This window comes from Carya illinoinensis, chromosome 7 (genome assembly GCF_018687715.1).
Source record: "Carya illinoinensis cultivar Pawnee chromosome 7, C.illinoinensisPawnee_v1, whole genome shotgun sequence".
In the NCBI taxonomy this organism is placed as follows: domain Eukaryota; kingdom Viridiplantae; phylum Streptophyta; class Magnoliopsida; order Fagales; family Juglandaceae; genus Carya; species Carya illinoinensis.
Window position 1 is genome coordinate 5473696 of NC_056758.1, and position 72089 is coordinate 5545784.

Consider the following 72089-nt stretch of genomic DNA (forward strand, 5'->3'; position numbering starts at 1 on the left):
AGAGAGAGAGAGAGAGAGAGAGAGAGAGAGAGAGAGGAGTAGAAAAGAGCTAGAGATCATAAAACTACAAGCAAGAGAGAGAAGAGAGAGAGAGTTCGAACCAGAGATTGCGAACTAGAAACGAAAATGAGGAAGGAAAAAGCGTAAAGGCTAAAGGAAAATGAAATGTAAAGGGAGTGTTGTGACCATGAAAGTTGCAATATTGGTTCGAGAGAACAAACGAGAAGAGGTGATGGAAAAATGGCGAGGGGGCGCTGCCTTTTAAAGCTTCATTCGACCGCGCTTAACCAGGGTTTCTGGTTTGGTAACCATAGTTAAATCCTATCTTCCCCTGGGGTCAAGCTCGAAAAAGAGAAAAATTCCAAAACCCATTAAACGAGAAGCTGAACTCGGATAGGCGTAAGAATCTGGTGCTCCTCGTGCCCACCGCAGCTACGCGCTCTTTCCTTTTCTCTACATTTTAAAAAACGCAAAATATCAACAACAAAAAAAAACAAAAAAACATTTTTAACTTATTTTTTGTACATAAATTTTTATGTATATTTCATTTAAATATACATTTTTCAAAGAGCGTTTTTCTTAGTCTATGTCTGAGTCACGTGCCAAAACTTAGGATAAAAGATCAATATTATTCATTCCACGAAATTAATTTAAAAAGGTAGAGTAATAAAAGTAAAAATTTAAAAATGTAATCGTATGAAAATTATTAGATTGGTTTTTAGGATTTTACATTTATAGAAAAGAAAAAAAAAATACACACTCACTTCTGGTCAGACCAGTATTTTTGATACCGTACCATACCGGTTACCAGGCCGATACAGATAAGGTATCTGTACCGGCCGGTATTCCGGTCTTCATGTTTCTTTTTTATTTTTTTAAGTTATAATCTTATTTTTTGACTCTCAATTCATATCAAACTATTTATAATTTATATATATATATGTATTTATATATAGATTATTATTTTAAAATATAATTTATATATATTTATATATAATTTATTTATATATCGACTATTCTAAAACGGTATACAAAATGGTACTAGTATCAAAATATTTTTTAAACGATACGATATTCGATATAGTATTCAAAACATTGGATCAGAGTATATATAAAGGTTCCGTGTTCCCATCCACATCCGAATATCTCTGAATGCATGCATGCATGTACAGCTAGATGCAAACGGTGAGCAACGTAGCCCCCACACGTATGCACCAACTATGTGGAATGCACGTTCTCCTCTCCATTTGTTACATTCAATTGAATTTAATTCCATTTTTAGTTCCGGAAATTTCCCTCTGCCTCCGAGTGCTGCTTTTTTATTCTCTAGTTTGATTTTACACGAACCTCATCAGCGTCTGTTCGCCACGAACCATCGAAGTGCAGATCTATCAGCCGTAAAATTGGTAGGGCCAGCTCAATTTTATTTTTGTACATGATCGATCATCAGCCCTCAAACACTCTGTGCGGCTAAAATCTGCTGTAACTTCGTAGCACGACCGAACGCAGCAATATATGCCAGGGTAATATAATGAACAAGTTTCAAAAAGTAGGCTCGATGGAGAAAAAGTTAAATTTTCACTTTTTTTTTTAATATATAATAAGATCTATATTTATATGTGTTATATAAAAAAACTTCTTATGTACTTATCTTTTTTAAATAAAAAATCATAACATTTATATATTATAATGTAAATAAAAAAGAATATCGATAAGATCATGTATATATAATAGATATAATTTTTTATAAAGGACGTACACGTCTTGTACTCTTGTGTATTGACCTAACATTATACTTACGTATTTGTTTCAATTTAATAAAAAAACAAACTGAGAATGATGATATATGTATACTAATACAACTAAATATATATATATATATATATATATGAGTGATGTTAAAGTAGGTAAGCGTCATATAATCGTTTTGAAAAAGATTAAAATTTATTATTAAAAATTAATTTTTTATATAATTCTAATATTTATTATTTTTTAAAAAATATTATGCAATATTTACAAACTCTAAGATTATAAATATTATTTATATTTATGGTCAGTTCTAATTTCTTTATGTGATTCCTCGATTGAGATTAATTCACACGTCACTTTATATATATATATATATATAGCCTCTCATGTATATTATGATTAATTTTTGAATTAATTTTTTTTTATATTTCACGATTATAAATATTATTTATATTTATAGTCAATTTTAATTTCTTTGTGCAATTCCTCGTTTGAGATTAATTCACACGTCGCTTTTTATATATATACATATAGCCTCTCATATGTATTATGATCAATTTTTGAATCAATCTCATTTCGAAATCTCATCCATCCAAGTTTATACAAAACACGTGGCATTTTGTAAGAATGCCTCGTACTAATCCTTGTTCTAGCCACTGGGTGGTTAGAATACTGAGCACCATGGAGTGGTCGAATCTAGCCCATCCAACAGGATGGTTTAGCTTAGGTGATTGGTGGCCCACACGGAGAAGGAAAACCATCTCTCCCCGCCTTGTATTTTTTGGTCTATTTTTAAAAGTAAATTATTATATTTTATTCATTTATAATAAAAAATTATTTATATAAGAGTATATACATTGTCCACTTGGTAAGAAAGAGGTAGAGGCCCATAACCTTTGAAAACGAATCATCCATCGTTGTTATCTTGTTGGTGAGTCACAAAAATTGTACTACTTATATTATAAATTATATTTGAGTAATATTATATAAAGTTATTTTTATATATTTTTTACACATTTTATTAATGTGATTAATTATATTAATTTTTTTAAATACGTAACTAATCACATCAATATAATGTATAAAAGAATACGTAAAAATAACTGTATATATAATTTTTTTTTATTTTCTCTCTATGCTTAGTATGCTATGCATTATGCATGTTTTAGTAACTCACATCATACATTTCCCAAACAAACAAAAAAAAAAAAAACTCCCATGATATGTGATTTATGTTACTCACGAATATAATATAACAAATAAAGGAGGAAATACACAAAACCCCCCGCAATTATTACAAAGTTGTTAATTACCTTGACATAATTACGTACAAAAATACTAAAAATTTGAAAATGTTAAGAATTTGAAAAAAAAAAAAAGACCTTACTTAAAAAACATTTTAGGAATAATCTAAAAATTTTGAAAGAAAATTTAATTGCATTGAAATGTTTTGGTGTTTAGGCAATGCGGTTCCCAAAATGTAATTCCAATGTATAATTTTAAGGCTATGATTGAATGTTAAGATCATTTTAATCCATCTCAAATTAATTATAGATAGAATTTATTATTTTTTTATAAAAAGTTTAAATTCGATTTAACGTATTTCATACATTTAAATACATATTTTAACCTATTTATATTCAAACACATCTCAATAAAATATATAAAATATTACTATTTATAAAATATTACTATTTATAAATCAAATCAAATTATTTAACATCGAAAGGAAAAATAAATGTCTTGTTTGGATTAAAAAATACTCTCAAATTATTTAATTTAATCTTAATTCATCTAATTATTATAAATTTTTTAAACTTTTAAATAAATTATAATAAATAATTTAATTTTTTTAAATCTTAAAATAAAAGTAATATTTTATTTAATATCTCTTCTCGCACGGTTGAAATTATCTCTCTAAAGATTCTAGGGTAGACATACTCTTCAGGCTCACAAGATAAGAGCCCGACCCGTCGTTTTCTTATTCTTTGTCGACACGTCATTATTGACGGCATTCACATCGTTACATTTACGGGACAATGTCCACGTCAGCCGCTTATCGTTCGATCATTGAATCAAGTACGGCCGGAAAAGGAAGCGCCACGTCTTTTGTCTTCGCTTGAAACTATCCGAGGTTTAAGCATTTCGACTGCACATCCCGGGAAATTCCGGCTATAACATTACAAATGATATTTATAATTATGATTATCATATCTTACAATTTTTTTAAAATATAAATTAATACAAAATCTATATAAAAAATTTTAACTTTTTAATCATAAATTTACTTTTTTTTTTAAATAATTACGTATTTTTTATATATTTTAAAACTGTATATAATATTATTATAAAAAAAATACTATCATCCTCTCTACTTTATCTCGCCACATCTTTTTTTAATTTTTTTAATTTATTTTTATTAAATTAATTAAATTTTTTTATTCATTATTTATATATTAAATATTTAATAAAAATAAAATAAAAAAATTAAAAAAATATATAATGTGAAAAAATTGTATAAATAGTAAAATGTTGTGTATTTTTTTCTTAATTTAATTCGCTTCTAAAATTTTAGAAAACTTCAATCTCTTTCTTTAACGTAGTAAATCTCAAAATCATTTAACGATATATACTCAATTAGAGATCTCTTAATACGACGTTAAAGAAAAAAACAAAATGTCTTTATATGTAGATTTTTTTTTTTAATTTAATATCTCTTTATATATAAGATTTATAATATTTTCAACCTCTCATAAATATATCTCAATTTATTTTAATATCTAAACACATTTTAAGTGAGTTATACAAAACTCATTTTACCATTCCAACTCTCTATTATAAATTATTCATAAAGAATTCAACCTATCTTAGCTTAGCATTTAAACATAACCTAAATGTCTATTTCTTACTAATAAATCTTATAACATAAAATAAATTTGACATAATTAATTGTGATCTAGGAGATTATTTTGTGACATTTAAGTATATTCTTTTAAGATTTATAATATTGTGGAAAGTGATATGGTATAAAAAGATTTCATAAAAATAAATTTATAACTTAAAATAATTTGATGTGATACGATAAAACTTCTTTTATTATAAGGTAAATCTAATATATTATATAATATTTTTCATCCCTAATTAATTTATAAATTTGTTTTTATAAAATTTTTTGTGACTAAATTATTTCTTTTTTGATAAACTATACTGAAGAGACTCTATACAAGGCAATCTACCCATTAAGGCAAGGGGACATGGCTCCAAGTCACCATCCATTTATATCGTCTTCAAGTTAATCTGCATCAATACTAAATTATTCAACGCACCCACTCGTTGAATATACTTTGGCTGGGGGAACTATTAAGCACACGAGCGGTCCACGGACCCATTGATTCCTTTTATCTTTTGATGGAAAAATGCTTTACCTAGTCATGCTATCGAGCTATATTTGACAAAATGGAGTTGAATTGTTCCATGGCTTGAAAAATTGAAGCTTTAGATACTCATTTGGAAAATTTGTGATAGTTGGATGGAGAATTCTTTACGTTAATTAAAAAGGAAATAGAATAGCTTCTCCCTCCAAGTGGTGGATAAAATCTTTTACTTTATTGATCATTCATGACGAAACTGTTTTGACATCCCAAGTTGAAGATATTTTTCCATCCAAATATTTTTAAATGCATTATTTATTGAGTTTTTAAATATAAATAGGTAAATTTGATTATTATTTTAAAATATTTTATAATTGGATTAAAAGTGAATTGGTAAAATCGAGAAGTTTATTTACTATAAATTTTTAATGGTAGTTATTGTTTTGATTTTTATAAAAAATTATTTTATTGACAATCTTATTTTATTTTTTGTGTTCTCGAGAAAGTTTTTTTTATCTAATTTATAATTTAAAATATTAAAAATAAAATATTTGTTCAACATATGTGAGACAACTTGCTAAATCAAACGTTAAGCATAGAGTTTGTTCGGAACTCACTCAAATGAATAATTTATGAATTATAAAATTAATATTTCTGCCGCACAGTTCTATAAAATTTGTAATTATTAACAGCACGACCAGTTCTAAAACAGTGCATTTCGTTCTAAAAGTTTACTTTGACATTCCTGATCAAGATAATAATAAGTATAGGACAGAAAAATAAAAGTAAAATAACATATATTACATCGACTAATTGGTTCCGAGCCCGCGTCCTCGGCTAGCTACGGGAGAGATTGCTAGGACGGTTGTTTAATTGAATCCAATTGGTGGACTATCTGATTGTTCTTCGAGCCCACAAATTACAATAGAGTGCGTATAGAAATTTTTCATGAAAATCTTAAATTAAATACTTACACCTATTTGATTTATTATTTTTAACTTTATATCTTAATGTTTAAATATGTGTATTTAAATAAAATATCAAATAATATATTGATTAAATAGTTGTGTACGAATGGTGTAAGATTTTCTTGTAATATTTCTTTATTAAAATTTATTATTTTAGAGTTAACTTCTTTGATCGATTCTTAAATGAGAAATTCTACATAGAAAATAAAGCCAAATGTGATTGAGTCGGTGTATGGGACTCACGTCCAATTATTTTAGAGTCAACTTCTTTGATCGATTCTTAAATGATAAATTCTACATAGAAAATAAACCAAATGCGATTGAGTCGGTCTGTGGGACTCACGTCCAAGGTGATGGAGTTGAGAGTTGGGTAAGATCAGATTTAAGAGATTTGAGGTAAACGAAATCAATGGATTATGGAATTACCATGCGCATCAATTTGAGATTCACAGAAGCTTAACTACAACGTGAGTCTATAGTTTTGTGATCAAGAGCAGATATCATATTAGAGTAAAAGTTTTAAATGTTTAAATTTTGTACAAATTTTTTGTTAAAATGTAGATCCTATCAAGAAAATATGAGTTTTTAACACTTTTTCTCAATGAAGTTCACTTTTTTTTATGAAGAAATTGTACGAGATTTGAGCATTTGAATTTGTATATATCATTTATCTATCTTATATTATCTCATATGTGCATTTGCAGTTAAAGATGTTTATCATATATTATCATATGTGCATTTGCAGTCAAAGATGTTTGTACGTACCGGACCGGAATGCATGCTGACCATAGAGAATCCATAAACCTCATCACAAGTTTCTGTATGTTGCCTTTTTTTTAAGATATATATTCGCGATCAAAGTGACATTGATGTCTGAACAACCGGCCATTCGATTCAAAGCGCTCATGGTCGACCCGTTCACATGATTAGAGTGGGGCACCACGAAAATTGAAGTCCTCCAGCCCGATGTAATTGAAATCGTAAATCCCAAAGAAAGTTTCTGCGAAAGTGAGCGTCAATTCAAAAAGATGAAGCGGTCGTATTGTTTTGTATTGGCTTTAATTTATAGTCGGAGGAGTTGATGGCCCAGGGCGTAGTTGCAGCTAGGGGAGGGGGTATGTGGTTGAGGTTCAATACCTCCTTTTTGGACCCTTTTTTCTGAGCTTTTTCAACTGAGTCTTGTGACTTGGATGGGTCAATTCGGGGGTTGCATGATTCCTGTGGAGGTTTGGTATGGTCAGGATTTGTCTGGTTCGGGGGGAGGTGGCTACTGTCTGTTGGATATGTAAATTAATTTTTAATTTTTTAATTTATTTATAAACAAAATGGGTGTGGTGGGTTACTTCCAAGCTTGGTGGAGATCGGAAATTCCCATTTTAACTTAACTTTAGCACTCCTCCCTTGGACGTATGAAATAAATAAAAGGTTGGCATGGCTTCGTTCTCGATCCTGGGAGTGGGGACAGGCATTGAAAGATGTAATTTTTCCTCAAATATTAAAACATAAAATAAACTTTCCGTTCTCATGTCTCACGACATCTCTTTAAAAAATTTATTAATACAATCACTTTTACTATTTTTTTATATATTTTAAAGTAATTATTTTATATTAAAAAATAATCCAACTAATCACATTAACAAAATGTATAAAAAATATATAAAAATAATTATACATAAAATTTTTACTCTTTAAAAAAAATGATAAATTTTAAATTCACATAAAAAATTCCATTTTTTGTGAACGTATAGATCTTGGAGTATAAACCATTAAGTGCAAACTGGAAATGGTATATATATCCTAATATTAAATAATATAAGATCTACATGCTCTATCTATATATATGTAGATGGTGCTACCGGCTGCCCAACTAATAATCACTTTTTTTTATCATTTTATATGAACATTTTTTTATATTCTTAATTATTAAGAAAAATATATATAATTTTATTAATAATTATTTTTTTAATTTTTAAGTAAAAAATTAAATTAAAACACGAGCGATAAAATTGAGCAGAAGTTTGACGGCACTTTTCACATATTAATATATATATATATATATATATATATCGAATCCATCAAAAGCTTTATATATTTTTGGCGGGTGGTTGGATGAAGTGTGTTTGGCTTGCTGGCTTCTGTGCGTTGGATATTTTACGTGAATGTGTCAAGAAAATGATTTCTTTTTCTCTACTTTTGCTTTTCCTGTGATTTGTTTACGGGTAAATCATAATGTCAGATTTTCTACTTTTTTAAACAGTTGGGTAGAGAAGATAAGCCTACCCTATCTTTTTCCACCATGGGTTTTAATTACCACTAAGAAAGCAGCACAAAGCGTATATATTTAATGGTCCCCGCTGAAAATGGTCAAATTCCGTGAGCTTTTAATAAATCCACCCTGTTGAATGTTGACGTGAAAGACCTTTTGTTAAAAGGAAAAAATAAATAAAATAAAATAAGACTTAGAATATTATAATAAAAAATAATATTTATAATCGTAATTGTGTAAGTGTCATATAATTTTTTTTAAAAATAAATTAATACGAGATTTATATAAAAAAATATTAATTTTTTAATCGTAAATTCTATTATTTTTTAAAATAATCGTACGATATTTATACATTTTATGATTATATATAATATTACTCTATTACAAAAGAAGCTGTTCAAAGTTCAAACTTCAATGTCAATGGGCAGGACTTGGGCTTCCATAACGTGCACGAAGCTCATTGATGTAACTGTTCCCCTTTCAATTCCCATGACCAAACCCTTACCACATGCCCTCCCACTGTTGTTACCTCTCTTTGTGGTGTTGAATCGTTGATTCACGTGGTTGCGAAGTTTCTCGCTATTGTCCATCCACCTAAACCTACCATTTTTGGTTGTCGTTGAGAGCCGTATGTGAGTCTTGTTTGAACATTACTTGATATTTATATCCATCATTATTTGAGAAAAAAAATTATATTTTTAAAACATCATAACATTGATACTAATTAAGTTCACAACTTCTTGTTTATAAAAAAATATTTTGATTTTCGAATAGTATTACTCTTTTAATCTTAAATTCTATTACTTCTAATTGTATTTATTGATTTGAAATATTTTAAACAGTTTTATAAAACAACCATTTAAAATTACGATTATAAGAATTTTTATTGATTGATTGTATTATTTTTTTATATAAAATAATTATTTTTATATATTATTTATATTAAAAAATAATAAAGAGAAGTGTTGGGTGGATTGAGCTCCATTTTAATTACTGCGGATACGTATATGATCCAAAAGGAGTCGTAATCAAGATTATTGCAGCAATGCACATATGGGTCCGGGAATTATGAAATGATGAGCTAAACGACAGGGTGATTGATCTCACTGATCAATACAGAAGTGGGCTGTTCTGTACTCGATAGAAAAGAGAATTAAGGGTGGGAGTTCGGGGATCGACAGGAGGATGGCCCATGGTGTAGGTGTCCGATTAATCTCAGTCTCACACGTGGAAAAGTGCTTACCATATTCATTCATGAATACGATATTTTGGTGGGGTTAGACTATGAGTTTGATTTGTTTAAAAGGAGTTTGTGGATTTCCGCAGTGGCCGTGCCGGCAACGTTTGTTAGAGCATTCTTATTCAATCATCATATGACATAATCTTACATCTGATTATTTCATTCAAAATTTATTTTTACATTCAATTATCCATTGCTTAGTTAAAATAATAATAAAATATTGTAAATTTCATAATATTTTTTTTAATTTTTTTCTATTAATTTTTTTCTAAATTAAGAGCTTATATGGAAATACATTATTATTTTTTATTAAATAATATGAAAAAATAATGCAAGAAGAAGAATGAGAATGGAGAGGGAGAATAGAGAGATAGAGAGTGTACAAAAATATTATTTTTTATTCATTTGGTTGTGATACAGTAAGAACTAAATTTTATTGTCAACTTTAATTTTACTGTAACTAAAAGTCAAAATATTTAAAATTAGATAATCCAATGTGGAGCATTTTTAAGTTTTATTAGCTAAATTTTTCATTGAATTTGCATTTGCATTAGCTAAGTTTTATTATCAATCTCAAATGACTTTTTTTATATTTTTACATTGGATTTCATATTAAAAAATTCAATATTGTATAACAAAAAACTTTAGGATCCATGTTAATAAGTTTATTATTTCTCCCATATTTAGTTTTAATTTAATTTTGGTAAGGCCACATCCTTGAAAAGAGATAATATATAGAAATTATACAAAAATTTGAAACTATAGAAAAAAAAAATTAGAAATAGGCATTTATAGGTATATTGAAATTTTAAAAAATCTTAGAAAGCATATGAGATTATAAATTTCTTAGGGCCTAAGAGCACTAGCATTGGTATCTACATATGTATATGCAAAAGCATATTTGCATAATATAATCCTTAATTTCACTACATTGGATTATGCATATCTATAATTTTACATATCTAGGAACAGCATATCTACAAGTTTGGAGATCAACTATTCACTCTACAAATCTTATTTTACTCTCTCTCTCTCTCTCTCTCTCTCTCTCTCTCTCTCTCTCTCTCTCTCTCTCTCTCTCTCTCTATCTGTGTACCAATGTGATTTATTTTCATCCCGAGACCTTTCTCTTCTCCCTCACATGGTTCCACTTCTCCATCCCTCCCTCGACTTGAACAACCCCAACAGAAGAAAATACTAGCGCAACTCTCTCTCATGATGGTTGTTGATAGAACTTGTGACAACTTTGGACTCATCACAGTCACAATCAGGTATAATTTTCTCCCTCTAATTCTTTATTCTCTCTCTGGGGCTAATAATCCATATTTCTCCTCCTAAAATTCTTGATAATGAAATTTTTTCCAAGGATTCAATCTCCCACGAGGATGGTGCACTTCCTCCATCACCAGGCCCCGTTTGGTTACACAGATGAGATGAGATGAGATGAGATGAAATGTTTTAAATAGTAATGAATAAAATATTGTTATGATATAATTTTTGAATATTAATTTTGTATTGAGATTTGAAAAAGTTAGATTGTTTATTATATTTTGTATGAGGATTTGAAAAAGGTGTAATGATGAGTTGAGATGAGATGAGATGAGATTTTTGGTTTTGGTTAATCAAACAAGGTAACTTGGAAATCACCACTGCCGCTACACCACTTTATGTTTTCCATATCGACTACCTAGGGTAAATAAACATGATGCTCTCTATTTTGCCTAGAGATTTTTATTACATAGATTTGGATTTTCTAATTGTTGTTTGGATGCTTTGTTTAATCTAGATTAGGGTTTTGATTTTTGAACTAATTTTAGGGATGAATTTAGGATTTTGATTTTTTGATTTTTGTAAATGGGTCATCTGATTTTTGTAAACATGTAGGAGCATAACAGAGTATTTTATTACTTTCAATTTTCTGTTATTGGTTTTAGATTAGGGTTTCAATGATGCTGCTATTATGTATTTGTACTATGATGTTTAGTTATTTTGACCACTCTTGGTGTGTTTGTGCACCTATAATCACAATGTTCATAAAAAATGTTTGGTGTAATTAGCATGTGTTGTGTCATAGAAATGTTTAATATAATCACTATGCTGCTATTATCTAATTAGCATGTGATTTTAGGCAGAATTTATGTATATCATCACAATGTTTGGTGTATCATCACAACGTTTGGCCTGTTGCTTGGAGTTGTTGTTAAGAAACTGTTTTAAATCTTGAGGTTTTTTCAGTTGCTATTTTGAAAATGTTTGATGGTAATTTGCTGCTGGTTTTGCTAATCCTATGTTATAATGTGTTGTTCTAATCGCCAATATGACTATGGGTACATTAATTGATACTGTTGATAGATGAATTGCTGATCTTTTAATACAAAGGCATTGTTTTAGTAACATTTTGTCATTCAATATTTTGTTGAAGTATTAACACTTTAATTGATGAAGATCCATTCTTCATCATATTGTTGGAAACTTGTGAGGGTGGTATTAACAATCCCCCTATGGATACTACAAATGTTGATGTCCAAACGTCACAATTGTGGAATAAAATTTATGATTACTATTCTACCTATAAAAAAAACCTAACGGTTATAAACGATCTTAACCCTTTTTGACCAATCGGTGGTCAAACATTAAAAAATATGTCAATAAATTTGTGGTTCCATGGCTCAAGTTGAAAGAATGCATCCGAATGGTGCGATCGAGCTAGACAAGATATAATGGTTTTCTCAATGTTTTATTGTTTTAATTATTAAGTATTTATTTCACTATTTTGTAGATTGATAAGGCATAAATTTTATACCGAGAGATTCAAAAAACAAACTTCAACATCGATCATTGTTGGAATATTTTGAGGCACCAACTGAAATGGCAAGCACACGTGGAGAGCATAAGAAGAAAAGACAATGTCTCGTGTTTAGGTATTACTCCAAACTCAATATGATTAAGGGAAGACTTGAAAAATGTGCCTGTGGGTTGTGAGAGACCTTTGAGCAAAAAGGCTGGAAAAAAAAAAAAAAGAGAGAAACAAATAAAATATAAGGAAATACAAGATAATGAATTTAACGATGTCTTAAAGCAAATGAAAGATGATAGAAGGAATTGTATGTTGGAGATAAGAGAATCAATAATGAAGTTTCACAATGATAGATCTGAGTTACTACTTGTTAAGAAGAGAAAACTTAAAATGGAAATTAAGGCCCAGATTGGTTACACAAAATCAAAAATCTCATCTCATCTCAACTCATCATTATAACTTTTTCAAATCTTCATATAAAATATAATAAACAATTTTTAACTTTTTCAAATCTCAATACAAAATTAATATTAAAAAATTATATTGTAACAATATTTTATTCATTACTATTTAAAACATTTCATCTCATCTGTGTAATTAAACGATGCCTAAGGCTCAATAAGAAAGATCTGAATTAGTAGATCTTAACTGAATTAGTAGATTTTAAGAACAGAAAAACTGATATGAAAATTATGAAATTGGATATTGATTCCATAAATTCTATGTAGCAAGGGTATTTTCATAATCTTCAAATGGAAATCATTAAGGAACAAAAAAATAAGGTCATATCTCGTGTATAGTTGTATGCTTGGTTTTGTATAGTTTTTTGATAAACTTGTTTTGACTGTGTGGTGACATGTTTTGGATATTGTTGTACTATTGCTATAAAATGAAAATCATTTTTTGTACATCTTGATGGAACTATATTTTGTTGGTAGTTGGTTTTTGGTGGGTCGTTTCAATTGGGTCAATTTTATTGTTGGTGATTGCTGGTTTTTGTTGCTGCTGCTTGGTTTTGGTGCTGGAAATTCTAGTAGAGCTTCTACGTGTTTTGACTGTGTGGTGGAGCTGCTTCTTGGTATTGGTGCTGGAAAGAAGGGTGGACCTGCTGCTTGTTTTGACTACTTGGTATTGGTTGCTGCTGCTTGTATTGTAGACTGCTTATATTTCATTTTAGTGGAGCTGCTATTTGTTTTGAATGCTCGGTATTGGTTTTAGTACTGGAAATTTGTATTCTAATGAATTTAGAGGAATTTGTATTAAGTGTATGAATTTGTATCAAAATCAATTTTTTTAAACTTGTTTTAAGTTGATTTTGATACACGAGAATTTATATTAATTTGATGGTACAAATTGTTTTTGAGCACATGTTAGTATTTGTTGGTAATATTGAGAGCATGTTAATACAAAACTATTTTTGCGTATACGAGATTCAGTTTTGATGTATATATAAATTTGGTCATTTTGGTATATGAAATTAGTAAATTTGGATACATGAAATTGGTGTTCTTGAGCATAGGTAAAATAATGAAATTTTTATATAACGCCCCCAAATTCCGTTTGGGATCGGACGGACATTTGAAGCGTCGAGACATGCAACACAAGGTTACCTGCCCCCGTTCATGACATATAATATGCAATAATCCTAACATGCATATAACATTATGCAATATTCGCAGCGGATAATTTTTTTCTTTAGCAATACTATGCACCAAACTGAAAATATCCCAATACTTAAAACATACTTCATACATAAAGATCCATTGAATAACTAAGATCACAGCACTATTCCAAAATAGTTATGATCCAAAAGTACTGGAGATGCAACTCCATCGTACAAGTAGTAATTTAACTACTATATTAACATTAACGACGCACCGTCGTTCAGTCGACTGTGTCTAGTTGGTCAGCTCCTGATCCTCCTTCAGGTCCTGTAACAAGATCTACCATTCGGGGGGAATGGTAGTTGGGACTACTACAGTGATATTTGATTACAAATCTCAGTAAGTTAACAAAAAACTTCCATACAGACTAATGATGCATGTATGACAGTAAAAGTATAAATGCATAATCAAATTTATAAGTAATTAAAGCATAACTTAGCGTACAACATAGCATAATTGACATAGCTTAAATTGAATCATGAACTGAACTTGACTTGACATGAATTTGATCTGAAACTTGACTTAGCATGAACTTGCTCTGAAACTTGAATTAACATGAAAAATACATACTCCACAGTTGTTGTGGCTCCATGTATTCTACGTGTAAATACATACTCCACAGTTGTTGTGGCCCCATGTATTCTACACAAACTTGACTTAACATTAAAAATACATACTCCACAGTTGTTGTGGCCCCATGTATTCTATGTGTAAATACATACTCCACAGTTGTTGTGGCCCCATGTATTCTATACATCACTATGCAGTTAAATACATACTCCACAGTTGTTGTGGCCCCATGTATTCTACATAAACTGAATATACTCAAGATGAAACGTGACTGGAATATGAAAGGACTGAAGCCCTGACGTAACATAACGTGACTTGAACATAATTTGAAATACATAACCAACTTGAGATAGTAACATTTCGTAACATGGCATAACATATAACAAACAACATATTTAGCATGACATATTTGTAATGTATAGTAATACATGACAGAATATATTGTGTAACAGATAAAAATTGATGACAGAATAAATTCTGTATAATAGAAAATTACATGATAACTTGGCATGGCATGACATATATGATAACATACATACATACACTGTAATTCTTTTACTTAGCACACATACACAGTAGACTGCTAGTAAGTTAAAAGCTAACTTACCTCGATCTCCGCGTTTCTTATTAAAACCTTAAGCGCGATCACGAGGAACTGTAATTAGTGATTCTAAAAGTTAGCACTAAATCACTAATAATTTAAAATATGGAAAAATACTAACTTAAAGAGTAAAATTTCTATTTTACTCTCTACATGTAGGAAAATGACCGTTTTACCCATAACTTAAGGATTTTGCATACTAACTCCAAAAGTCACCAAAATTTACATGCCTCATATAAATTTTATCCTCAATTCAAATATCAATTTAGAAAAATTTAAAACTAATCACAACTATTAAAACTCCATAGGGCCGAAATTCTCATATGCTATTTCTATTGATTTTTGGTTCCAACTTGTTTTGATCAACCTTTTGATCTATGACTTATAAATATGTGATCTTCAAACCAAACCATCACATGGTTTAAAAGGACGTCCTAAAACATATATAAGCTTCTAATTCAAGATCACATGGTTAAAAATTAACCAAAACATAAATTTAGCCAAGAACATCCACACTTTGGCTTATCTGAATATCTCTTTACATAAAATTTCATATCTTTGAAACTAATATCAAATATCTTCAAAATAATAATATAACATGTATATAAGATGCTTAGAATCCTCCAATAAAATTATCAAAGTCATTAGAATAGGTTTAGACCACCAAAGAGTTAAACTTTCTCAAAACAGAAACTGTTTTTCCTCTTCCAGTTTCTAAGTTTCTAAATCTAAGAAAATTTTTCATCAAAACCTTTAATCATGCAAAAATCCTCAATCAATAGTCATATATACATGTTAACAATACTCCATAAAAATTTCGGACCAATATCTATCCATTAGCTTGGTCAAAAACTCCAAACTATAACATACTCTCCAGATTCACGCCCAGAATGACCTTTCTATGGTTAAAAATACTTTTGACTGACCAAATGACCATGGAATGATACGAAAAATACATCTACGGAAACTAGACTCAAAGAGGAACAACTTATATGAAGGAGAATTTATGATAAAACACTTAAAAAAGCTTCGAAATGGGTGTGCAAAAGAACTCCTAAAAGCTGTCCGAGAGAGAGTGTTTGGTATTCTTTCAATGGAAAGCATAAATGAAGATAATTTCGTGGGGAGGGGTGGCTGGAGATACTTGTGGATAAGATATGGAAGAGATAAGGCTGGAGTGAGAGTTAAGTGTAGGACTTTCTTACCCGAAGTGAGAGTTAAGTGTAGGACTCTCTTACCGGAGTGAGAGTGGAGTGTAGGACTCTCTTACCTAATAATATCTACAAAAATCAACTCAAGATATTTTTACCCAATAATATCCACGAAATTAGCTTAAAATATTTTTATCCAATAATATCTACAAAATTAGCTTAAGATATTTTTATCCATTAATACTACAATTTTGAACAGACGTTTTGTCCGAAATTATGAAAAAATGTTATTGCGCCATAAGACCTTAAATAACCCTCTGAGTCTAATGGCACAAACCATAATACATTTTGACACTTCTAACTATCTCAAATAATCAAAAACACTTCTGATATCATAATGAGTAATAACACTAACTATGTAGTTAGCCTAAAACCTATATGATTAATGGATTCGTGAAAACTTATAGACTATTCACGAGGTTCCTAAAGTCAATAGAAATTCCACAATTGAATTTTTAGCGGGCTGTTACATTTTAGTAGGTGCTAATTTCAAAATCTATATATAAAAAAATGCAACAAATTAATAATAATAAAATTTATTATTATTTTGACTCAAAGATGCATAATCCAATATGTGAGTTTTGCTTTAATGACAAAGTCAATCTCCAAAAGAGGTGATTTTGTATAAGTATATGCATAAACCAATGCCAATGCACTAATACTGACGTGGGTCCGCCACTGGATTTCCAGTATCTAATTGGGTTAAATCTCGAGTTTAATTTTTATTTGAACATGAGTCAAACTTCAATTTACTGAATTACAATTTATGTTTATGAATATATATATATACACAATTTTAAACTTGATTATAAATTACTTAATTTATAAAAAATTTGATTATTTATATTACATATTTAAAAATTTTATTTAAAAATTTTGATAAATCAACATTGGAATTTATAAGTATATTTCTATAGTTTATGTATATTATCAACTGTATTCATAAAACTATAGACATGTATCATATTAGGAACATAATTTCCTATCATATATATAATACTTTCAATATTCTCATAGTAAAGTTGATAATAATATGATAAAATTTATGAATAGGAACTAATTTAGACAAGTTGAATTGTGTTTTATAGGAGTTGCATTATTTAATAATTGAGCGTAATTTTATGTTGACGAAAAACTTATTTAGAGTAAAATAGGATTTATCGTAAGTCTTATTTATTTATCCTTTTTAGAACAATAGTTGAGCTTGGGTGTTTCTTTTATCACCACTTGTAGGCTATTTTGGTTAAAATTAAATTATCTTATCTTATCTTATCTCATATAATTATTATAATTTTTTTTATAATTTTAGATAAAATATAATAAATAATTTAATTTTTTAAATTTTAAAATAAAATTAATATTAAAAAATTATATTATAATAATATTTTATTTAATTTCTAATATGAGAGGTTAGTGTTAAGGGAAATGGTACACAACCTTCCAACACACCACACTCCACTTTTTTTTTTAATTTTTTCATATTTTTTAATATTTTTTTTGAATTTATTCTTTTTAAATTAATTTAATTCTTTTATTCATTATTTATATATTAAATATTTAATAAAAAATAAAATAATAAAAATTAAAAAAAAATGTGGAGTTTAGAGTGTTGGGAAGTTGTAAAGATTTTTTCTAGTGTGTTAAACTGTGTAACCAAATCAATGGTAGGCTATTTTAACCGTACAGCAAAAAGGAAACAACAAAAAAGATGGCTTAATTGGGCTGGGTATCCTAACTCCAGCCCACTGTTTCCCCCGACAATCTTGATCAGCTAGCAGTGGTAATTTCCATGCTGGACACGGACTCCTCCAAACTGGTCAAACCCGGGTCTTCGATCTGAGCTGCCCGCTCGACGAAGATGGAGTACGAGAACAAGCTCGTCCTCGCTCCCATGGTTCGCGTTGTGAGTTTCCAAACTCCTGGAGTTTTACTTTGTCGAAGCTTTTGTTCAAATCAATTTCTTCATTTATTGCCTTCATCATGGTTTTACGTTCCTCTAAATGGATATATTGTTCACAATTACTCTTTGTCCGGTTACGGAGAAAACCGAGGAAACAGTTAGAGAAAGAAAATCTTGGTGTTCCGATTATAAATGAGGAACTTATTGGGTTTGGTGGGATTTTTTTCCTAGGGAACGCTACCGTTCAGACTACTAGCCGCTCAGTATGGTGCTGATATCACATACGGGGAAGAGATTATTGACCATAAATTAGTCAAATGCGAGCGAAGAGTGAATGGTACGGCACTATTCGTACAGTTAATATATTCGTGGCTTTGGTTTCAAGTAATCCTGATCCTGCTGCCGCAAAATATCGCTGTTAAACAATACAAGCTTTGTTTCTGGTTGTTTGCTTTGACTGATTTTGTTCTACTTCATTCCTTTGATTGTAGTTTTGTGATTGGACTCGTACCATTAGAAGTAAAATTCATAATTTGCGGATGTTTGATAGTGTAAGTTCAATAGTTTTGTGGTTCAAATTTATCGCTTTTATATTTTAGGGCAGATATAAGGACAGATGATCTGTAAAGAGCTAAGAATCATTTGTTTGTTATTTGAGCCGAAGTGTCTTCCTTTTTTTTCCAAGTATGTGTCATTGAGATGATTAGGCTCCTTCTTTACTGCAGCTTACTCTGTGTCTGGTTCTCCTTTATTTTTTTGATAAGTAAATAATTTTATTGAATAAATAGGCATAGCCCGAGTACACAAGATGATATACAAAGGTACACCCTATCCATGTTGAAGCAATAGAGACAAGAAAGTCATGAAAGTTGAGGCCATTAAAATCTACAGCTATGCCCATGTATAAAGTTCTAGCAAATAAGTTCTTAATTCCTCTATTGTGCACTTCTTGTCTTCGAACATCTGTTCATTGTGTTCCTGCCATAGGCACCACAAAATACATATCGGGACCATCTTCCACATAGCTTTGATTTGTTGAATGCCTCTCAAATTTGTCCAGCTTGCCAATAGTGCAGCCACTGTAGCGGTTATAACCCAAGCTACCTCTAATCTACTGAACACTTCATTCCATAACACTCTAACTGTCTCGCAGTGCAGTAATAGATGATCCACCATCTCCTTAGCTTTCTTACACATGCAACACCAATCCACTATAATCACCCTACGTTTCCTCAAGTTATTTTTTTTTAAGATCTTACCCAGGAAAGCTGTCCATGTGAAAAAATGCCACTTTAAGAGGCGCCTTTATGTCGCCAAATCCTTCTCCATGGAAACTGATTATTCGGCAAGTGTGTGAGGGACTTATAGAAAGAGCGAATCGAGAATTTACCTTTACCTACCGACATCCACCACAACACATCAGCTCGTTGGTTGCTCGGTTTTATGGAATATAGTAGGCTAAAAAATATCCTCAAAGTTGCCCACTTCTCAGTCTTGGGCTGCCCTACTGAAATTGATGTTCCATTGGACTTATCCCCCTAATAACACCATGAGATCAGCCACTGAAGCTTCTTTTTCACATGCCACCCGGAACATAGAAGGAAATATTTCCTTTAGAGCACTATTTCCACACCATATGTTGCTCCAGAACTTAATCCTAGTGCCCTCACCTTGAACAAATCTTGTATGTCGAGTAAAGACCCCCCATCCTCGTCTAAGACTCTGATGTGCTTCCAAACTCCCACTTCATGAGCCCCACCCACCTCTTGAGTACACCAACCCCCCACAAACCTTCGTATTTGCACTCAATCACCGACTTCCATAGTGCTTCTAGTTCCATATTATATTTCCACAACTATTTTCCAAGTAACGCCTGATTAAAAACCCTCATTTTTCTAATACCCAACCCACTAGAGGAGATTGGAGATCATACCTTGTCCTAACTGACTAGATGAAATTTGAATTCATAACCCAATCCACTCCACAAGAAATCACGCTGAAGTTTTTCAATTCGGGACGCCACAGTTGCAGGAATAGGGAATACAAATAGGAAGTAAGTAGGCAGATTAGACAACATGCTCTTAATTAAGGTAATCCTGCCACCCTTCGACAAATACAGTCTCTTTCAACCTGTCAATCTCCGCTTTATCTTCTCAATCACCATGTCCCATATTGGAATAGCTCTTGCGGCAACCCCCAACTGGAGGCCAAGGTATTCCATGAGGAGAGAGGCAACCTTACATCCCAACATGCTAGCCAGCTGCCTTATGTTGTTAACACTTCCAACTGGCACCATTTCTGATTTTTCAAAATTCACTTTTAAATTGGACGCTGCTTCAAAACAGAGTAGGAGGGCCTTCAGTGCCCGAACCTGGTTTTGATTTGCCTCACAAAAGATTAGTATATCATTTGCAAACAACAAATGAGAAATGTTAATAGTACCCTTATTGGGGCCAGCAATCTTTTTTTTTTGATAAGTAAACGGTAGTATTAATAATAAAAGGCATAGCCCAAGTACACAAGAAGGTATACAAGAGGCAAGACCTATCTAAGTGGCTATAGAAGTCATTAGAAACTCGTGTACATTTAGGCTATTAAAGTCTATAGCTAGAGACCATAGAAATAAAGTGCTGAAAAATAAGATACAAAGCTCCTCAGATGTCCTCTCCTTATCTTCAAAAGTTCGTTCATTTCGCTCTTGCCAAATGCACCACATAATGCAGATAGGTACCATCTTCCACACAGCTTTGATATGTAAGTCTCCCCCCGGCATCGCCCAACTGGCTAATAGTTCAACAACTGACTTCGGCATCACCCAATTCAACCCTACTCGACGGAATACTTCACACCACAATGCTCTTGCTGTCTCACAGTGTAGCAGAAGATGATTCACTGACTCACCAGCTTTCTTACACATACAGCACCAATCCGTAATGATTACCCGCCGCTTCCGCAGATTATCGGTAGTCAGGATCTTACCCAGGGCTGCTGTCCAGATGAAGAAAAGTGTTTTGGGTGGCGCCTTATTCCTCCACAATCTTCTCCATGGAAACGGAACATTCGGTATATCTGTAAGGGCCTTATAATAAGAGCGAACCGAGAAAATACCCTTACCCGTATGTTTCCACCACAGCTTATCTTCATGCAATCCATTCGGCTTCATAGAGTACACTAGGTTGAAAAAATCTGCGAAACTGTTTACTTCCCAATCATGTGCTGCTCTATAGAAAGTGACGTTCCAGTGTACTTGATCCCCTGAGCGAATCAAAAGATCCGCGACCGAGGCTTCTTGATCGCACGCCATTTGATATACAAAAGGAAAAGCATCCTTCAGTGCCTCCTCCCCACACCAAATGTCCCTCCAAAATCTTATACGTGTGCCCTCCCCCACCAAAAGTTTAGTATGGTTGGCAAATAGCCTCCATCCTCTTCTTATTTGCTTCCAGACCCCCACTCCATACGGCCCATTTCCTTCTCTACTACACCATCCCCCCCATAGGCTGCCATATTTACTATGGACTACTGTTTTCCATAATGCTTCTGGTTCCATATTATATCTCCAGAACCATTTCCCTAGGAGTGCCTGATTGAACTTTCTCAAGTTCTTTATCCCCAAACCACCTGAAGAAATTGGTCTGCAAACCGTATCCCAGTTGATTAAGTGAAACTTGAATTCATCCCCCAAACCACTCCAGAGGAAATCCCGATACAATTTTTCAATCCGTGCCGCCACAGACGCTGGAATTGTAAAAAGAGACAGGAAGTAAGTGGGTAAGTTAGAAAGAGTACTCTTTATCAGGGTCACTCGGCCTCCTTTCGATAAATACAGTCTCTTCCATCCAGCCAATCTTCTCTCTATTTTCTCGATAACTGTATCCCATATAGCTATGGCACGTGAAGCCGCCCCCAGCGGTAGACCCAGATATGACATAGGAAGAGTGGCTACCTTACACCCCAAAGTGTTAGCCAACTGTCGAGATCTACTAACATTCCCAACTGGTACTAGTTCTGATTTATCAAAATTTACTCTCAAGCCTGATGCTACTTCAAAGCATAACAATACCGCTTTTAGAGTTCTAAGTTGTTCTAAAAACTTAGAACAAAGTGAAGCCATTAATAACTAGTGTCGAAATCATTCTGCTAAGTGCTTCCATGACAAGGACAAAGTGAAGAGGAGACAACGGGTCCCTTGTCTTAGGCCTTGCGTGCTGCTAAAATAACTGTCTGGACTGATGTTTATCAAAACTGAAAATTGCGCCGTTGATGTACACCATCTGATCCACGACTGCCATCTCTCCCCAAATCCGCACCTCCTTATTACGTATAGTAAGAACTCTTAGTTAACATGGTCATAGGCCTTCTCCATATCCAACTTGCAAAGGATCCCTGTATTGCTAGCTTTTAATCTATCCAGACATTCATTGGCGATAAGAACTGCATTTAGGATTTGTCTACCCCACCTATCAAAAAAAAAAAAAAAAAAAGGATTTGTCTACCCCTTACAAATGCATTTTGGGGTTTTGTAACAATCTTCCCCAAAACCTCCCCTAGGCGATTTTCAAGTACCTTGGAGATTATTTTGTATACCCCATTTACTAGGCTAATGGGTTGAAACTCCTTTACCTTCGTTGCCCCAACATTCTTAGGCATCAATGCAATAAAAATAGGAGACTTATCTCAAATTTTCCAGCCGAGAACAGTTCCTGGAACACCTGCATTAGCTCCTCCTCCGCTAGTTCCCAGCATGTTTGAAAGAAGCCCATAGAAAAACCATCCAGACCTTGTGCCTTGTCTTTTACCATTCTCCTCACCACTTTATGCACCAATGTCTCCTCAAAAGACCTCTCTAACCAAGAAACATCATGCTGCTCAATAGACTCAAAACCGAGGCCATCAAGCGTTGGCCGCCACTCCTCTAGTTATGTAAGCAAATGTTCAAAAAAATCAACAACATGTTCATGAATCACCTGGCCCTCCTTCTTTTAATACCATAAATGATAAAATAATAAGCTTTCAATGGTTAGACGTAAGAGAAACTGAGTTTATTTGCATATTAAGGATGATTTATTACTTTTTTAGTTTCTGTGCTTTTCAGTTAAAAGAAACCCTTAGTTTCTGTTTGAACAGTTTTCAATTAGGTAGATCTGATTCAACCAGAAGGATCAAGGCATGTATCAGTATAAAAACCATTAAGATAACACAAAGTAGCATATGCTTCTCCCTTTTTTCTTTTTTCTTTTTCCTTTGTTTTCTCTTTTACTTTTCTTTTAGTGGTTAATCTGAAGTTTATCTAGAAATTACTCATTTTATAGCAGAGCCAAATGTTAATTTTCTCTTATGGGTTTCCAAGTTTGTTTTGTGGCACTGGGCTCATTCAGGTTTTAAATATTGAACCCAGTTTCATTTAGTCAACGTGTTAGCGGACTAGCTGGTTGATTGCAGATCTGGGGTCCTTAGTTGTTTCTTTAAAAAAAACAAAAAGAAAAAACTTGTGATGAGAATCAATTTGCATGTAGAATTTGAGGCACTCATCCACATTGATTTACTGTTGTTTTCATGTTCGCTGAATTTAATGAAGTTCCACATTATTTTATTCATAGGGCTAATGATGGATGTTTTGGTTACCTGTAACATACGAACCTAAAATAGGACTTGAGATTAATTTAGTTAGTATTTATTTATTTATAAATATTATGTTTATTATGTTTATTTATTTCATTTTATTATTTTTTAAATGGGACAACAGACCAGATTAAATAGAGTTTTTAGCTCATAAGGTAGTTTCCCCTTATCTTGGTTCCTCTGTTGTTATCGGATGAGTCTCAATTTAAAAAGATTCATAGATTAGAACCAACACTCAAACTAGACCTTATCTAATCTCCTGAAGACCCACGTAAATAAAAAAATCCTTCCCTCATCCATAAAATCCCACGATACACCCAGATTCATCACACAAAAAGAAAATAAATAAATCTAGTTTACACGGGATGGAGGAGACTCATGCCTAGGCTTAATTTCCTGCACCCTCAGACGACCACCCCCAGGATGCCGGAGAACCACCATTAGCCACAGAAATCGCCAGCCAGCTCATCTCCGATGAACCCACTTCCTTCGGTAAGCCACTGCCGTCGCACTCACTCTCCTCCCTCTCTGCTTATTTTCGGTTTCAGCCTATCTCACTCTTAACTCCTTCCTTTCTCTCACTTTGTCGCACCACCCTAGCCAGAGAAGCCCAGTACGTTACCGGTCAAACCCGGCCACCAAAGTCTTTGTCGTAGCTGGTCCTTTTCTCTCAGTGAGTTGAGTCCTTTTCCGTTCGCATGATGCTGCCCCTTGTGCTATGAATTTCTTCATTCTTCTATCTTCTACCCTCCCGTAATGCCTTTTATTAAGATGAGTTTAATTAGGGGCTGGGTTAAGTTTTATCTGGACTTGCCTTTATTTGGGTGGACTCTATTTATTTCAGAAACTACCATAATAGCATTTGTGGATTAATTTTTATGTGGGTTTGATGGTTATATTGGGCTGGTTGTGCTTTTACAGAATGCTTTTGTAACTTTAAATGGGTTGTTTCTTTATTTGGGGCTGGGCTGAGATTTAAGTCAGGCCAAGTTTTACAACTTAATTTTATAAAAAAGTATTTAGGGGATTTAAAGTAAGTCTTAAACTATATTCTATTGAATATTATGGAACCTATTATTTTAGTCAATTTTCTCATTGGCTGGTCAGATCAGTGTATGTAAATTTATTATGTTATATTTTTAAATATAAAACCAAGGAATATTTTATGAGTTTTAAATAATATTATATATATTAATTTTAGTATAGCTGATTAATTGTTGAATTAATTTATGGCATGATTCTTAGTACTTAGAATGCTATGATGTATTTTCCTAGAAATATTAGTGATGATTAGCATCTCGTATAGGTAACGCGCTACAAGTTGAAAATCAGGAAACAACGCTAAGAGGTAAATAGTACGATCATATATATATGCATGTGTACTGTAAATATTATTGTTATGTATGAAAGTATGATGTGCTTGTGATGACTATTTCCGCTACGCCAAGAGCCAAGTCAATGTTAGATTCCTTTCATGATTTTGGATGACTTATAGCATGATGCTTGTATATATAAATGGATTTATTGCTTGATGGACTAAATATTATTAACATGTCACGTAAGCGGTATGCCATGTAATGTTTACGTTGTATGCAAGTTGTGTATGCCATGAAATGTCCATTTAATAATTTAAGTCAAGTATGCCATGCAATAAAATAACTAGATCATGTATGCCATGTCCATGAAAGTACTTCGATCATGTATGCCATGAAATGTCATAACGTGTTTAAATCATGTTAGATCACTTCATGCCATCCTATGCCATGTACAAAAAATGTCATGTATAAGAATATATCATGTTATGCCATGCCATGTACAAAAATATGCCATGTACAAGATTGTGCCATGAAGTCCAAGAAAGTTCTCATGCATTTAGAAAGATAAACATTTTAAGATAACACGGACACAAGCGTGGTACCACAAGTTAAGTGAAACACAGACTCAAGCGTGTCTCACTCCATGTCATGTAAGTTAAGTAAAACACAGACTCAAGTGTGTTTTACTCCATGTTATGCAAATTAAGTGAAACACGGACCCAAGCATGTTTCACTCCATGTTATGCAAGTTAAGTGAATTCACTCCATGTTATGCAAATTAAGTGAAACACAGAATCAAGCGTGTTTCACTACATGATAAGTTATGGAATGCCACGGATTCAAGCGTGGTTCACCATATGATATATTAAACACAAGATAAACAAGTTATTCATGAATTCACGTTACATGTTTGCCATGATTATGTATTTTTCTACTCATGTTAATGGTGTATAGACATGCTATGTAAATCTGTGACGATATATGCATTATTAAATTAAGTTATGACTATGAGAATCTATGAATGATATATGTTGTTTGAAGAGTCTTTAAAAAAAATTAAGTTTATGCTAAGCTAAATAATATTTTACGGTATGATGTGCTATTTACTGAGTATTCGACTCATTTTATTGTTTTTTGTCTTTCTGTTTTCTTCTATGTCTTATTGTCACAGATGGTGATTATGATGACGCAGAGCTGGACGGCCAGGAGTAGTTCTAGTATAAAGACTTAGAGAGGAATAAGTGTCAATTACACAATGATTAGCTTTCTATTACGTCATTTCAATAACTAGTCTTGTTTAAGACTAGCTTATGCTTTATTTTATTTTCAGTTTCAAGTTCCAAAGACTATTTATGTTCTTTTCAATTAATATTTTCAATAAATGAGGTATTTTAGAATATTGAGTCTCTTTACCTGGCTTTATATTATGTATGTTAGTAATGTCTCTATCCTACGGGAACGAGGGGTTACAATTGGTATCAGAGCCAAGCTTCCATCCTGAGACTTGTGGGTTATGGGCACACCACGCTTCCGCTACGCCAATTGTAACCCCCCGTTCCCATAGGATAGAGACATTACTAACATACATAATATAAAGCCCGGTAAAGAGACTCAATATTCTGAAATACCTCATTTATTGAAAATATTAATTGAAAAGAACATAAATAGTCTTTGGAACTTGAAACTGAAAATAAAGTAAAACATAAGCTAGTCTTAAACAAGACTAGTTATTGAAATGACGTAATAGAAAGCTAATCATTGTGTAATTGACACTTATTCCTCTCTAAGTCTTTATACTAGAACTACTCCTGGCCGTCCAGCTCTGCGTCATCATAATCACCATCTGTGGCAATAAGACATAGAAGAAAACATAAAGACAAACAACAATAAAATGAGTCGAATACTCAGTAAATAGCACATTATACCATAAAATATTATTTAGTTTAGCATAGACTTAATTTTTTTTTTTAAAGACTCTTCAAATAACATATAGCATTCATAGATTCTCATAGTCATAACTTAATTTAATACATGCATATATCGTCACAGATTTACATAGCATGTCTATACACCATTAACATGAGTAGAAAAATACATAATCATGGCAAACATGTAACGTGAATGCATGAATAACTTGTTTATATTGTTTTTAATATATCATATGGTGAACCACCCTTGAGTCCGTGGCACCCCATAACTTATCATGTAGTGAAACACGCTTGAGTCCCTATTTCACTTAACTTGCATAACATGGAGTGAAACACACTTGGGTCCATGTTTCACTTAACTTGCGTGACATGCAGTAAAACACGCTTGAGTCTGTGTTTTACTTAACTTGCATGACATGGAGTGGGACACGCTTGAGTCCGTGTTTCACTTAACTTGTGGTAACCACGCTTGGGTACGTGTTACCTTAAAATGTTTATCTTTCTTAATGCACGAGAACTTTCTTGGACTTCATGGCACATTCTTGTACATGGCATATTTTTGTACATGGCATGGCATAACATGATCTATTCTTATACATGACATTTCTTGTACATGGCGAAGCATGGCATGACGTGATCTAACATGATTTAAACACTTTATGACATTTCATGGCATACATGATCTAAATACTACATGAACATAGCATACATGATCTAAGTACTTACATGGACATGGCATACATGATCGAGTTATTTTATTGCATAGCATACTTGACTTAAATTATTAAATGGACATTTCATGGCATACACGACTTGCATACAACGTGAACATTACATGGCATACCGCTTACGTGACATGTTAATAATATTTAGTCCATCAAGCAACAAATCCATTTATATATACAAGCATCATGCTATAAGTCATCCAAAATCGTGAAAGGAATCTAACCTTGACTTGGCTCTTGGATTAGCGTAAATAGTCATCGCGAGCACATCGTACTTTCATACATAACAATAATATTTACAGTACACATGCATATATATATGATCATACTATTTACCTCTTAGTGCTGTTTCCTAATTTTCAACTTGTAGCGCGTTACCTATACGAGATGCTAGTCGTCACTAATATTTCTAGGAAAATACATCATAGCATTCTAAGTACTAAGAATCATGCCATAAATATAAAACCAAATAAAGAAACAACCCATTTAAAGTTACAAAAACAGTTTCTGTAAAAGCACAACTAGCCCAATATAACCATCAAACCCACATAAAAATTAATCCACAAACACTATTATGGTAGTTTTTGAAATAAATAGAGCCCACCCAAATAAAGACAAGTCCAAATAAAACTTAACCCAGCCCCTAATTAAACTCATCTTAATAAAAGGCATTACGGGAAGGTAGAAGATAGAGGAGTGAAGAAATTCGTAGCACAAGGGGCAGCATCATGCGAACGGAAAAGGACTCAACTCACCGAGAGAAAAGGACCAGTTGTGACGAGGACTGGTGGCTGGGTTTGACCGGTGATGTACTGGGCTTCTTTGGGTAGGGTGGTGCGACAAAGTGAGAGAAAGGAAGGAGTTAGAGTGAGATAGGCTGAAACTGAAAATAAGCAGAGAGGGAGGAGAGTGAGTGCGACGGCAATGGCTTACTGGAGGAAGTGGGTTCGTCGGAGATGAACTGGTCGGCGATTTCTGTGGCTAATGGTGATTCTCCGGCATCCTGGGGGTGGTCGGCTAAGGGTGCAGGAAATTAAGCCTATGCGTGAGTCTCCTCCATCCCGTGTAAACTAGATTTATTTATTTTCTTTTTGTGGGATGAATCTGGGTGTATCGTGGGATTTTATGGATGAGGGAAGGAGTTTTTTATTTACGTGGGTCCTCACGAGATTAGATAAGGTCTGGTTTGAGTGTTGGTTCTTATCTAGGAATCTTTTTAAATTGAGACTCATCCAATAACAACAGAGGAACCAAGATAAGGGGAAACTACCTTATGAGCTAAAAACTCTATTTAATCTGGTCTGTTATCTCATTTAAAAAATAATAAAATAAAATAATACTTATAAATAAATAAATACTAGCTAAATTAATCTCTAAGTCCTATTCTAGGTTCGTATGTTACAATACCTGCTCAATAAGGTGCCAATATTGTAGAAGAGCAGAGTATTGATCAGGGACTAGTCAAGTCGTGGACTCGTGTGTGCAGATTATATGGTAAATTTGTGCTCTATGTTTAAGATCAGTACAAAAATGCTGTGGGCACAACTGATTGTACAGCATAGATGATGTATGTCATAAGCTAGGTGAGGACTAACATAAAGATTTATACAAACTTGCTGGGGAAGGAGAAATGAGGAATTTTTTTTATTGGCACTGGGTTTCCAATAACAAAGTCCAGACTAATCCCAGGGGTGCACAAACCCTCAAAAAGGAATTTTCTGCAATTGCACTTCTAGTAATTCAAGATCAATCCGATGGCCCCTAGAAATTGTTTGCACCCAAGAAGATTTGAATCTTAGATCTGGACGGAGCATACCGCCAACACTACAATTCTAACCACTTGAGCCAACTCCTAGGGGGGTTGAAGTGAGTTTGTTTGTTTTTGTTTCTGTTTTTTTGTTTTTTTTAATTTAATTAAATTTTTTTTTATTAGCACTAGGTATTCGTGAAGAAAGTTTTGACTAATTCTGGGGGTGTACAAACCCTCAGTTAGGAGTGTCTTGCAAGTGCACTTTGGGTACTTTAGTATTATTTTCTTAGGTACGTTAAATAATGCATGTGAGGTGAGGATTTGAAACTTTTTAAAAAGGCACTTTACACATACGTTTATTTGGTCTTACATCCATAACTTCACCTTCCATCCAATTCTTATGGAGGGAGGGAGTATTATTTGAGTTAGAATTCATTAAAGTGAGGGAGGTTTTTCTTCAGAAGAGTGAATAAGAAAATCAGCTTTTTGTATATTTTCTTTGGTAAGCCTAACATAGGGGCTAGGACTTTAGTTTAGAGGTTTTAATTTGCAAATATTTTTTTTTTTTAACTTTTCCTAAAAAAAAATTGCATCATTTTCCACACAAGGGTGAGGTTACATTGGGAGTTCTTTTAAACTTTGGAGATTGCACTTTTGCCCGTGCTGTGTATTAGCGATCTGGTTCAAGGTACCTTGCTTATCAATGGTCTGTGTAAGCAATTTTTTCTCTTTACGTTTTCAATGGGAAAATAATAAATAAAAAAAGTTTTTGTTTTGTTTTTTTTTTCCCCATATTATTATAGCCTCTCTTCTTTTAATTGACGAATTGAATTTAAGGTGATTGGAGTATCTATGCTGTTATTGGTCAACAAAAAGGATAAGTTTTTGACGGCAGTCGTTGAAGGAAATGAGTTTTTTTTTTTTTTTTTTCATAAAAAATGTGAGTACATCGTGGAAGGAAATGATTCATCCTATTTGTTGCATTTTTTTTTTTTGGCTTTGGGAAACTCATATTTATCTCAATCTTGGTCAGAATGTGTTGGGTGTATTGATTTTGTCGAGAGGGGGACAGAGAATGTTGTTTTCCGTACATGCAACCAAGAAAGAAACCGGGTGGTATTTCAGATTGGCACTTCCGATGCTGCGAGAGCTCTCACTGCTGCTCAAATAGTGTAAGTTAATTGTGCCTTGCCTTTCCTTATAATGAGATTAGGATAATTTAACAAGACTAATTACTCACTTCTATGCTTTTGTTTTTATAATTTTGGATAGAAAGTATTACTTGTATGACAAAGAATTTTTGGATAAAAAATTGTCAGATTTTAGGTCCATTTACATGTCTGCTATCTACCCATTTGTTTCTTTAGGTTCTTTATGTTTTACAAAGTACCTCTCCCCACTTTTAGCAGCTTCTCCATATTTTTTCTGGGTCTGTACAATGTATCTGTTGAAAATTCAAGTCTGGATTGGCTTTTACCTTCATTCGCCGCGATGAGTAAACTACTGACACAGCATTCCTTCTTGTAGCTGTAAAGATGTAGCAGCAGTGGATATCAATATGGGTTGCCCTAAGTCATTTTCCATTAGTGGGGGCATGGGTGCTGCACTATTGACTAAACCAGAGCTAATTCATGATGTATGCAATGCTTATCCTCTCAAAATGCTTTATTTCTCTTTCCTGTCTTTTCCCTCCCTTTCCTGTGAGCACTTTTTGTGGTTTTTCCTTGACCCTTGATTATTTTAAAAACCAGATTCTGACGACATTAAGGAGGAACTTGGAGATACCAGTTACATGTAAGATTAGACTTTTAAGATCACCTCAGGATACCGTAGAACTAGCAAGGCGAATTGAGAAAACTGGTGTTTCTGCTCTTGCTGTCCATGGCAGGTAAGTCTTTAATTTTCACTTTTCTCTCTTGTCCTAGATCTCTATAATTTTCAGTAACCCTTCAAGGAGCATCCTAGTAGTTGAAGCACAGGCTTAGGATGATCTGTAAACTTGAACATCCCGAGTATTATTCCCTGCTAGTAGTTCCCCTGGATTACCTGATACATGGTTGTAGCAGATAGGGTTGTGTATTCACGGAATTACTCTCAAGGAGTGGGTCCAAAGGGCCATGCCTCAGGGAGAGGTTCCATGTCTTATAAAAAAAAAAAAAAATGGTAGAAACCCTTGGTTTTTTACTTCATGAAGGCTTTTATTATCATATCAACCTCCGTGGTGCATCTTAACACTTCTATTTTTTCAACAGTACCAGATACTTATCACTAAAAGAAAGTAATAGAGATGATCATATTCCTAATGGTATGTTTAGTTCGAAGGGGGAAGAAAATGGAAGTGAGGGAGGGAGGAAATGGATCCAGTCATCTTTGCCCCACCATTTTGCTTCCTGGAAAAGGGAGAGAAATGATGCACGAGAGCTTCTTGTTTCTTATTTTTCCCCCTTAAGATTTTGGATTTTTGTTCCAGTGGTGTCCACTGGATAGTTCCCTTCTTTCTTATAGTTTGACAGCATGGAAAATCAAAGTACAGAACAGAGGATACAGATAGCCAACATTTTGGTTTAACTAGACAGAATGGGTCTTAACTGTGAATCAGGGAATGAGATGGACTAAGAGTGATCATGGAAGCTAAAAATGCTATGGGAGAAGGCTAGCAGTGGAAAAATAGATGGTGTAGATGGCAGAAATTGTAAGTGTCTTAGGCCAGAGATAGACAAGGAGAGGTTAGTAGAACCCAGTAGTAGGTGACGTAGCAGACCCTCAACCGTTGACTTGTTTACCAAAACTCAAAATGAGGACATACTGAGGCTTCTAAAGTACTTTTGATAATCATGAGTGGTTGAGGAAAAAAGTTTTACTCAATAAAGTGAGGTTGAAGATAAGGCTTTTGAAGTGTCATCAATTGTAAAGGCAATTCTTTGTGGAGCACCAACGTGTTCATATGTATAATGCTAAAGAGAGAAACATCCTGATAAACAAAAACAACAAAAACAAACTGTAGGATTGTAATTGCAATGTCAAGTGGGATTGTGAGTTTGTACCATTCTTTTAGAGTTTGGGACCTCTAGTAAACTTAAATATACAAAATTATCTTATTTGTTTAGTAAAAGAACTTATCTATTCGTGTTCAATTACTTGCAGAAGAGTTGCTGATAGGCCCAGGGATCCAGCTAAGTGGGATGAAATTGCTGATGTTGTAGCAGCCTTATCCATTCCAGTTATAGCAAATGGTGATGTTTTCAAGTATGATGATTTTCAATGCATAAAAGATGCTACAGGTAGTTATGAGATTCTCTAATTTATTGTAAATGATGTTACTTTATACTTATGTGAGGTGATGCCTTTGAGTATGATCAGTTTCAGTGCATCAAAGATGCTACATTTAGTTGAGAGATTCTCAATTTTATTGAAAAGGATGTTACTTGAAACCTAACTGATGCAGTTACAGTTTCTTTTTTTTTTGTAATTAAATATTTCATTAATGATATCTGGTGCTGTTACCATCAGGCATTCAATGGACATATTTCTGATGGATTGGAATTTATCTGAATAGGATCTCAAGAGACTCTGAATCTAATTTGATCCATTGTACATGGTGCAGAGATGCTGTTGTTGCCCTAGTTGGTTTATTTTTCTGTCTTATTTTCATATATCACTTTCTATCTGGAAGTGTAGGGAGGGCTTCTTCATCTTGTCTGAGTTTGGTGTTTGGAGAATGTTGTCTCTGTTCAATCTGAAGCATTGTTCCAATCTTAAGTGAACAGATTCTTAAAGTCAATGGTTAACTCAACCTAGTGTTGCTTTATGTCATCTCATATTAAGTGAGGATATCTGGTCTATTATAATTCCAGCATCTTGAAGCTATAGGAAAGTGTGTGTTATCTTGGCTCTCCTTACACTTATAATCTTCTGTCCCTGATGATGGAATGCATAAAGTCATAGGCACAAGGAAGGTATGTGTTTAGTGGAAATTTATTAGCGAGAGTAGGCATGCATAATAATAGTGAAGGGACAATCACCTGATTTCTGAATTCAATTTATTGTTGTGATTGTGGGCAAGTTTAGAGATTGTGGCCAGTAGGAACCCTGACTTAAATGGAAGAAGGGATATTTTGAGGATGTGGTGGGTTTGCCAGTATACTAAGGTGGAGAGATGCCAATTCGAAGGAAAGGCAGGGATAAAAAGAGCATGTGGTATCATCAAAACCCTTCAGCCTAGAGATTGCAAATATGGGTTGTTGCTATCTGTCTGAGGGATTACTTATCAGGAAAAAAGCTATCTGTTTGAGGAATATTAACTTTTATGGCTTGTATTCTTGGTATCTTTCTTCCCTTGTTATTGATTTTTTTGCCTTTACGTTCATAAATATTTATTGTTTTCTTGGTTATAATATTTATTAATACATACAATTTCTAACTAATACTGGTTTTCTTTAGGTGCTTCATCGGTGATGGTTGCTAGAGGAGCTCTTTGGAATGCTTCAATTTTCTCTCCCCTAGGCAAAGTACCATGGGAAGATGTGAAAAGAGAATATATTAGGAAGGTAAATTTCTCCTTGTGACATTTCTTGTTATACATGAGTGAGTTTAAAAACTTTTGATGAAATTGATAATGTATTGATGATTCCTTTGTATCATTTGTAGAATTGTTTTATCTTTTTGAATGCCTTAACACTCAACTCCTTCTATCTAGCCTTCTCATCTATGAGCTAACTATTTATCCTCAAAATGCTTCTGTTTTCCTGCTTCAACTCTGATTGGTAAAGTAGTTGTAAGATGTACTTTTTTTTAATAGGTAAAGAGATTTTATTGATCCATGTAAATAGGCAAAGCCCGAGTACATAGGGAGTATAAAAGAAAGAGCCTAGTTACAAAACTAAGTGCTACTGATAGTAGCATAAAAGTCATTAAGGCTTGTTCTGTTTAGTACAATAGAAGATGCCTAAAGTAGTAAAATATGAAAGAAAAAAGCCCTGAAACTCTCTGGAGAGGGTTCCATGTTCTCAAAACATCGTCCATTTCTTTCGGTCCATGTGCACCATATTAAACATAGAGGTACCATCTTCCATACAGCTGCAATCTGGCGATTGCCCCTTATCCCTCGCCAACAAGACAATAGATCGATCACTCCTAGGCATAGCCCATGCGATACCAAGCCTCGAGAGAATTTCATCCCACAATACCTTAACTACTTCACAGTGAAGAAGGTGGTCCACAGATTCGCTATTGTGTTTGCACATGTAACACCAATCCATTATGTATGGTCCATGTTTTCTTAATTTGCCTATGGTCAGTATTTTACCATGAGAAGCCAGCCAACCAAAGAACGCAATTTTGAGAGGGCATTGCTCCTCCAAATGCTCTTCCAAGGAAAAGCATTAGGGGATTGAGTCGACAAGGTCTTGTAGTATGAAAACAATTTAGCTTGTTTTCACTTGTCCATAAGGATATTTAGTACTTGTTTTCTTTCCATACCTTTTCTCTTATCGACGATGATAGCACTTACTCAATCTCACCGCTGAGTTTGGGTGGTTAGCGACGGTTTGCACGGTTTTTTTTTTTTTTTTCCTGGGGGCAACACACTTCATGGGTCTCATTCAAGTTTTAGTTATTGACTCTAAGCAATTTACAATTGCGAAAGAGGGGGTCAACTTGGTTATCACAGAAAGGTCTTGGAAGGTGGTGGCTACGGTTACATTGGGACCTGCTTCGATACAATGGCTGGCCAAGGCAATGGATTCATGTTCAAAATTTGAGAAAAGTGATTTCTACACCACAATAAGGGAAGGTAACCGAAGCTTCATTGCCCAGCGGTGCTCAAATGAAAGAGGCCGTTACTTGGCGGTGGTGGAATTTAGTGGTGGAGGGAGGAGGAATTTTATCTGTCCCAGAGGAAGAGGATAATGGATGGAGGAGAATGGGGGAGGCGTTGCGGGAGTCCTTAGTTGTCAACAGAAATTTTCACAGCAATGGAGGAGTGAAGAGGACACATACGGAAGCTCAGCCACAGCCTTGTTCCTACCGGGAAGCACTGATGGTGGTGCAACCCATTGAACATCGGTTTGAAAACAAAGGCAAGAAAGGATACAGTGGTCCGAATACGGGACAACCCTTTGATAGTGAAAGACGTCCAACAATTTGCCAGGGTAGTGGGTGCAGAAATGAAGGTTGCGTGACAAAAGGGGAGACTTTGAGGCTTCTTCTGGAAGCTAAGGCTCAGTTATGTGATTTGCAGGCTCAAGTAGACTTTTTAATAAGGAAAGAAAAGGGGCCGAATGGTTATGGGCCTTCCTTGGGCCCGAATGGGGCATTTGATTTGCATCTAGAAAAACCCACACCGGAACATATGGGTTCCCTCCAACCCAGCCCCATTATAGGCCCGTCCTAGCCCAACCTCACCATATGCCAGTCCCAGCCCAACCTTAATTCTCAGCCTAGCGGGCAGGCTCCCACATGGAGGAGAATCCAAAACAGCGACCCGCTAGCTTCGTCCGGACCTGCTCCAAAGAAGAAATTATCGGTTGCGCTGATACCGACGATGAACCCAACCTAGGTGGAACAGACAATGCCGGCACTCACAATGGAGCAAATTCTGTCATCATGGGATGCCGAACGAGAGGATAGCTGGCATTTTTCTTCGTTTCTCCTTGTTTTTCATGCATAGAACATAACGACAGGGAGCATCGTATTTCGTTCAGGCCAAATGGAGGCTCCCGTGGCTTCGGGCGAGCTCCTTGACACGTTTCTCCCTGATTTCCCCGCATAGAATGTAACGACAGGGGGCATCGAACTTCATTCAGGCCAGATGGAGGCTCCTGTGGCTTCGGGTGAGCTCCTTGACACACAAAGCACGCTGAATATGGGTAAGGAGTCAACGTCACCCCAAGTGGAGGCCCCCTTAGTTCCGGGTGAACATTTGGTTTTTTTTTTTTTTTTCAGAAGGTGGCGACGACAGGAACTTGGAAACTGGGGAGGATAGATCGGAAGGGAGCTCGCAAAATCACACAGACATCGTTATGGTCCCGGATACTCAAATGGTTGCTGCTAAAAAGGATAATAACGTGGACACCATGGCTGAATGAGGAAGAAATAATTTATCTGGGGATGATAATGAGGTTGGTGACAGGAACCCTTACCCTTTGAATTGCTTATTACCTAGAGATTTTGAGATGTCAGATTGGGTCCTCAGAAGGGTAGAGGATATACAACATGTTGTGGGAATAAAGTGTGTGGGTTACGAAGAACAATTCATGGCGCTTCTCACGGCAATAGAGGTGGGTCATGCGCATACGAAAAAAATGGCTCCAAGAAACAAAGGGAGCTCAAGAGACTTGACTGGTATTTGAACGAGGGGAGTTCAAGCCGTGATAGAATCAAAGGGAAGGGTAATGCTGATTTGTTATGAAGCCAAAAATTTTATCATGGAACGTTCGGGGTTTAATGAGATCAACAAACGCTTACGCACAAAAAATTTACTTCGAGAATGGAGGGCGGATGTCGTTTGTTCACAAGTAACTAAATTGAAATTGGTGAACAGAAAATTAGTGAGAAGTGTGTGGCATTGTCTGTATGTAGACTGAATTTATTTAGCCTCGAATGGGGCCTCAGGTGGAATTCTTGTGATGTGGGATAAGAGGGTGATGGACAAAATGGAGGAGTTTGTAGGGGAATTTTCAGTGGTTGTATCCTTTAATTTGGCGGAAGACAATTTTATGTGGGCATTTGCAGGTATATATGGGCCCAATGCTGAAAACATTAGAAAACATTTATGGGAGGAAATAGCTGGAATTTGGAGCTAGTGGGACCTCCCTTGGTGCATAGGCGGTGACTTTAACATCACAAGATTCTCTAGTGAAAGATCGGGAGTTAGTCGCCTAAGCCCAACCATGACTGAGTTCTCAGATTGTAGTTTTGACTTGAATTTGGTGGACCTCTCACTTGTGGGTGGCCCTTTCACCTGGTCCAACAACCAGACGTACTCTTGGCTAGACAGATTCCTAATTTCGCCGGATTGTGAATGTCATTACCCGGAGGTATCTCAAAAGAGATTACCATCTCTATGTTCGGATCACTTTCCCATTTTACTGGATGGAGGTGGTATTCAAGGTGGTCGGCGTTCTTTTAGGTTTGAAAACATGTGGCTTAAAAGTGAAGGCTTTGTGGACAAAGTAAGACATTGGTGGTCTTCTTATCAGTTTCATGACACTCCTCCTTTTATTCTTGCAGGTAAATTAAAAACTCTAAAGAACGATTTAAAGCTTTGGAATTCTCAAAGTTTTGGAGATGTGGGAGAACAAAAGCAAACCATGACTGAGGAGATTCAGAATTTTGATAGAATCACCGAAGACAGAGTCCTCACCCTAGAGGAACTATCACGTAAGACAGATCTGGTTTCAGAATTAGAAAGAATATTATCTTTAGAAGAGATCTCTTGGCGTCAGAAGTCAAGAGCCCTTTGGTTAAAAGAGGGGGATCGAAGCACGAAATTTTTCCATAGCGTGGCCAACTCACATAGGAGAAATAATACCATTGAGATGTTGAAAATCAATGGTAGAGACTGCACAGAGGCTCCAGTGATCAGGGACCATGTGGTGAGTTTTTTGAAAAATTTTTTTCAGAACGAGAGGGATGGAGGCCAACAGTGGATGGGCTTGACTTTGATTCTATTGAACCACAATTAGCATCATGGTTAGAAAGAGCCTTTGAAGAAGATGAAGTACATGATGTGATTAGGAAAATGGAGAAAGATAAAGCGCTAGGACCAGATGGTTTTTCGATGGGGTTTTTTCAAACGTGTTGGGAGGTTGTGAAAGAAGACATCATGAATGTGTTTCAAGAATTTTTCCATGCTGGGAAATTCAAGAAAAGCCTGAATGCTACTTTTATCGCTCTTATTCCGAAGAAATCTGGAGCCTCGGCCCATTAGCCTTATCAACGGAATCTACAAAATTCTGGCAAAGGTGTTGGCTAACAGACTAGGGAAGGTTTTAGGAAAAATTATTTCTAAGCCTCAAAATGCTTTTGTAAGGGGTCGTCAAATTCTGGATTCCATGTTAATAGCCCATGAATGTTTGGATAGTAGACTAAAATCTGGTATTGCAGGGATTATTTGCAAACTAAACATGGAAAAAGCTTACGACCATATAAACTGGAACTTTCTCCTATATCTATTGTAGAGATGTGGCTTTGGGGAGAAATGGCGCATGTGGATCAGATGGTGTATCTCAACGGCAAAATTTTCAGTCCTTATTAATGGCAGCCCGGAGGGTTTCTTTGACAGCTCTTGAGGTTTTTTAAGACAGGGAGATCCTTTGTCCACACTCCTCTTTGTTATCATCATGGAGGCCCTAAGTAGGATGTTAACTGCTCTGGTCGCCAATGGTTTTGTGGCTGGTTTCTCAGTGGGTGACTCGAATAGGGGCTTTATTTCTATCTCTCACTTGCTTTTTGCAGACGACACTAATTTTTTGCGAAGCAGATAAAGAACAACTTAGGGCATTAAAGGCCCTTCTTCTATGCTTTGAAGTAGCGTCGGGTTTAAGGGTGAATTTTGATAAATCAAAATTAGTGCCAGTCGGTAGAATCAGTATTAATCAGCAATTGGGTAACACTTTGGGCTGTAAGGTTGGTTCTCTCCCTATGACTTATTTGGGGCTACCGTTGGGGGCTACTTCATGATCCCTACAAATCCGGGATTCAGTTATTGAGAAAGTGGAAAAAAGACTAGCAGGGTGGAATAGACTATACTTGTCAAAAGGAGGTCGTGTGACTCTTATCCAAAGTACTCTCTCTAATCTACCAACTTATTTCTTGTCTTTATTCTCAATCCCAACCTCTGTGGCTTCACGCATTGAAAAACTTTACCGGGATTTCTTATGGAGTGGGATGGGGAACGAATTCAAATTCCACTTAGTTAAGTGGGACAAGGTATGCAAACCACTCTCATAAGGTGGATTGGGAATAAAGAACTTGAAGATGTTTAACCGAGCACTTCTTGGTAAATGGCTTTGGAGATACAATATGGAATTGGAAGCATTATGGAAATTAGTTGTTGACCGCAGACATGGGAGAATATGGGGTGGTTGGTGTACTAGAAATGGGAATGCTCCCTATGGGGTGGGGATTTGGAAACACATCAGACGTGAATGGGGAGTGTTTGCTAACTGCACTAGATTCTTGGTGGGGGAAGGGACTGGTATAAAATTTTGGAGGGACATTTGGTGTGGGGAGATGGTGCTGAAGGATGCTTTTCCTACCGTGTTCCGTGTGGCATGTGAGCCAAAAGCTTTGGTGGTGGATTTTCTGGTTCTTTTAGGGGATCAAGTCCAATGGAATGTCACCTTTAGTAGAGCACCTCAAGATTGAGAAGTAGATAGATAGTTTTGAGGCTTTTTTCAGCTTAGTGTATTCCACGAAGTTGAATGGTATGCGAGAAGATAAGTTGTGGTGGACACTTGCGAGTAAGGGGAACTTCTCGGTTCGCTCATTCTATCAATCCCTTATAACCACACCAAATAGTCAGTTCCCTTGGAAAAGATTGTGGAGGAATAAGGCACCTCCCAAAGCACTTTTTTTTGTCTGGCCAGCGACCCTGGATAAGATTTTGACGATAAGTGATTGAGTTATTGGCCAGTTGGAGGATGCCGGGTGGATTACCACAGATCAAAGCCGTGTGGAAAATGGTTTCAATATGTGTTATGTGGTGCATATGGCGAGAGCGTAATGAGCAGATTTTTGAAGACAAGGAGAGGACACTAGTGGAGCTTCGCTCTTTTTTTTTTTCACTTCTATAGTCCTTTGGGCCATTGCTGTAGACTTTAATGACCAAAATATGCACGATTTTCTTTTGTCTTCTTTAGCAACTTAGATAGGTTTTATCTCTTATATAACTTCTTGTTTTACTTGGGCTATGCCTATTCGTATTAATACTATCGTTTACCTATATATATAAAAATAAAAAAGTTAAAAAAAAAAAAATTCTTGTTACCAGTGCCTGTCCAGCATAACCTATCCTCCTCTCCTACCCTTTGTTTCAACGCATATAACACTCTATAGAATTCAGTGATGTCTCCCACCTCCCTATCCTGAACAGTTCTAGTGAACCTCACAGACCAATGAATGACATCCGTATTACTGCACATATTATCAGCTACCGAGGAGCCCTGATCAGACGCTATAAAGAGAGGGGAAAGGGTTTTTCAGGACGACATCCCCACACCAATTGTCGTGCCAAAACCTGATTCGCGTGCCCCTTCCCACCACAAATCTGCAGTTATCGAGAAAATCATCCCAAACATTCCAGATAAGTTTCCAAACTCCCACTCCATAAGCCCCTCTTTACTTCCTTTGTGCACCAACCTCCCCAGACACTCCCATATTTGACCTCTAAGATCTTCCTCCATAGAGTGTCTCCTTCAAGATGATAACGCCATAACCATTTTCCAAGGAGAGCCTTGTTGAAAGTTCTCAATTTTCTAAAGCCCAATCCTTCACAAAACAAGGGGGTGCATACTTTATCCCATTTGATCAAATGGAATTTCTTTGCATCCTCTAACCCTTCCCATAAGAAATCACGGAAAATTTTCTCTAATCTATTCGCCACCCTTTTAGGCATAGGGAATAAAGAAAGGAAGAATGTTGGAAGATTAGATAACGTACTCTTAATAAGTATGATTCTCCCCTCTTAGACAAGTAAATTCTCTTTCACCTTGCTAGTTTGCCTTCAATTTTCTCAACGATCCCTTCCCACGTTATCTTAGATTTATGAGGGGCCCCCAAGGGGAGTCCAAGATACTTCATAGGCAATGATGATATCTTGCAGACATATTGCCCAATATGTCAACCACCTCACATAAGTTATTGACCAATCCAACGGGAACTACTTCCGACTTGGATAAGTTAACTTTAAGGCCGGATACAACTTCAAAGCAGAGTAGAAGTGCTCTTAAGGAGCGAAACTGATCCAGATCCGGGTCACAAAAGATCAAAGTATCGTTGGCGAAAAGCAGATGGGGAGACTGTCAAGCTTTCCTGCGAAGAACCGCTCACTGAGAAACCTAAGATGAAACCCCCATCGACCGCCCCTTCCAGCATTCTGCTTAGCACATCCATGACTAGAATAAATAGGAGTGGGGAGAGAGGATCCCCTTGCCTCAATCCTCGAGAACTGTTGAAGAAGCCTTCAGAAGTGTTATTGACCAAGATTGAGAATCTGACTGTTGTGATACAATGCTTTATCCACTGGCACCATCTTTCTCCAAAGCCGTACCGACCAAGGATATACAACAAGAAATCTCTGTTCGCATGATCAAATGTCTTTTCCATATCCAATTTACACAAGATGCCTGGAATGCCAGATTTGACTCTGCTCTCCAGGCATTCATTGGCGATAAAAACCGAGTCTAAAATTTGCCTTCCTTTCACATTAGCATTTTGGGACTTCAAGATGATCTTCCCCATGAGTTCGCTCAACTGCTTTGCTAAAACTTTGGATATGATCTTGTAAACCCCACTTATCAAGCTTATGGGACGGAAATCAGTCACTTCCACCGACCTCGCCCTTTTTGGAATAAGAGTGATGAATGAGATATTAAGACTCTTCTCGAATTTCATAAAAGCATGAAATTCAATAAAAACCTTCATTAGATCCTCTTTAACAATGTCCCAACAAGCGTGGAAAAAGCCATTGGAAAGCCATATGGCCCTGGGGCTTGATCTTTGTTCATACCTTTTTCACACAAAGCACCTCGTCTTCGTCAAAAGGCCTCTCCAACCAAGCCGCACTTGTGTGGTCAATGGAGTCAAAGACTAGCCCGTCTACCTTGGGCCTCCAAAGGTACTGCTCTGTCAAAAGTTTATCATAAAAGTGAACAATGTAATCCTTAATAGCATCTCTACCCAATAAGCTCCTCGTGAAGAACCTCTATGGCATTGTTTATTCGATGAGAGTTGGCAACTCTATGAAAAAACTTTGTACTTCCATCCCCTTCCTTCAACCAAAGGACTTGTGATTTTTGCCGCTAGGAGATCTCCTCCTTAAGAGTAATTTTCTCCAGCTCAACGCCAACAGTCAATTTTCCTTGCCCTATCATCATCCGACAATACCCTTTCCACCTCTTTCTCATCAAGGAGAGATTGGCCTATTAATTTCAAATCCAACGGTTTTGACCATCCCTCCAATAATTGGATTGCCTGATCCAAATGGTTTTAGATCTATCCTAAAGTAAGACTCAGATTGGGTTGCCTGAGACGTCTTACTTTTAGATCTATCTTTCCTTTATGTTGTAAGGACTGGAATAAGGAACAACATAAATCTGAGTCTCTGTCTCACTAACACGTTAGTTCACATCAGGAGAGATAACATCATAAGTGCATGGTTGAGTCACTAATCTATTGAAATAGCCTGATCCTACACCAGATTAAGAGAGAGCTTACCCTTATCTGGAACAACCCTGAATAGGTTATGATATATATATATTGATAATTTCTTTGTGTCATAAGTAGAGTTTCTCTGTTTTTTTAAGAGATTTGAAGAGAAATTTATTTCTTGTAAGGATGCTTACTTTGTAGTATATTCATTCTTAACTTAGTCTATGTTTATCGAAGTCATAATGGCCATGCAGAATAGAATTGCATTCTAGTAGGTCATGTTGAAGTTTGGGTGGGCTAACTGGTTCTCCACGTGATTTCAGAGCATCTTTTGGGATAATGACGTTAAAAGCACAAAGCACACGTTGAAGGAAATGATTATGCATTATTCTTCGCTTGAACTCCCAGAGGGAAAAGCTGTGATCAAATCAGAATCCTTGGCAGATTTAGCGTAAGTTCAATATGTTAAGCACTCAACAAAAATACTTTCATTTTATTTGATGGGCACATATTCCATTGTCCAGGATTACTTTCAGCAGAAGTACCCAAGGGTTTGTGATAATCAATGGATTTAGAATATCCATCGAGCACCTTTGCCTTTTTGTTTTTTCATGTATATAATTTAAAACTCAGGTGGTGAAGAAGTGCTCTTTGGCTTAGTTGATGGAACCAAACAATATATCATGTTTGTAGGTTTTCAATTCCATTTTGAATGGAATTTACAATTCTTGCGGTGAGGAAATGCTCTTTGGCTGAGTTGACGGAGCCTTGCCAATATATGAAGTTTGTTGGCTTTAAAATTTAAATTCATTGGAATCTGATGTAACTCGAATGTTGATATTATAGTTTTTATACACTTTTTCTTGACTTCAACCCAATTTTTAGTACCTCACCTTGATATTTGTTTAGATGCCACAACTGTAAGATATGTGCTTTGTATGGTTGCAAAGTAATATGACGACCATTAACAAGTAAGGATCAAATAAAGCATGAATAGATCAGAAGATATGCTGCATAAGCATATGAAAATCCCAACAAATTGAGATAGTGTGAAAGGGCCAAGACATATAAGAACATATAATATCTCAAAAATCTAGTTCTTCAATTAACTTAGTGCATTGCATTTGTTCTATTTGATCTTTATATGGGAGCTGATGTTGTTTTCTTTGATCCTTCAGGAAACTTTATGGGGTGGCGAGCTACTATCAGTTTGTCAATGAAAATAGATTCTTGGTCAATGGGATTAGATGAATTTTTGTGGTTTTTTTCAGGAGTTTTGTCTGTCAACAAAATGAAGACAAGTACGTGAGTATGACATTTTTTTCCATTATATCTAGACATCCTTATCTAGATCATACCCACTGAAGTTACCTAGGCATATTTCTTCTAGTTTATTTTATCTAGGTAAAATTGGAACTCAACAAATAAGGGCCACGACCCCAAAAATGACAAATTGAGTCTCTTGTTCTAAATTTCTAATGCAATATTAGCTGGAGTAAGCCAATCAACTTAACCCCAAAACACCGGTAATATAGTTACATGTGATCGGATTGGAACATATGTTTCCTCCTTAGTTTAGATATTTTTTTCATGAACATGTTTGTTATTTTGAAATTGTAGCATTCACTTATCCATTCACTTTTGAATGTTTGGAATTTTTCTTCAGTACCTCGAACCCATTTCATTTATGCTAGAAGTCCATCATTTCTTGGTATGGTTCGTTACTTCGGCACCTTTCTGTATTTAAGAGAAGAAGACGTGTTCTTATGCAGATAATCATGCACTATTCTTTGAAAAGTACCTCTCCTGTGTTCAGGACTGAAGCAGGAAAACAATGCTCTGCTTCAATTAACCAAAGCTGATGGGGGTCTAATACCAGGGTCCCGCAGCCAAACATGGGTTGTTGCCTGTGGGGGGCATCTACTTCTATATTCTTCAAAAGTTGGTGGGCATCTACAACGAAGATTTTGCTTAAATTTTTATCCTTGATATTCAAGGATGTTGGGGACGTTAGGGTTATACCATATTGAAGCAATTAAGGGCTTTGTAGCTTGAGATAAAGATCTAATATCAGTGTATCACGTTTATGGAAAGTAAAATATATGTTTATATATGTGTGTGATTACGCGATTGAAGTGTTTGGACTGCTGGGAAAGTTAACAGCTCGGCAAACTCCCCCGACCACAAGTTATTCAAATGGGCAACTTCACTCGATGGACGTCGTGCCATTGTATGATAAGATGAGAGTACCGCTCCATACATAATTTCAAACTATCTAATCATTTGAGAAGTGCTAGGTTTATGAAGAGGTTTTACGAAACTAAATTTACAAACTGATTTGACTTTATGTAATATATTATTTCTATTTTACAATAAAAAAATTTTACAATTAGGGGCACCATATCAAGCATGTATGTAAAATTGTTCTTAGAATTTTCTTTACAAACCTGGCATTTTTTAAATAATCTTCCCCATCCATTCCCATTTATTTTTTAGGAAAATTTGGATGAAAATCTCCGTTATTTGATCATATTTGAGATTTAGTCATTATGCAATTTTTGAATTAGTACTTGTCTTTAGGGCTCCAAAACCTATACTAGAAGAGGAAGTGAAACTAAATTTCGTCTTATCGTAATGAATGGAAAACGTGTCATCCTATAAGGCAGCCGCGTGTTGAATATTTTTGGAAGTCTCTCCCTCCTTCAACAACTGGCGGTCGCCAAGGGGGCTGAACACCTTGTGGCAACCAAACTCACTTGCCACTTGGTTCATGCGTAAATTCTAAAAAAAGTTGCACAATGGTTGAATCTCAAATATGGATAAAAAAGAGGAAGAAGAGAAATAATAAATCTTTTTACAGAAAGGGGTATTTCTTTTTAAATAAAAAACAAGATTAGGACTTTCCTTTTTTGTGAAAAATAAAAAGCCGTAATCATTTTGATAACCTGGTTGACTGAGGAAAGCAAAGGACAAAATAGAAAGAGAAATAAATTTCTATTTTGTACGATAAACTTGGCAGTAATTTATATGAATTTTGAAGAGATTCCCCCTAATACAAAAATATAGTGCGCTTTCACGTATCCATTAATTTTTTTTTTTTTTTAAGATTCAATCGGATGGGCCCCAGCCCATCTACTAAGCGGTCCAAATTATTTCTTGTGGGATAAAAATAATCTGACGTAAATAAAATTATAAAAATGCAGGAAATATAATATTAGGCGTCACTTGCATCAATATATTATAATATATATATTTAGACTCACATAACAATTATTTTATATAAAACTTAGTTTTTAAATAAATTACAACTATGAGATGCATTAATAAAGATTTTACTGTTTCTATAAAATAGTAATAAAAATAAATAACGATTTTAGTAAATCCACGGACAAATCTCTCTTGCTTCTAGGGCGTTGCTTGCTCCAGAGGTTTCTCTCCCTGATACCCTCCGATCACCTTGCCCGTATAGGTTTTCTCCATCTCGCTTCTCCTCTCACCGGTACGTCTCTCTCTCTCTTCCTCTATCAGAATATTTGGTAGAATTTGTTGCGGAGAAATTTATTTCTTAGAACATTTGCTTCTACACAGTCATTCAAATCTTGGAATTTCAAGTGGCATTCTCCTGAATCTCATATTTCCATACTTTGCTTTTGTTTTCAACTTACTTGTATTTGAATTCAATATTTCGTTTTGGTTTCTTGATTCTTAAAAGTCGATTCTTTTTATTTCTTGGTTTTTTTTTTTTTTTTTTGCCAGGTTGAAAATCTTATTGATCTGATAGTCCAATAAGATTTTGATCAATTATTAGTAAATATATGATTCATTTTTCAGTTTTTTTGGCGGTGCGATGAATATGATTTTTTTTTTTTTTTTTAAATATACGACTCAGTTTTTTTTTTTTTTTTTTGGGATAGGTAAATATACGACTCAGTTAAAAGCAATTGACGACGGAACTCTTTTAATCAGCTTAGAAAGTGAGTTTTTTTTCCTCCCCTTTTAATTCCAAAGTTTGAGTGAACGAGTATAGGATTTGACTTTTCTTACAAATATGAACCGTGAATAGCTTTTGAAATTTAAAATCTATGATTGCAAAATGAATACACTATGAAACTTAAGATAGTTATTGGAATGTTTCTTCTAATTTAGAGTATTGGATGGGAGAGCAGGCAACTGGCTTAATTGTTATGCACGTGCTTTACATGTCATGGCTTCGTGATTAAATCTACATTGCAAATGACAAGTAAATTTATCTAGTCTGTCATTAATATAGTTGAGATTAGTTTGTTTTGAAACTTGGGTAATCTTAAGATTCTTTGAATTTCCACTGTAGGTTTAGTTTTTCAAGTTTTCAGAGAACACCTAATTGATGAGTGTTAGAATAATTTTGTTTTGAACTCTTACACTGTTTAAGACAACTTATATTTTGTTTAGCATCTTTGGGTTTCCACTATAGGGTTGGTTTGATTCTGTATAATGCATGTTTGCTCTTAGGAGCTTTCCCAGATGCTCTTCTGATTCTTTTGTGTGGGAACTGTGACTGTGTGGAAAGCAATATAAAGGAAGAACAAATGAACCTAAAAAAGAAAACTTTATTCGAGTCTGCACATCATATATCTGCAATCATTGGATGGTTTAGATGCTTCAGATATTTGTGTTTACCGATTGATAACTACATGGAGTTTTGTTTGTGTGTAGATACTGGTGAGAATAATATCAGTAAACTAAAAGACTTGGTACATTGAGATTTTGCTTTACTAATACTACTGTACTAGGAAGGTACACCAATATTTAATTTTATTTATCCTTGCAGCTGGAGTTATTTTAGTTATAAAATTTAGTAAGTGAGGAGCTGTAGCTTTATAAATGTTCTGATAGGTGGGGTCCTGCATTCTCTACATCTGAGTCAAAGGATTTTCTTCTATGAAATATGGTAGAAATCTATTGAGTTCTAGCGTGCCATGACGTTTATGCAGAATGCACTTAAAAGAGAATTATGTAGTCAATATTAGGGAAAGGTAATTTGTGTATGAGAAAAAAGAAAAGAAATGAAAAGTGATAAATAGATTGAAACACTCTAAGGCTTGTGTTGCTTTTGATCTGGGCAAGGCATAATGTTGTAATTACGAATGAAGGGAATTCTGGAAAAATGAATGACAAAAAATAAATAAATTTGGGGGACATTAAAAGTAGTAGTACTTTTGCTGTCATTGGGAATTGCAGTGAACATGCCTACATGAATGGGACTTGAATTGTCAATCCGAGCATGGCACTGTGTCCCAGCCCTCGGAAGCGTCTTTTTTTCAGATTTGAAACATGTCTATTGAATGTCGCTCAATTGGAATCAAACTTATAAGCTAATATTGTTGCCTTATGTTTAACCTAAAATGGAAAATCAGCAGGGAAGGGGGCCTTGTTGGCCTTTAGTGCAATCACATCCTCAATTTAAAACCACAATCACACACCTACTGATGGGCCTTGTGGCCGAGTTACTCCATATCATGAAGTTTGTATAAATGATTAATCATTACTTATTATTGATGTTATGCTTACTAATAAGTGAATCTATACGGGTATTGTTAGAAGCCCCAAATCAGGAATAGGGGTTGGAGTCTGATTGCTTTCATGGCATTCATATTGAATCTATTTTTCTTTATGTTTGGTTTGTTTATTATTCCATGAAATGACTGCTGTAACTGTCTCCATTCATGACCACTTCTATTGTAGTTTTTCTTTGGTAGTAGATATGTTCTTTACTGATTTTATTAACATGATACATTTAACTGGAGATGGTGACAATCATTATCCCTCTTCTTTGTGGCAGAAATGGCTGCAAGTTACTGCCATCTTTGTTTCTTCTGAAAGTTGCTTGAAATTTTTTCGATGTAATTATTTCTTGCATGTTGGTGCCGGCCCTAAAAATTTTCAATCAATTAGGGTTTGATATGGTACAGGCCCTCTAAGAAGCAAAATATTTTCTTCTGAAATTACTTTTGCGAAGCTTCTGGTCTTCTCATTTTATGCACTGGAGTAGTATATCTTGAATCTGGTACATTGATATTACAATCATATAAATCCTTGTATCTTTCCTACAGGTGTTCTGCAGCACAAGTTTCTGATAGGGTGATTAACAGGAAGATGGAGCTGAATAGTATTAAAGATGCTTTTGACCGTGTTGCAAAGAAACAAAAGCTGTCCTGTTCTAAAAGTCAAGAAGTGATTGACCAGATTATCCAAGAAATTGAGAGGGCATTAGGGAAAATACAGCCGTCCCCTTCTGATTATAAACATGTCCTTTCTGATCTTCAAACCACACTAAAAGATATTGCTCCACTCAGTCAGCTGGAGGGTACCCAAAAGGAGCTGAACATAGCACTAAGCAAGTATGCAAAGGTTATTGAGAAATCTTTTAATCCAGACATAGCTAAGGCTTATCGAAACATTGAATTCGATGTGCACACGGTGAACCAGATAATTGCCGTCCATTTCTATCGACAAGGTTTTTTTGACATTGGTGACTGCTTCATAAGCGAGGCCAGGGAACTAGAATCTGTTGCTTCTATGAAATCCTCATTTTTGGAAATGTATCAGATACTTGAAGCTATGAAGCATTGGAACCTAGAGCCAGCGCTGAACTGGGCAGCAAACAACTCTGATAAACTTAAACAAAATGGATCAGACCTTGTTCTGAGACTTCACAGCATGCAGTTTCTGGAAATACTGAAGAAGGGAAGTAGAAATGAAGCTCTGAAGTATGTCAGAAATCACCTCACTCCCCTTTCTTCCGACCACATGGCTGAATTACAGAAGCTCATGGCCTGTCTTCTCTTCACTGGAAGACTTGATAGCTCCCCATACTCTGCATTAATATCACCAACTAATTGGGAGAAATTAGCTGAGGAGCTAAGCAAACAGTTCTGCAATATTCTTGGGTACTCTTTTGAGAGCCCGTTGAGTGTGACTATAGCAGCAGGGATCCAGGGGTTGCCACCTCTTTTGAAGTTTATGAATGTGATGGCAGGGAAGAAGCAGGAATGGCAGACCATGAAGCAGTTGCCTGTGCCAGTGGAGTTGGACAAGGAATTTCAGTTCCATTCCGTCTTTGTATGTCCAGTGTCCAAGGAGCAATCGACCGACGATAACCCACCAATGTTGATGCCATGTGGCCATGTGCTGTGCAAGCAATCAATTATGAAGATGTCGAAGAACAGCTCAAAATCTTTCAAGTGCCCTTACTGTCCATCCGATGTTGAAGCAACAAAATGTAGGCAACTTTATTTGTGATGCACACCCCAATATATATGCTCGGGGGTATTCCTCACCCCCTCCACCCCCCCCCCCCCCCCCCCCCCCCCCCCAAAAAAAAATCTCCTCCTCTCTCTCCTCTCTCTCTCTCTCTCTCATGTACTAAATCATGTTGTGTAGAAACAAGTTGTGTTCTGTAGCGGGAATGTGTGGTGATGGTGGCAAAAGTTTACGGTCTAATATCTGTTGTTGCATTGCTGTAAATAGATATTCCTTCACTTTTGGTAATGAAACTGTCTTCTAAGTCTGATCATTTACATACCACGTCAGTTGAGGTTTATTTTTTCACTTCCAGCGCCTCAGTCTCCCCTGCTTTCCCAACCCGAACCCTCCAGGCATAGAGTCATTCGCCTGCACAACCCGCTTGCTGCCAGGTATGCCTCTCCCTCAGTGTTATAAATACCGTACTGACCGGTATATGCCGTACCAGACACTGATCTGGTACAAGTATTTTACCTGTTTCGTACAAGACCTGTATTGGCCTACAAACTGGCCAGTAATTCAGCCTTTACATTTTTCTTTTTTTTTGTTAAATTTATTTCTTTAAACTACAAGCTCATTTTTTTACTTCCAATTCAGACCAGGTTATTTATAATTTATATATATGTATTTTATGTATAATTTATTCATATATAGACTATTATTTTGTAATATAATTTTTATATATAATTATATATATAATTTATTCATATATCAACTATTCCGAAACGGTATACAAAATGGTATCGGTATCAAAATATTTTGTTTCAGTGTCTTGATCGGTACGGCATCCGGTACGGTATTTAAAACATTACTCTCCCTCCCTCAATCCCTATTTTGCCCAACCTTGCGGACTTTAGCCATCTATGTAAGCCATTTTGGACGAATAAATGAAGAACAATGAAAACCCCAAATGCGATTCCCATTCTTTTGTTTTTCAGTATAGGAAATGAAAGGTTGACTATGGTTGAAGAGCAATGCAAATTAAAACATTGTTGAGAAAGAGGAAAAAGTGAATGAATGGTAGTAGTTGACACAGAGAGAGGCATGTCAATAATGATGGCGGAGCAACAGTTGGATGGTAAGCAAGTGAAAAAATGGAGGGAGGAAATTTGGGAAAGAAATGGGTATTGAGAGAAGTTGAGGGACTAAGGGCTTCAACGTCGGGACGGGAATGGCATGCAGGGATGTCATGAGCTGGATCTGGGGTTTCATGATTGGAACAGGGCGGGAGCTTCGGGACAGGGGATAAAAGGGTTTTGTGTACTTGAGATTAACCATTGAGGGTTAGTCAACTTAGTTCAATTGAAGTACGAGGCAGGCGAGTTGGGCCATGTTGATGGGCCTCCAACGACTTCATTTCTTTAGTTATATTTTTATTCTATGTTTGTCTTAGTGGCCAGGAGCTTGTTCCTTGGGATGGGGTTATGATGTAGGGACTCACGTTTATTTGCTTTAGCCTTTTTATTTGCAAACTGGCCTATGGACTTATGATTATTTTCTGTTTATGGATGCCTGAGTGTATATGTACCGGAGGTAGGGGTTTGTAAGGATTATTATGGAATGTTATAGATATTTTCTTGTATTCTTTTCTCCTACTTTTCTTTTTTCTATTATTTGGAAGAGCTATCCTCGAAGAGAGCATTTTTGTGACTTTAGTATCAAAGAAACACCGGTCTCTATGTTTACTAATTACATGCAGTGGCAGAGGGCACTAGATTGAACCAGCTACAAGATGGGCTCAATACTTTAAACAAATCTACAGATTCTCAAGTATCAAAACTTGGAAATTGAAACACTAGCACTAAAAAGGAAAAATGATTCTATTGTACATCAGTTATAAGCTAACAATGGAGCTACAGAGGAGAAATAAGAACAATAGCCCTAGTGGGTCTTCGTCGGATGTCCATACTAGGGAGGAGGATGTCCATCCTAGGCATAGAGGTGAGGTGCAAGCCAAAACAGTACATCTGGACTTCCTAGTCTTCCCATGGAGCTAAATCTATAAGATATACCAGTTTTTTGCATTTCATAATACCCTATGACAACATCAAATCAAGTTAGCATTATTTCACATTGAGGGTAGAGTCTTGACATGGTGTCAAGACCAAGAGGAGTCAGCATAAATGGTTGACTGTGATTCATTTATCAAGGCGTTGTTGGTCAGATTTAGACCGAACGCCTACGATGATCAAATAGAATATCTCACTCAGTCAAGACAAAATGGGGCTGTAAAGGAGTACAAACATATGTGTGGGGGGTGAGTTTTGCCCCTAGACTTCAGCCCTGCCCCTCATCTGCATGTTGCGGGGTGGATTGGCCCCTTGGTTGTCCATTGTTGAACCCAAGATTTCAAGTTTTGTGTAATTATATATTTACACATGGATTTTGATGATAACAAATGAATTCAAAGAATAAAGAAGTCTCAAGCTCAAGTTGTCTACACAATGGAGTCAAGCACATCAAGGAAACAAGCATGAGCAAGAAGGGAACAAGTTCACATTAAAATTATAGAGTAATGTTGTAAATCTCTTCAAAATTCGAAATTAGGATTAATGCTCAAAATTAATATTTTATCATAAAGTATTAAAATACATTTTCCACATGTGCATAAATATTTTTGAAAATTAAATTTGAAATTTTGAAAGATGATTGATTGTCATCTTTTGCATGTGCATGCCTTGATTAAAGGGTTGAACTTTGAAAATATTAAAGATGATTAATTGTCATCTTTCACATGTGCATGTTTTATTTGAATATTTTCAAAAGTGATTGATGCTTTTTTAGACTTATACAAAAAGTAAAAGATTAGGTTTGAATTTTTGAAAAGGAAAGTGTGTTCCTTTTGTCATATGCAAAAAGTAAAAGATTAGGTTTGAATTTTTTGAAAAAGGAAAGTGTGCTCATTTTGTCATATGCCAAAAGTAAAAGATTAGGTTTGATTTTTTTGAAAAAGTAAATGATGTTGTCTTTGACAATTGAAAAAGAAGAACCTTTTATTTGAATTTTTTGAAAAAAAAATGAATGATGTTGTCTTTGACATGTGAATCTTTTTAAATTTGAATATGAAGTCTCATATGCCTATAAATAGATCATTTGAGAGTTTCACATTCACAACACCAAGAGCATACAACATTCATTCAAAGTTTTCATTCTCTCTTCTCTAAGCATTAAGCCTTAATCCTTGTTCATTTTGAGAGATATAGTTTGCGCTGTATTGTTCTTATTTCACTCATTGAGGAGTGTTTTCTGATAACCTACCCACTATCAGCTCTTGTATCAGAAAAAGGGTGTGTATAACCCTTGTGTGTGTAGAAAGTATTCTACACGGGGAATAGTTGAATCACCACGTGTAAGGTGATTGCAAGTGTAGAGGGTGGGACCGAACCTCGTTAACATACTGAGTTTGCTTCTCTCTTACCCTTACTCTTTATATTTATTGTTATTTCATATTTTGTTTATATTTTATATTATATATTTGATTTATAATTGTTATTTTTTTTAATATAAATCAATTCACCCCCCTCTTGTGTTAGTCATCTGGGCAACAATTGGTATCAGAGCTAGTTGACATGTACTATTCATACAGGCAGATCACTCATGGGAACTCTCGCTTGTGACTGTGTCACCGAAGCAAGACTCTCTGACCATGAGTGACGGTGCACCGGTAGAGACGGTGGCCGGCTAGTCTGGTAGGTACAATTGTTAGGTGACATAGGTGCGACCTATGATCAGTAATAATTGGTATCAGAGCTGAGAGCTCTATTATAAGACTAACTATCTTTTGAGTTAAGATCTTATAACTAACATTTCAGCTTCGTTTGGTAAAGGTCAATCTAGCAGTCAGCCTCCACTCTTTTGTGGAGATAATTACTCATTCTGGAAAGTTAGAATGAGAATATTCCTTCAGGCTCAAGGTCGAGAAATCTGAAAATGTATTGTAAATGGATCTTATATTCCAACAAAAGTGGTTGATGGAGTAAAGGTCAAAAAGGAAGAAGAAGAGTTTGATCGTGAAGACGATAGACTTTATACTTTGAATTTAACTTCTATGAATTTATTATTTAATGCTCTCAATGGAAATGAATTTAATAGAATAATGACTTGTGCTACGGCAAAAGAAATTTGGGATAACTTGGAAGTTACTTATGAAGGAACTTCGCAAGTCAAGGAATCAAAAATTTATATTCTTACTCGTGAATATGAAATGTTTAAGATGAATGATGATGAATCTATTTCTAGTATGCACACTCGTTTTACTAATATCATAAACAGCTTGACAGCTCTTGACAAAGTTTATTCCAAGGTGGAGATAGTAAGAAAAATTTTCAACTCTCTATCAAAACGCTGGGAATCAAAAGTTACAGCGATTCTTGAAGCTAGAGACCTCAAGAAGCGGAGAAGAAGAGGAGAAGAAGAAGGAAAGTCAAAGAAGAGTTTAGCACTTAAAGCTGTTCCTCATGAAAGTGAAAGTGATGAAGATGAGGAAAATGAAGATAAAGATGAAGAAGTTGCGATGATAACAAGAAGAATTCAAAGGTTCTTGAAGAAAAATAGAACTCCTCCAAGGAAATCTTTCAAAAAGTTTTCTAAGAAAGATTCAGGTAAAAATGACACTTTAATTTGTTATAAATGCAATAAACCTGGTCATATCAAACCAGATTATCCTCTGCTAAAGAAAGATCGAAATAAGGGCAAGAAAGCAATGAAAGCTACATGGGATGATGATTCAAGTAGTTCAGATAGTGAAACAAGCAATGGAGAATCAACAAATCTTTGTCTTATGGCTAAAGATGACATTGAAGTAACAAATCTTGATAATATTGAAGATTCTTCATATGAAGAATTGCAAAATGTTTTAGAAGAGGTATATGAGGAATTTGAAAAATTGGGTATCAAGTATATTGCTTTGAAAAAGAAAAATTTTTCTTTAACAAACGAAATTGAAATTTTAAGAAAAGAAAGTATCATTTTGAAAGATGAAAATCTTGAATTAAATAAGAAGAAAACCGATTTAGAAAATATTGTTGAAAACTTTACGAATAGAGAAAGAAATTTTGAAAAACTTCTTGGTAGTCAAAGATGTGTTTTTGACAAGGCAGGTTTGGGATATATGCTAAAACAAAAATACAAACCTTATAAAAATTTCTTTGATAATCATTCTACATCAAAGACTAATATTCAAAATTCTTTTCATAAAAATGATTTTGTCAAAAAAGGATATTATTATAATCATTCAAGTTTTTCATATATGTCACATGCTATTTGCAATTTTTGTAATAGAAATAGTCATAATTATCATACTTGTCCTATTAGAAGAAATCATACAATGACTATTAGGGCCATATGGGTACCTAAAAATCTTGTTTCTTCTAATACTAATAAATAAAGGACCCAAAGAACTTGGATACCAAGAAAAATCATTTTAATTGTTTTTATAGGTATGCATGAAGTCTTCCACAAGAAAAAACAAATGGTTTTTAGATAGTGGATGTTCAAGACACATGACGGGAGACAAGACTAAGTTCTTTGATCTTAGATCTAAAGAAGAAGGACACGTGACATTTGGAGACAACTCGAAAGGGAAGATCATGGAAATAGGTAAAATTGGTAATGAATCTTCTCTCATAATTGAAGATGTTCTACTTATTGAAGGTCTAAAACATAATCTTTTAAGTATAAGTCAATTATGTGATAAATGATTTACAGTTACTTTCAAAATGGATAAGTGCATTATTTTGAATGATCATGATTCTAATATTTGTTTTATTGCTTTTAGAAACAATAATGTTTATACAATTGATTTTGAAAAAATTATCTCACAAGATGCTATTTGCTTTCCAGTTCAAAATGAAACTAGTTGGTTATAGCATAGAAGATTAGGTCATGCCAACATGGAACTTATTTCCAAACTTTCAAAAAATGATCTTGTGAGAGGTTTACCAAAAACATATTTTCTTAAAGACAAAATTTGTGATGCATGTCAATTTGGTAAACAAACATAAACTTCTTTTAAAACTAAGAAACATATTTCCACTACTAGACCATTGCAACTGATACACATGGATCTTTTTGGACCAAATAGAGTTGTAAGTCTAGCAGGAAAATATTATGCATTTGTTATTGTTGATGATTTCTCTAGATATACTTGGGTCATCTTTCTTGCTCATAAAGATGAGGCACATAATGCCTTTACCAAGTTATACAAGAGAATTCAAAATGAAAACGGATATACTATTTCAAGTATCCGAAGTGATAGGGGAAAAGAGTTTGTTAATAAAAATATTGAAACATTTTGTGATGAAAACGGTTTTGTGCATAATTTTTCTGCTCCTCGAACTCCTCAACAAAATGGGGTAGTAGAGAGGAAAAATAGATCTCTTCAAGAGATGGCAAGAACAATGCTCAATGAGAACAACTTGCCTAGTTATTTTTGGGCCGAAGCGATAAGTACTGCATGTTATGTTATAAATAGAGTTATGCTAAGGTCTAAGTTAGATAAAACCCCCTATGAGTTTTGGAATGAGAAAAAGCCCAACATTGATTACTTTCATGTATTTGGATGCAAATGTTTTATTTTGAATGACAGAGATAATTTAGGCAAATTTGATGCAAAATCTGATGAAGGTATCTTTCTCGGGTATTCTACTAATAGTAAAGCTTATAGATTATTCAATAAAAAGACTTTGACTGTACAAGAATCTATGCATGTAGTATTTGATGAATCTAATTCTTCACTCTCTAAGAAATCTATTGATGAAGAAACAGGAGATATAAATAATACGGAAAGTCTCAATCTCAACAAAGAGAAAACAATAGAGGAAGTTCAACATGGAGCCATCAGGAAAGATCATCAAAATTTAATACAAGATGCAACCAAACAGTGGAAATTTGTGAAAGATCATCCAGTGGAACAAATTTTGGGAGAACCTTCACAAGGTGTAAGTACTCGATCATCTCTTAGAAATATTTGCAATCATACTGCTTTTCTATCTCAAATTGAACCCAAAAATATTGATGACGCACTTCTTGATGAATCTTGGATTCTAGCTATGCAAGAAGAGTTAAATCAATTTGAAAGAAATGATGTTTGGACACTTGTTCCTAGACCCAAAAATCATACTATTATTGGAACAAAATGGGTTTTTAGAAACAAGAAAGATGAGTCTGGAGTCATTACTAGAAATAAGGTTCGACTTGTAGCCCAAGGTTTTAATCAAGAAGAAGGAATCGATTATGATGAGACATATGCACCTGTCGCAAGATTAGAAGCTATTCGAATGCTACTTGCATATGCTTGTTATAAAGATTTCAAACTTTTTCAAATGGATGTTAAAAGTGCTTTCTTAAATGGTTTTATAAATGAAGAGGTATATGTTGAGCAACCTCCAGGTTTTGAAAATCATATTTCCCCAAATCATGTTTTCAAACTCACAAAAGCACTATATGGACTTAAACAAGCTCCTAGAGCTTGGTACGAAAGACTTAGTAGTTTCTTGATTGAAAAAGGTTTTTCAAGAGGAAAAATCGACACAACTCTTTTCATTAAATATGAAAATGATGATATTCTTTTGATTTAGATTTATGTTGATGATATAATATTCGGTGCTACTAATAAAAATATGTGTCAAGTTTTTGCTAAGACTATGCAGAAAGAATTTGAGATAAGCATGATGGGAGAACTTACATTCTTTCTCGGATTGCAAATTAAGCAAGCAAAAAGTGGGACATTCATCAATCAATCAAAATATATTAAGGAATTACTAAAAAAGTTTGGGATGGAAAATGCTAAGAAAATTGGAACACCAATGAGCCCATCAACTAAACTTGATAAAGATGAATCCGGTAAGCCAGTTGACTCGAAGATATATCGAGGTATGATTGGTAGCTTATTATATTTAACAGCCAGTAGACCAGATATTATGTTTAGTGTGTGTTTATGTGCACGCTTTCAATCATCTCTAAAAGAATCACATTTAATTGCAGTTAAGCGCATTCTTAGATATCTTAGTGGTACAATTAACCTAGGGTTATGGTACCCTAAGCACACATTTTTGGATCTAATCAGTTACACAAATGCAGATTATGCTGGCTGTAAAATAGATCGAAAAAGCACTAGTGGAGCATGTCATTTCTTAGGTCATGCACTAGTTTCCTGGTTTAGTAAAAAATAAAATTCTGTTGCACTATCTACTGCTGAGGTAGAATATGTTGCTGCGGGTAGTTGTTGTACTCAAGTTCTCTACATGAAGTAACAACTTGAAGATTTTAAACTCATGTATAATCACATTCCAATCAAATGTGATAATACAAGTGCTGTAAATCTTTCAAAGAACCCAATACAACATTCTAGAACTAAGCATATTGAAATAAGATATCATTTTCTTCGAGATCATGTGCAGAAAGGCGATATAGTACTAGAATTCACAAACACACACGATCAGTTAGCAGATATTTTCACAAAGCCTTTACCAGAAGATAGATTATGTATGATCAGAAGAAAAATAGGTATGATGCATGTTATGAATATATCTTAAAAGATAAATTAGAGTCAATAAAAATAGAGATAGATTTTTTAAATATTTTTACATAAACTTGAGATTCTTAGCCTCATGTTTGAGACGCTCATTCTCTTCATACAATATCATGTCATTCTTATCCATGGGAACCGGCAAGCGGAATGAAGAATCTAATAAAGATTTCAACTGTTTATTCTTCTGCCGAATGATTCCTTCCCTTGTGTGAGACTCTTGAACAATTCGTTGAAGTACAACAATTTGTTCTTTGAGCTTTTCAACTTCATGATTTTTGGCTTATAGCCGTTGAGAAAAAGTAACAATAGAGGAAGAGTAGCGAGTCCCAAGACTCACCAAGTCATAAATAGCATCAGAATCTGACTTATTAGTCAGATTATTATTTTCCTGCTGCAACATGGCACCAATGGCAGCTGCAGAAAGGACAGGAGGTTGAGATGCAGAATGCCTCATGGATGGATCTAGAGAAATGTTAGAAGAATGAGCCATTGAGAAAAGAATAGAAGGCTTAAAACAAGAATGTTGAAGGAATGCAGATGAGTTATAGAGATGAGAAGAAAACTTGATGCGGATTGGATGAACTTCATGACTGATTTTATAGAGATAGCATAAAAAACAAGACAAGCTATCATCCAAGTCAAAGAGTAATGTATTTTTTCCCGATCGGTGAAAATGACATTTTTTTTAGAAACTCGGAGCCTTCAATCTCGTTTGTCAACAACATCAGGCCTTTTTTTCAAATCTCCAGCCGCACTTGTCGGGTCACGGACGGATGAAATTTATTTATTTTTTTAACTATCGACAGTGTCTACTAACGCACCGTTTTCTTCAGATCCATTTACTTGTTGTGGATCCTTTTTAATGATGCCAAAAGGGGGAGAAGTATTAGACTAGAACATTAACATTATTTTAATTGCTAAACTTATTATATATGCTTGGAATTATATTTATACTTTTGCTTGAAAAACTAACGCACATTCTCAGGGGGAGCTTAAGTATTAATACAGGTTTCAGGTTCTATCAAGTATTTCTCATCATCAAAAAGGGGGAGATTGTTGAACCCAAAATTTCAAGTTTTGTGTAATTATATATTTACACATGGATTTTGATGATAATAAATGAATTCAAAGAATAAAGAAGTCTCAAGCTCAAGTTGTCTACACAATGGAGTCAAGCACATCAAGGAAACAAGCATGAGCAAGAAGGGAACAAGTTCACATTAAAATTATAGAGTAATGTTGTAAATCTCTTCAAAATTTAAAATTAGGATTAATGCTCAAAATTAATATTTTATCATAAAGCATTAAAATACATTTTCCACATGTGCATGAATATTTTTGAAAATTAAATTTGAAAATTTTGAAAGATGATTGATTGTCATCTTTTGCATGTACATGCCTTGATTAAAGGGTTGAACTTTGAAAATATTAAAGATGATTGATTGTCATCTTTCACATGTGCATGTTTTATTTGAATATTTTCAAAAGTGATTGATACTTTTTTAGACTTATACAAAAAGTAAAATATTAGGTTTGAATTTTTTGAAAAGAAAAGTGTGCTCCTTTTGTCATATGCAAAAAGTAAAAGATTAGGTTTGAATTTTTTGAAAAGGAAAGTGTGCTCATTTTGTCATATGCCAAACGTAAAAGATTAGGTTTGATTTTTTTGAAAAAGTAAATGATGTTGTCTTTGACAATTGAAAAAGAAGAACCTTTTATTTGAATATTTTGAAAAAAAATGAATGATGTTGTCTTTGACATGTGAATATTTTTAAATTTGAATATGAAGTCTCATATGCCTATAAATAGGTCATTTGAGAGTTTCACATTCACAACACCAAGAGCATACAACATTCATTCAAAACTTTCATTCTCTCTTCTCTAAGCATTGAGCCTTAATCTTTGTTCATTTTGAGAGATATAGTTTGTATTGTATTGTTCTTATTTCACTCATTGAGGAGTGTTTTCTGATAACCTACCCACTATCAGCTCTTGTATCAGAGAAAGGGTGTGTATAAGCCTTGTGTGTGTAGAAAGTATTCTACACGGGGAATAGTTGAATCACCACGTGTAAGGTGATTGCAAGTGTAGAGGGTGTTCTACACGGATCCTTTGTAGCGGTGTTGTTCAAAGGTGTAATAGGTTTCTATCTCCACCTGAAGGAGGTTGAATAGTGAATTTAGGAATCCTCAAGGGGTAGCTTGAGGCGAGGACGTAGGCAGTGGGGCCGAACCTCGTTAACATACTAAGTTTGCTTCTCTCTTACCCTTACTCTTTATATTTATTGTTATTTCATATTTTGTTTATATTTTATATTATATATTTGATTTATAATTGTTATTTTTTTTAATACAAATCAATTCACCCCCCTCTTGTGTTAGTCATCTGGGCAACATCCATAATAAACTAGACAAAATGGAGTTGACAGAGAAAGGGAGAGAGAGACCATGACGGCGACGGCGTTGCCATGAAACCAGCACAGAGAGAGAGAGAGAGAGAGAGAGAGAGAGAGAGAGAGAGAGAGAGAGAGAGAGAGAGAGAGAGAGAGAGAAGTGAGGACTCAATGGACTTAGGAGTTGGGGGGATTTTTATTCAGAACCCTATACAAAAACGAAGTCATTTTGGGAAAAACCCCAAAACAACATCTTTTTATTAATATATATATATATATATATATATATATATATATATATTTATATTAAGCAAAGGAATGGGCCCCAATGCGGGCAGGCCTATCCTCGCGTTTGTGGTCAAGTGTGAGTGGGGGCCAACACTCTGCATTTGACAGTCGGGGTCGCTTGGCCTCCCAAGTTGGGCCAACTGATGGAGGGCGAAGGGGGTGTAGGGCCCTGTCGCCCACCCCTAGGTTTAAACACTATCCAATAAACGAAGATGATTATCTAACCCTTATAAATTAAGCAGTTTCCTCAGTGGGTTGAGGGATGACAATAAACTTCTAGTTAGGATATTTAACCCACCAAATTTGATAGTTACCTATAGTTTAGCGAAAATATAGAAGGAAAATGTAAATCTATCCAAGAAAAACAATATATTTGGTCTTGCTTACTCTCATGATCCATGAATACTTAAGAAACACAACTTACCCTTGGGAAAACCAACAGGAGTGTACCCAAACCTAACCTGTAAATTCCAGAAAATAAACTAACACTAAATGAAGGAGAGAAGGGAAAATAGAGTATGTTATATTGTGATGCTATATGAAGCCATGGTGACAAATGTTAGAACCATAAGCTATATATGTTAGAAGAGGTATTGATGGAAAAGGAAAGGGAGGGCAGAAGATCTTCCAGTTGAAAGGAAGGAAGAAGTAGGAGCAATGGATGGAAAAGATAATCCAAGGGAACCTTGAAATATCTCTCCATGCTCTAACATGTTCTCAAAACCCAAAAACCAAGGGTAGTGGGAAAAATTGGGGCTCAATGGGTGACTATCCTAATTGATAATGGATCCACCCACAATTTTTTGGATCTAGCAATGTTAGAGAAGGTTAAATTGCCACTTAACTTTGTTGAGAAGGTTAGAGTAAGGGTAGGAAGTGGGGAGTTGATTCCCAGTGAAGGGAAGTGCACTAGGGTCCGAGTTAAAATTTAGGATACCACCTTCACAATGGAGGTACATGTGTTGGTGTTAGTTGGATGTGACATGGTATTTGGAATCAATGGCTCAAAGAGTTGGGGTCTATTTTATGAAATTTTCAGAAGTTGACTATGATTTTTTTCTTTTGCTGGAAAAACAATTGAAATGCAAAGTTTAGTAGCATTCAAGTTGATTGAGGAGGGCTCCCTTAACAAGTTCAACAAGTTAGAAAAAAGGGGTAATCCTACAAGTACTAGAAGGTGATGTTGGAGAATAATTAGAAGTGGGTAGTGAGACTTCAACAACAGTTCCAAATCTTTTGAAGTAGTATACATAGGTGTTTGATGAACCTAAGAGCCTTCCTCCTACTAGAACCTATGACCATGCTATCAATTTAACCCCAAACAACAAACTTATATCAATGAGACCTTATAGATACTCCTATTTTTAAAAGGATGAAACAGAAAGCATAGTTGAGGAACTATTGGCCTCGAGGGTGATATGACCTAGACAAAGTTAGTACTTTTCCCTGATATTATTGGTTATGAAAGTAGACGAGACATGGAGGTTATGTGTGGAGTACAGGGGCTAAATGGGGCCACCATTAATGATAAATTTCCTATACTTGTTGTTAAGAACATGTTTCGCATATGGTAACCATGCTCGCAGCCGCATTGGTTCTGGATGATCCCACTTGTACTTGAAATCAGAAAGTGAGATGGGCTAGGCCTCCTTAGCCGGGGGTTATCTCCGATACCGAAGTCAATTGCCACCAAAAAGATTTTCTTGATCATTCAAATGACAGAGTGTAGGCATACCTCTTGATTTTTCCAAGTTCCTTATTTGTATCTCGCTTTCAGCAGCAATCTCACCTAGACCATACCTCTTGGGAAGAGTCTTTGTTATCAAAATAGACCAACAAAGTCTCAAGTACCTTATTGACTGGAAAGTAGGGACACCTATGACACAAAAGTTTATTTATAAACTAATGGGGTATGATTTTTATGGAATATAAGAAACTAAGAAAGGGGTTGAGACAAAGCTGTTGATGCAATATAAAAAGAGGGGCAGGAAGGAGAAGGCACCGTGATGTTGATCATATTTCCAACTGTGGATTGGATAGATGCCTTAAAGGCAACCTATGCTACTAATCCTCAAGTACAAACCCTTATCACTCTCTAACTAGAAGATAAATTAGGTAATAACTACTCTATTAGATTATGGTTACTCGTGTATAAAAAAATACTTTACATTCCCCAAAATGCAGACTTTAAGATCAAATTGTTGGAGCCAGCACACAGCAGCCCTTGGGGAGGGCACTCGGGGTATTACAAATCCATACAGAGGGTTAGGAGGGACTTCTTATGGCCAGACCTCAAAATAGATGTCAAAGAATTTATCAGAGACTGTGACTTTTGTCAAAGAGTTAAGGCATCGAACATCCACCCACATGGATTACTACAACCACTCCCTATACCTACTCAACCTTGGGCCCACATAACAATGAACTTTGTGGAAGGACTTCCTATCTCCATGGGTTTTACAACCTCTGGGTGTGGTTGATGGGTTTACCAAATACAGCCACTTAACACATCTAAAGCACCCATACCAAACATGGAAAAACAGGGAAAAAAAAAAAAAATTACCTTACCGGCCAGGAGGAGGAAATGAAACCAAATATGAGGGAGGGGAAAATGAAATCAATAAAAAAGGTTGACTAAGCATATAACGCCAGTTTGTGGGATCTTTTATATTTATGCTACTTTTCATATTTTTTTCCTTATAACAAATTGTGAGGCAACGTCAGAGGTAGTACAAAGTTTGGATGAAGCCCCAGGCTCAAGCTGATGGGGAAGATGCCCATGCCAATGGACCAGATCGACTGGGTTGGGCCTTGAATTGATATGGATATAATGAATACTTTATAAACCCAACTGAACCGTATTGTTGGTTCAACTGGTCGATTGGACCATGCTTTTGGGTTTCGTATCCATCATTGGGAGTGACCCAATTGGCTTGTTTGGGCATAACTTGAGCATGCTAGGATTGTTTAGAATTGTATGATTTTGATGTGCTCAGCCTTGAGTTCAAACTTTTAGTGTAAAAGATAAATAAAAAAAGAAATGAATAAAAATGCATGTCCTTTGGGACGCACAATAAATAATGGCACATAAAAGTAGGCCACTCATGAACACCGCTAAAAAAAGTGTTTCGCAATTTAAGGAAAACATCAGTATCAGCATCTGCAAAAGCGTTTCAGTAAAAAGAGCACCCTCCCTCCCAAGGCAATACATAAAAACACATCCAATGTCTCTCACCCCAAAACCTTTTTTATAAGCTTAAAGTTACTGTCACACCCTTTCATCTTTTTCACGCAGATTCAAGGCTCCAAAAGGCTCCAATGCCCTTTTCTTTGTTTTCCTCTCATTCTTCACTAAAAAGCTCAACCAAACTCATGCCAACCTGAAGTAAAGGCTTCTTCTTCCTCGTCTTCTTTTTTTTTTTTTTTTCCATGAAAATTGGCAACAATGATTCAGACATAGCAAGACACTTGAAGGACATTAGTTTTGAAAATTTCGAGGTTAAAATACATAAGGACAAAAATACAACACTTTTCAACAAAACTCAAGTTATTATGTCAATTTGCTTGCGTATAAATCTCAACAAATCAACAAGACCAAAAGAAAAGGACGTATCACCTTTAGGTTTTGCAATAATCGCACATCAAATCACCAACTTGTAAATATGGTGTTGACAATATAGCAAGGATGCTTTATCTTGAATAACAAGATAATATTAATGTATACACTATTCTAAATTATATATCACTTGATGGGGGCATCCCTTCCTTAATCCCTTCACCTTCTGTGCGCATGTCTTTGTTTGTTTGTTTCTGTGAAGGCTACAGGACTAACATGACAACGACCACTGCAACATAAACAAAATCCTAGAAGCATACAAAAAAAAATCTTGAAAACTAAGATGCCTGTGTACAGAAACAAACATGGGGATGGTCTTACTTTGTGTGCATAAGACATAAAATAAGGGGAGATGAAACAATGAACTTCTCTCAAGTATTCATTGTGACCAATACTATAATAATGGCTTCATTTGTCGTGGCATTAAACTTAAAGAATGTCACCGAATGACAAAGGTACAAAATCATGATTATATTATTAAAATCACGAATATTACATAATTTAGGACAAAAACCCTCTAACCCCCACTCCCTACCCCTGAAGTTCTTTAAACCGATCAACAACAAACCCAAGACTCAAAACAAGAAAATATCCACAAGCATTTGGCATCATCCTGTGTCTTAACTTTAAAGACACACCCACTTTGGCATTAACCACAAAAGAAAGAAACAAAACAAAACAACTTACAGCTCATATAAACGTACAAGAAAAATGGACCCCATTTCATCATTTGCTACTTACCCAAATGTACATTTTCTTCTATTATCTATTAGGCCCCCAAAACCAAACAACGAAGATACAATAATGCAAAAAGAGGGAGACAGACATATAGATACCTTCCCACTCCCTATAGTCCTTACATTTTTTTCTTTGGGTTTTTTGCCCCCACCAAAATAAGAAAATTTTAAAGAGGAATAAAGAAGGAAACAAATCAGAGAGCCTAAAGCCCTCCAATTAATTCATGTGGGGTTGTCCTTTCACTATCCGTTACTTTCCCACTGCTCAAAAGGGCCTAGCCGTCGGGTACTTCTTGTCGCTATCATGGGCCTGGGCCCTCTCCAATCATAATTTTTCTTGCCTTTTTTTTTTCCATAAAAATTATTTATATTTAGAATTTTTTCTGTATTAAATACTACAAATATTATTAAAAAAAAAAAGAACAAAACTAAACTTAAAATCTGGCATTTTCAAAGCCGTGCAAATCGCTGACTCTGTTCATTGACTTCCTCATAATCGCCACTTTAGCCAATCTCTCGGCAGCTCTCCAAGCCGAAGTCGGCGTAAGCGGCTCCGGCTTCTCATCCACTCGACTGAGGTCCAGTCCGTTGTTTCCTCCCTGTCTTTGGCTCTGCAGCTGCTGATGTTGCTGCCGCCGCCGCTGAAGCTCGGTTAGCTCCGCTTCCAAGCCGCGCAAGAACTCCTCGACCGAGTGGGAGCTCGACTTCATCAGCAAGGCTCGAGCCGAGGACAGCAAATGGTGGGCTCCGGAGAGATTGTTGTGCTCGATCAGCCGCCGAGACTCGGCCACGGCGCGAGTGGTGACGTGGAGATTTCTCAGCCGTTGGATGTTAGGAGATGAGGATCGGACGGAGTGTGGACGCGGGACGAGGAACGTCTGTTCTTTCAAATACACGAGCTCTTGGGTCGAAGGGTCTCTGTAAGAGGGTCGTACGGACAGCAGGTGGGACCCGATGGAAGAAGCCGGTCTTTTCAATTCCACGAGCAGTTCCCTCTCTTCCTCGGCGTAGAGATCGCCCAGCCGGGCCCAACAGGATCCGAGCGACGCCGGCCGACCTGTTAAAGAATATACCGCCGCAATCTCCGCCGGTGCCGACCCGGAAACGAACCCGAGTTGAAACCTTAGATCCTGAACCACAACGCTCAACAGACCACCCACACACTTGGCAAATGCGTCTTCTGGATGCGCGTGTCCGTACGCGCCACTATCGTTAAACCCCACGGTATGGACAGGGATTTCCCAGTGAGCGAATCGCGTGGACGACACGACTGCTGGAGATGAGCGCTTCCGATTGGCAGAGCTCATTGACCCGCGTTCGTCGTCACCGTTGGATAGAAGAATAATGCTGGCTACGGGGTTCCTCTCCCGTCGATCTTCGAGTACTTTAGCGGCCTTCATAAGCGCATCGTTCGGGCACGTTCCGTCACCGATACAACCCATAGCCTCGACGATCTTTCTCGCCGATCTCCGTCCTTTCGCAGTCATCCTCGTCAGAGGCAACAACCGCTTGGAGCTCGCGGAGAAGGCAACGATCGAGAGACGATCCGTCGTAGAGAGCGACGATATGACCAATCTCATAGCACGTTTCATCATCTGTAACTTGGATCCGCTCATGCTCCGACTCACATCAAGCACCGTCACCAAGTCAATCGGAGCCCTATGCGACGGTTTCAGAACTGGAGAAGGCGGGGCTTTGACCTTCAGAACGACGGCGTAGGTCTCGTAGCTTTTACCTATGGCTACTACCGCGGCATCCGGTAACAACCTCACTTCGACGTTTCTGAGTATGTGATCACTCGTGACTCTTCCATCACTCGGGGAAGAAGAGGGACAAGAATTTACGAAAAATCCTTGGAACTCAACGGCGCCGTTTTCTTCCTCTTCGTTCTCATCGGATTCCGGTATGGGATTGAACCGAGCACCCAAAGTGGGAGACATCAAAGGCTCATCATCATTGTATACTCTAACCCACTTCGTATTGACATCTCTGACTTTGGATTCTCTATTACAGTTGTTATCACAAGTTTTATTTGCTTGGTTATTATCTTGATTCTGGGTCTGGTGGAAAGCGAGCAAAGGAAGATCCTTCCAGGTTGCGCTGCAGTCAGGGCAAATCAAAAGCTGGCTCTTTTTTATGTGCGAAGATATGCAATGGAAGTGAAAAGTGTGCGAGCATTCGGCGGTGAAAATAGCTGTTCCTTGACCAGTCTTCACGCTCTGTAAGCAGATTCCGCATCTACTCTGCAATAAATATAACCCAAAACGTCACGGAAAGTAATAGGAATAAAGAACATTCATGACTCACTTGAGAGGGGTCGATGGGAATCGAATATAAATGTACGAATGGACAAAAAGAAAAGAAAAATCCTTACTTTGGAGAGTCGTAAGCTGGCTTTGAGGAGTGAGAGGCTGGAGGGTGATTTGGGGGAGAGGTGATTGGAGTGCTGGAACAATCCGGGGCCGTTGTTCTTTGGGGTAGTTGGTGTTTTGCATTGAAGTTTTGGGCTATTGGGTACCGACGAAGTGGGTGTGGGTGTGGTGGTGGAGGAGGTGGTTCGGCACCGGAGGCTGGGGCTCGAGACGGGTTGAGACTGCAACCGAGGCGTGGATGGGCTGGAGAAAAAACCGAACTTGGAGCTGAGTTTTGGACTTTGGACGACGTTGCTATTCTCGCAATGCTGCTGCTGTTGCTGACGATGCTTCTCTGTTAATACTTTGGTTTCTCTATCTTTGGGGATGGATGTGCAGAACGCTCGTCTCCAACCAGTCACCATTTTCACTTTCAAGCTCTCCCAGTCCCTTACTCTGCAAAAGGTGTTTTTCTAAAAGGAAATAAATTGATGTGGTATTATGAAGAGGGACAAAACGGGCTGGGAATGGAAGTGATTAAAAAGACAAACGAAATGGATTAGATTAGATAGAGACACCCTTTCCATCTTCCCTTTTTTCCATGTTCCTATTTCTCTGCTTCTTCACAATCCCTGATGTTTCTTTCTCTTTCCCTCTTTCGAAATCCCCAAAAAGAGTTCTGCAATGAAAAGGCCTCACTGTTCCTTCCAAATAGAAATCTCTCTCTCTCTCTCTCTCTCTCTCTCTCTCTCTCTCTCTCTCTCTCTCTCTCTCTCTCTCTCTCCCTCCCTCCCTATGGCCGTGGGACATGCGATATGCAAATAGAATACATGAATACACAAGTTCAATCTCATATGGGAATCGTTATATTTTTAAGATGAGAGTTAGAGGGTATTGGGATTAACAAAGGTGGGAGATGACTGGCAACTGGAGGTTTCCACCTACTGTAACAAGTCAACGGGGCCGTCTCTTGAAATTTGGTATTACTGTCCCATTCCCACGTTATGGTCAGTTGGTCACCGACCCTCCCCCTCTCTCTGTCTCTCTCTCTCTCTGTGCAACGTGATTTCAAATCTCATTGGGGTGGCAATGGTGCCGTCGTTAAGGGCACATTTGATTCATCCTTTCGCCTTACTCTTCGGGACCTTCCCTTTTTTCTCACAAAGCAAAATTTGCTTTTTCTGGACATGTAATTTTTGTTTTTTTTTTTTTTCAGTCCATAATTAAGAAATCTGACATATTATGGTGCATGGAGTTACTGACATCTGTGGGGTCATGGGAATTCACTGCTCTCTGCAAAATTTTAGCTGGCTCACCAGCTGAGTTGATCTCTGAAGTCTCATCCATTTCTGATCCGGTCCGTTCATGGAGGTGGGGTCCATTCCGTTGCAAGCGAATTTAATGGGGGTGGGATCTTCAATGTAAATGTCAATATGGCTTCTTTTCTGTGGTTGGGAAGGGTGGAGTTAATAGTCATTTTTTCAAAAGCTGATTGTCACTGATAATTGGTAATTACTCCCTCCCCATTTTCTAGTTAATTTAAAATAAAAAAATAAAAAACAACCATTATTTTTCTTATCTTTTTTTTCTTGGGGTTACATCAATCCCTAGAGATACCACAAGCCCCCCCTGTAGTAACAGTAAAGCAACAAATCCCAAACCCCCAAATCTGTGGGTCTTGCTCAGCACAATGCTAATGTTAATTGTCACAAACATATATCCGGGTACCTACATCTTTTCTGCCAGCTAGCTAGCTAGCACCTTATTTATGTAACTTTCACATCTGCATCATAGATACAGTAGCTTCTACCTTTCTAGCATTAAAAGCATAGAAGACGTTCTTCAATTTTATTAATTATTTTTATATTCTAAGTAATTTTTATTTCAATAACTAACTTATTAAAACCAAAAATGGTAAAAATGTAATAGAAATTGTACATGTCACTTAGAACAAGTGATGAGCACTGAAAATAAGAATAATATTAGCCTTTAATATCAATAAAAAGTTTATAAAATAAATAAATAAAAAGAAAAAAGATTTTGTATTCTTGTAAAAGTAAAATCCCAAAAACACACTCAAGCAATAACTTGGAAACTTGATGATAAGAAGTTGTAATAGTACAATACTCGATTGCATTATTATAGTACTACTGCCACCGATTTTAGGAAAATAATTGATTAGGCACGTACGGGCCAGGTGGAAAATTTTAACGTTGGAGTAAAAATTAATGATGAATTATGAAAAATGATTTGAAGGTTTAGGTCTTCCTAATCTTATAATTATGTGTTGTCTTACTTCATTACTAATAATTAATGCCATGTCTTTTTTACATAAGCTAGCTGTTTCGTATTGCTAAAGTTATTTGAATTTCTGTCATTTTCTTTTTGGAGTTTGTTCATTAATATGTATTTTAAACTCCCTCGTACATTAGTTGAGGTTGCTTGAAATTTCTATGATACATGTGTTTTATAGCCTTACTAGCAACAATACTCCCACTGTTGATGTATAAAGTATACTTAATAAAATAATTTTAAAATTTAAATATTATAAATTAAATTTTATCATTTAAGTAATATTATGCATATTAAAAAATAAATCATATATATATAGCTATTAAATTTATGGAGGAAAATGAGTTATTGCTTATGCCGAATTAATGATTTCCATGCATTATGAGTATGTTATTCGTGTGGGCCGTCTATGATACAATAGGGTCAGATTATTGCATGCATTGGTGGTGGTAGGCAGCTAGCTAGCGGCCAGCACAGTAAATGTTGTGATCCCCACCCTACCTCTGAAAAATATCTCTCACTTGAAAACACCAATCAATACGTCCAGGCAATCGTACGTAACGGGTTGGCAGTCACGTAGTGATTTTGAAGATTCGTATAAATTACTCTTGAATTATCATTTTTGGTGCTACCAGCGTGGAAACATAATCTTTTGAATCACGTGTGATATAAACGTGTGTGTACTTATCCGAGATTTTTGCTTGTCTACTCTTAAAATTAGTTTTAACTTTATTTCTATATAAAAAAAAAAATTTAGTTATAAATAGAACTGTATATTAATATGTGTATTAATCTAATATAATTAATTAAAAAGTAAATTTTATTAAATAATACTAATTTAAATTTTAAAGATGAAAAAATCAGTATTAATACATAAATTAATATACGACTTTGTTTATATGTAGCAAACTCTTTATTATTTTTATTCTTTTGTTTAAACGCATATATTTACACATCATATGTATATATTTAAATAAAATGATAAATCACATATCAATTTGTAATGTTAGAATGATAACTAAAATTTTTTAAGAAAAAGATACCAAACGTATAAAAGTTTGGCCTAACCAACTCAACCTCGTTTGAAGGTTAAGATTACATTCAATGAGATGATAAATATGTAACTACTAGTAAATTAGTTTGAATTAACATGTATGTTTTATAGGATTTTGGAAAATGTGGGAAAAAAATTAAATTAAAATATTATTTTTATTTTGAGTTTTGGGGTTTAGATGCAACATTTTTGTGAAAAACTTCAAGTGCAAATATGCATAGCAAATATATTTTTCACATTGTTAATACAATAAAAATTAGTTTATGAGAGAAATTTAAATTACAAATATGACATGAACAATGTAGAGAGAATGGCACTAACTTGCAAATAATTCTTTTTAATTATCACTAATCTTTTAAAATTACTAGGAAGATAGTGCAGCTGGCTTGCAATTATACAGCCATGGTGATGGGTGAAGTGTGGTTATATGGAATCATTCATCCTGGCTGGCCCCAAAGATATATTATCGTTGCTAATTAATCAAGCACAGGCCATT

General features: G+C 35.4%; 4 protein-coding genes across 11 annotated transcripts in view; 2 read left to right on the forward strand and 2 right to left on the reverse strand.

Moving 5' to 3' along the window:
• The window catches only part of LOC122315877 (phosphoenolpyruvate carboxykinase (ATP) 1), a 6592-nt gene extending 6334 nt beyond the window's left edge, over positions 1-258 (reverse strand). Inside the window, exon 1 of the mRNA XM_043132162.1 lies at positions 102-258. The gene's annotated coding sequence lies outside the window, so the exon portion shown is untranslated. The remainder of the gene's footprint in view (positions 1-101) is intronic.
• A 17919-nt stretch (positions 259-18177) lies between these two features.
• Positions 18178-45162, forward strand: LOC122316556 (tRNA-dihydrouridine(20) synthase [NAD(P)+]-like). Of its 7 annotated transcripts, none has more exons than XM_043133174.1 (11): positions 18179-18340; positions 18569-18674; positions 30712-30850; positions 31206-31314; positions 31430-31566; positions 32823-32959; positions 34119-34225; positions 43373-43500; positions 44228-44354; positions 44716-44760; positions 44866-45162. In XM_043133174.1, the coding sequence occupies exons 1-9, from the start codon at positions 18296-18298 to the stop codon at positions 44298-44300; spliced, it is 981 nt and encodes a 326-aa protein (XP_042989108.1). In that variant the 5' UTR covers positions 18179-18295; the 3' UTR covers positions 44301-44354; positions 44716-44760; positions 44866-45162. The 7 variants fall into 7 exon arrangements, with proteins under 7 accessions (XP_042989111.1, XP_042989108.1, XP_042989107.1 ...); XM_043133173.1 differs by having other exon boundaries at positions 44228-44350; XM_043133172.1 differs by lacking the exon at positions 44716-44760 and having other exon boundaries at positions 44822-45162.
• Positions 45163-46392: 1230 nt separating this feature from the next.
• Positions 46393-50604, forward strand: LOC122317169 (protein RMD5 homolog). 2 transcript variants are annotated; one of them, XM_043134120.1, is made up of 3 exons: positions 46407-46548; positions 46964-47023; positions 49142-50604. In XM_043134120.1, exon 3 carries the CDS (start codon positions 49185-49187, stop codon positions 50328-50330), a length of 1146 nt encoding a protein of 381 aa, XP_042990054.1. In that variant the 5' UTR covers positions 46407-46548; positions 46964-47023; positions 49142-49184; the 3' UTR covers positions 50331-50604. The 2 variants fall into 2 exon arrangements, with proteins under 2 accessions (XP_042990053.1, XP_042990054.1); XM_043134119.1 differs by lacking the exon at positions 46964-47023 and having other exon boundaries at positions 46393-46548.
• Positions 50605-65760: 15156 nt separating this feature from the next.
• LOC122316471 (E3 ubiquitin-protein ligase WAVH1) lies at positions 65761-69024 on the reverse strand. The gene is made up of 2 exons (XM_043133002.1): positions 68271-69024; positions 65761-68139 (listed from the first exon to the last, which is right to left on the reverse strand). The coding sequence occupies exons 1-2, from the start codon at positions 68670-68672 to the stop codon at positions 66331-66333; spliced, it is 2211 nt and encodes a 736-aa protein (XP_042988936.1). The 5' UTR covers positions 68673-69024; the 3' UTR covers positions 65761-66330.
• Positions 69025-72089: the final 3065 nt, after the last annotated feature.

Coding starts and splice junctions, on each gene's coding strand:
- LOC122316556 (XM_043133174.1), top strand. CDS start 18,296: ATGGAGTACGAGAACAAGCTCGTCCTCGCTCCCATGGTTCGCGTT. Junction 31,315..31,429: donor AACCAGAGCTAATTCATGAT/GTATGCAATGCT, acceptor TTTAAAAACCAG/ATTCTGACGACATTAAGGAG. Junction 31,567..32,822: donor GCTCTTGCTGTCCATGGCAG/GTAAGTCTTTAA, acceptor AATTACTTGCAG/AAGAGTTGCTGATAGGCCCA.
- LOC122317169 (XM_043134119.1), top strand. CDS start 49,185: ATGGAGCTGAATAGTATTAAAGATGCTTTTGACCGTGTTGCAAAGAAA.
- LOC122316471 (XM_043133002.1), bottom strand. CDS start 68,672: ATGGTGACTGGTTGGAGACGAGCGTTCTGCACATCCATCCCCAAAGAT. Junction 68,140..68,270: donor CCAGCTTACGACTCTCCAAA/GTAAGGATTTTT, acceptor TATTTATTGCAG/AGTAGATGCGGAATCTGCTT.